Source organism: Ranitomeya imitator, chromosome 3 (assembly GCF_032444005.1).
Source record: "Ranitomeya imitator isolate aRanImi1 chromosome 3, aRanImi1.pri, whole genome shotgun sequence".
In the NCBI taxonomy this organism is placed as follows: domain Eukaryota; kingdom Metazoa; phylum Chordata; class Amphibia; order Anura; family Dendrobatidae; genus Ranitomeya; species Ranitomeya imitator.
The window spans coordinates 703796602-703868690 of record NC_091284.1 but is presented as its reverse complement, the minus strand read 5'-3'; the positions used below and the strand labels follow the sequence as shown (position 1 = coordinate 703868690).

At 43.1% G+C, this 72089-nt stretch overlaps 1 protein-coding gene across 1 annotated transcript; it reads left to right on the top strand.

Moving 5' to 3' along the window:
• Positions 1–23148: 23148 nt before the first annotated feature.
• On the top strand, positions 23149–68417 carry CTDSP2 (CTD small phosphatase 2). The gene is made up of 8 exons (XM_069758611.1): positions 23149–23890; positions 52615–52763; positions 53208–53246; positions 58383–58484; positions 58628–58684; positions 60630–60722; positions 61084–61269; positions 66393–68417. Exons 1-8 carry the CDS (start codon positions 23827–23829, stop codon positions 66516–66518), a joined length of 816 nt encoding a protein of 271 aa, XP_069614712.1. The 5' UTR covers positions 23149–23826; the 3' UTR covers positions 66519–68417.
• Positions 68418–72089: the final 3672 nt, after the last annotated feature.

The following is a 72089-nucleotide window of genomic DNA, read 5'->3' as shown; positions in this document are numbered from 1 at the left end:
TGCTGTGCCATATACGGTGCTCTGCACCGTTCACTGTGCCCCATAGCTGTGCTGTGCCATATACGGTGCTCTGCACCGTTCACTGTGCCCCATAGATGTTCCACATAAATTTGTGCCGCCGCTGCCGCAATAAAGAAAAAAAAACACATACTCACCTCCCTTGATTGCAGCTCCCGGCGTCTCGTTCCGGCGCCTCCATCTTCCCGGCGTCTCTGCTCTGACTGATCAGGCAGAGGGCGCCGCGCACACTATATGCGTCATCGCGCCCTCTGCCTGAACAGTCAGAGAGCAGAGACGCCGGGAAGATGGAGGCGCCGGCCGGGAAGATGGATCGGCGCCCGGCGGCTGGAACGAGGACAGGTGAATATAACATACTCACCTAGTCCTGGCGATCCTCGCGCTGTCCCCTCCTGTCTTCGGTGCCGCAGCTTCTTTCTCTATCAGCGGTCACCGGCACCGCTGATTAGAGAAATGAATAAGCGGCTCCGCCCCTATGGGAAGTGGAGCCGCTTATTCATTTCTGTAATGAGCGGTCCCACGTGACCGCTGAAGAGAGGAAGAAACTGCAGCGCCGAAGCCCGTGGGACGGCAGGGACAGCGCGAGGATCGCTGGGACTAGGTAAGTATGCCTCAGCGCCCTCACCCCCTCACCTGCCGACCCCACCGCTACCGTGACTCGAGTATAAGCCGAGGGGGGCACTTTCAGCCCAAAAATTTGGGCTGAAAATCTCGGCTTATACTCGAGTATATACGGTACATTGATTCTGGTCATGGAACCAGTGGTACAGCCATTTTATCATGATAAAGCCATCATGTCTGCATGGCCTAAACATGTCACCATGGCCTGCAGTGTCTTCGGACTTGTCCCATTGAGCACATCAGGAATGCCATTGATCAGCAATTGCATTCAGTGCCGCAGAACATTCCTCAGATGACCATTAATAATCACATTGATAACATGCCAAGGCATGTACATGCATGTATTTCTGAATGTGACCTTCATACAGTGCCTTGCAAAAGTATTCGGCCCCATGGAACTTTTCAACCTTTTCCCACATATCATGCTTCAAACGTAAAGATACGAAATGTAAATTTTTTGTGAAGAATCAACAAGTGGAACACAATTGTGAAGTTGAACGAAATTTATTGGTTATTTTAAATTTTTGTGGAAATTCAAAAACTGAAAAGTGGGGCGTGCAATATTATTCTGCCCCTTTACTTTCAGTGCAGCAAACTCACTCCAGAAGTTCATTGTGGATCTCTGAATGATCCAATGTTGTCCTAAATGCATAATGATGATAAATATAATCCACCTGTGTGTAATCAAGTCTCTGTATAAATGCAACTGCTCTGTGATAGTCTCAGGGTTCTGTTTGAAGCGCAGAGAGCCTCATGAAGACCAAGGAACACAACTGGCAGGTCCGTGATACTGTTGTGGAGAAGTTTAAAGCCGGATTTGGATACAAAATGATTTCCAAAACTTTAAACATCCCAAGGAGCACTGTGCAAGCGATCATATTGAAATAGAAGGAGTATCATACCACTGCAAATCTAGCAAGACCCGGCCGTCCCTCTAAACTTTCATCTCAAAAAAGGAAAAGACTGATCAGAGATGCAGCCAAGAGGCCCATGATCACTCTGGATGAACTGCAGAGATCTACAGCTGAGGTGGGACAGTCTGTCCATAGGACAACAATCAGTCATACACTGAATCCAAGCGAGTTTAGGGCGCACAGCTATATAGACCAAAATAAAGAGTTCTGAGGGTGCAAAACAACAGTAATAGAAACTGACCAAGTAAACCCAAAGAGAAAGTATTACTGCACAAGAGCTGCACACCATCAAATAAATAAGTACCAAAAAATAAGCATAGACTGATTTTATTCACGGATCAAAACATACAACATAGATAATAAAAACATAATTAAAAACATGAAAACAACATCATGAACACACAGGAAATGCATATGATGACTCAGTATAATAAGCTAACCCAAAGAAGACCAATGGCTCATGGGGTGTTGCGCAAAAATCTATAATACCAGAAGGACAGTGCAGGAATTGGCTCGTATGGCCGTTGCCACAGACCAAAACGAGCAGAAAATAACAAACGCACAACAACGTCCAAGGCAAAGAGCAGCAACCAGCCAAGAAGGACATATACAGGGTAGCCTATACAAAATAGTACAACTGAGACACAGCATATGAACAGGAGAAACCTCCCATATATATACCACCTGGTGACGTGATGCCCCACGCGTATCGCCCGGCGAACCAGGCTTCGTCAGGGGATGCATGCTGGCCCGTGCACCAGCCTTAAATAGTATATGCTGAATAGCAGGTGAGGTTCCGGTGTGCACCGGCAGGCACCGTGAAACCGGAAGTGAACGCTGACCGTAGTTAGGTGCTGACACCTGAAGACCCAGGGGGGCAGGAGACACCAGCGGACACAAACCAAAGTGGGAGGTCCGTGGAGTCCTGACAGTCCAGCACGATCATGCGCAAAGAGGGAGAGCGGGAATGAGCGCACAGCGCAAGCGCCGGTAAGGACCAATGAAAAAACGCAGACATGCGCAGATAAGAGGACAGGAGACATAGACGGCCCCATCACTAGAGTAAAAGGCCCGTAGTGTCCTGATGAAGCAGCGCATGCGTGCGCAGAGAAGAAGGGCAGAAATAAGTAATGTGTACACTGCGTAGGCGCCCGCGGGGGCCACTTATATCAGGGCCAGGACGCATGCGCAGATATCGGTCCACTAGAGACCGAGAACAGGAACAACTACCACTAAATACAATAAAGTTAGATGTAAAACACAGCAAATAGGGAACGGCGTAGATATATAAAGGGGAAGATACACCTGTAAGAAGACAAAAGTCACTCACACACATAGCCCAGTTACATAGGACCAAGCATCCCCCGGGGGCAATCAAGCACACACACAAACTTACAACCCCACAGATCAAGATTAGAAGGAAATATTGAGGCGGTCCCCATAGTACCCAGATGAAATTTTATTTGACAAGAATACTAGTGTAATAATATAACACATACACTGCACAAATCTGGCCTTTATGGAAAAGTGGCAAGAAGAAAGCCATTTCTCAAAGATATCCATAAAAAGTGTCATTTAAAGTTGCAACAAGCCACCTGGGAGACTCACCAAACATGTGGAAGAAGGTGCTCTGGTCAGATGAATCCAAAATCGAACATTTTGGCAACATTGCCAAAAGATATGTTTGGCGTAAAGGCAACACAGCTCATAACCTGAACACACCATTGAAGTGACCGAGGGCAAGGTCGCCCATGTAACCGAGGGCAAGGTCGCCCATGTATATCCATGATCTGGCCCAGCAAAACTTCCACACTCAGACTCCATTTTAACAAACGTATCTTTACTGTTATACATTTTCCTTAACACAGCAGAACACAATAATAGACAGTACAAAATATGCCTATTCACAGAGATAATCGTGTAATAACAAACTGTCCCTCACTTTCCCTATCCACACCATCCCCACTGTCAAACATGGTGGTGGCAGCATCATGGTTTGGGCCTGTTTTTCTTCAGCAGGGACAGGGAAGATGGTTAAAATTGATGGGAAGATGGATGGAGCCAAATGCAGGACCAATCTTGAAGAAAACTTGTTGGAGTCTGCAATGAGACTGGGACGGAGATTTGTCTTTCAACAAGACAATGATCCCAAGCATAAAGCAAAATCTACAATGGAATGGTTCACAAATAAACATATCCAGGTGTTAGAATGGCCAAGTCAAAGTCCAGACCTCAATCAAATCGAGAATCTGTGGAAAGAGCTGAAAACTGCTGTTCACAAACGATCTCCATCAAATCTCACTGAGCTCGAGCTGTTTGTCAAGGAAGAATGGGCAAGAATTTCAGTCTCTCGATGTACAAAACTGATAGAGCCATATCCCAAGCAACTTGCAGCTGTAATCGCAGCAAAAGGTGGCGCAACAAAGTATTAAGTTAAAGGGGCCGAATAATATTGCACGCCCCACTTTTCAGTTTTTGAATTTCCACAAAAATTTAAAATAAGCAATACATTTTGTTCAACTTCACAATTGTGTTCCACTTTTTGTTGATTCTTCACTAAAAATGTACATTTGGTATCTTTATGTTTGAAGCATGATATGTGGGAGAAGATTGGAAAGTTCCAGGGGGCTGAATACTTTCGCAAGGCACTGTACTGAATGCTGAAAAAAAAATTAAGATGTTTTTAACATTTTGTTTCTAGTTTTTCATCATGTGCATATCATTAACATGTCTAATCATCCTGTGATTTCCTTAAATCCACAACTTTTCCTTCTTGGTGTTGCCATTTCAATGTTATAGAGGGTTTATCAAAATGCACAATCAATGTCACCTCAGAGGAGTTGGCCTACAAAGTGACAATGAGGTAGTATTTGGTGCCTACCTACTTACCCATTGTGTCCCTCGCTACTTGTCTTCCTGTTTTAGAGGCTCCCGTTGACACAATCCATACCTGTTGTACATGCTATAACTAACAAGATTCTGGGCACATTGCCCTGTATCTACTGATCCTGTCCCATAAAACTTGGGCTTTGGGAGTCAGTTAAAATTTTGGCTCAGAAGGTATTATACATGGAGGTTCCCTGATCCCCTGATCTTCAACCTCAGTATTGCTCATAAAGGGATGGGGAAACATTCTTCCAAATTGCACCTGCACTCGATAACATCTGCAAGGTGTCTGATTTCTCTCTAATGGAGGCGGAAGATCCCCACTTCCTATCAGGACCTACTTAGTAGAATGTCTGATATATGGAGGATGGAGTACCCGACGGCTACCCTTAATGCTAAGGTGGACTTATTTGAAACAGTTTGGGCACCTTGGGACTATTTTGGGGCTCAATATAGTGTTTAATTCACTCAACATTCCCCTTACTATTTCTGTATCCACCACTGAGTGAGTTATAGCAAATAATGCATAAATCTAACAATAGTTTTTATGTTTTGCAACTATTGCTATTGCCATATTATGTTTATATGTGACTTTCTAAAATCAATAATTGTTTGACATAATAAAATGACCTTAGTACAGTATTTAATAAGGACAATAGGCAAGCAGTTTGGTGAAAAGGCAACAATTATTAGAAAATGGAAGAAACACAAGATGACTGTCAATCTTCCTCGGTCTAGGGCTCCATGCAAGATCTCACCTCATGGGTTAAGGATGATTCTGAGAAAGGTCAGGAATCATCCCAGAACTACATGGGAAGATCTGGTCAGGGACCTGAAGAGAGCTGGGACCAAAGTCTCAAACATTACTGTTAGTAACACAGTACATCATCATGGATTTACACCCTTCAGGGCATGCAAGGTCCCCCTTCTCATGCCAGAACATGTCAAGGCGCATTTGAAGTTCATCAATGACCTTCTAGATGAACCACACGAGGCATTGGAGAAAGTCATGTTGTCAGATGAGACCAAAATAGAACTTTTTGGTATCAACTATACTCGTTTGTGTTTGGAGGGAGAAGAAGGAATAATAATAATAATAATCTTTATTTTTATATAGCGCTAACATATTTCGCAGCGCTTTACAGGTTGCACACATTATCATCACTGTCCCCGATGGGGCTCACAATCTAAATTCCCTATCAGTATATCTTTGGAATGTGGGAGGAAACCGGAGTACCCGGAGGAAACCCACACAAACACGGAGAGAACATACAAACTCTTTGCAGATGTTGTCCTTGGTGGGGTTTGAACCCAGGACTCCAGTGCTGCAAGGCTGCTGTGCTAACCACTGCGCCACCGTGCTGCCCAAGAGTACAACCCCAAAAATACCATCCCATCTGTGAAGCATGGTGGGGGAAACATCATATTTTGGGGGACATTTTCTGCAAAGGGGACAGGACAACTGCACCATATTAAAGGGAAGATGGATGGGGTCATGTATCGCTAGATTTTGGCCAACAGCCTCCTTCCCTCAATAAGAGCATTGAAGATGTGTCATGGCTGGCTCTTCTAGCATGACAATGATAACAAAGCAATATCTGTATGTACAGTGTGAGTCATACAGGTGATCCCACTAGTAATTAATCATAACAAAGCAAAAAGTGGAAAATAAAACGTAACTTTTAATGTACTAAAGTCAATAAAACCTAGTCACCCAAGGGAACACATAAAATGGGGCAAAGTCTCGACCATATGTAATGGACTTTTGAGACTAATGTGCCCTAGACAGGATTAAAAGGTTTCCGACCGTATTTACAGAACCAATCTTTCTGAGGTAAGGTTAATATAGAGGCTGTACAAATTATTAGACAGCAACAATTCCCGTACACTCAGTCGCATATAGGAACAATAAACAGTTATTAGCATATACTGTAAAAGATGCTTACTGAAACTTTTAAACAAAGTAAAAGGAACGGTCTCACCAATTCCATAAGTCAGGCATCGGAGCATAGAGAATAACCAGGTACCTCTAGTAGTTACCTACAATCCAAATCTGGAGGTGCTAAGGGAAGCTGCATGGAAATTACAACCTTTACAACAAAAAGATGCCCGCTTACAATCCATTTTTCCAGACCCCCCACTGCTGTGTTTTAGGCAGCCCCCAAATCTAAGAAGCATCATTGTCAAGAGCTCCCTGTCCTCTCCAACAGCTGCAGGAACCTTTCCTTGCAACCAGAAAAAAAGTAAAACCTGTCCATTTATGATGACCACGGACAAGATAAAGATCCCCAATTCACATCAGGACTACAAGATATCAGGTACCTTCAGCTGCATCACATTTAATGTGGTGTACTTAATTATTTGTACTAAATGTCCAACTGGGGGTCTGTATGTTGGGGAGACAGGGCAGAAACTGAGAGCAAGGATGAACTCTCATTGCCATACAATAAGAGAGAAAAAATGGATTTACCTGTGGCCAAACATTTTTGTATGACTGATCATAGCACCATGGACCTGAAATGACTTGTACTGAAAGGTAACTTCAAATCTAAGAGAGACAGGAGAATTTGGGAATATAAATTTATGACAACCTTTGACACACTTAATGCAGGAATGAATGTGTCGCATGGATTTATGTCTTTTTACATCAATTAAGGAATTTGCACTTCAGACCATGTGGGGTCATCATAGCTGAACCAGACCCCAATCAGAGGACAACAAAACATTTACTCCTAATCTATGCAAATTGCCTCTTATGAGAAAAAGAGGACTTAAACTCTCTAGTGCCACCTGTTGGAAGCAGCGATCCTACAAGTCACAATCAACCCATTGACGTAAGGCGAATAAGCCTCCTTACTTTGACAAGCCAGCTGGTATGTCACTCTCCAAAAGAAGAAACGTTACTCCTAATCTAGGAACTTTCCAATATTTATGGACACAACTGTTTATCACTTATCACTCTCCCATAATGACAGTTCTGTGCTGTGTTGTGTATAAATATGTGATTCTTCAGAATTTGCTTTAGTCTGTGCCTGATGAAGAGACCTGAGTAGTTTCGAAAGCTTGCAATTTGTTAACAAATATAGCCTGGAGGGGTCACCAAAAATTAAAACATAACCTTTAATAAATTATTAAAAGGACAAATATCACAAACAAACCAAATAAAGTGCTTGTGCAAACCAATGTTCATTAAAAATGGTTTGGTCTCACCACTGTTGACAGACAAAAGATCCCGTCCTCCTTCCGGAAGTAACTTGCCGAGAAATGGATCCACACAAGAAAAAGGGGAATATATATGGGGAGACAGACATAAGCAGTATGTAATGATTTCCTAGACTCCCTGTCGTGCCCCGCTATTGCTCCTGTCCTAACAAGGACAGGCCCCAAGTGGACCCTATAGTGATACCTCCAATGATATGGGGCTAAATACTCCCTACGCGTTTCTTCCCCAATGGTGGGGATTCATCAGGGGAGTTAATATAAAGATTTGGGAAGTATGAAAAAACTAATTCTGCCCAAAAGTCAAAAAAGGCCCTGCAATGGCAAGGTGTCGGGTCAGAGAAAGTGACTGCCCATGTCAGTGTCAAGATGAGTCCCATATAACAATAGCAAGATTTCCTTATAAAGATTTCACTATGGATAAGCCCCGCCCCCAGCATTTAACATCATATGGAGTGGTGAGGTTAGCTGCCAATCAGGAAACATAGATAAGCACCACCCCCGGCACCTGACATCATGGGGAGTGGTGAGGTTAGCTGCCAATCAGGAAACATTATAGATATGCCCCACCCTTGGCATCTGACATCATAGAGAATGTCAAGGTTGGTTGCCAATCAGGGATCATTATAAATAAGCCCCGCCCCGGCGTCTGACATCAAGGGGAGTGTCCTAGTTGGTTGTCAAACAGGGATCACTATGGATAAGCGCCGCCCCCGGCGTCTGACATCATGGGGAAAAAAAAAAGAGTACAGGGAGACACTGCCGCTATTGAACTGTCAGTCCCCAGACCAAAACGCCACTTCCATATATGGAGACCAATCAAGAATAGCCACACACTCATTGCTAGGGCTAGCGGAATGCACCAAATAATAAAGAGGTAGATATAAGGAGCGTTCGCAGCCCGGGGTCCACCGTGCAGAGATGGTACCTGCTGCTGAGTAATGGCGGATGTACACTTGTTCACACATGGGTTAGACTTCACCCCGTGTGAATAGTAGCGAACTCTGTTGCTTTACAGAGCCGCCAAAATGGGCAGCACGGTGGCGCAGTGGATAGCACTGCAGCCTTGCAGCGCTGGGGTCCTGGGTTCTAATCCCACTCAGGACAACATCTGCAAAGAGTTTGTATGTTCTCTCCGTGTTTGCGTGGGTTTCCTCCGGGTACTCCGGTTTCCTCCCACATTCCAAAGACATACTGATAGGGAATTTAGATTGTGAGCCCCATCGGGGACAGTGATGATAATGTGTGCAAACTGTAAAGCGCTGCGGAATATGTTAGCGCTATATAAAAATAAAGATTATTATTTATTATTTAAAATACGCTGCACCCTATTAACAGACACAGGGTGCAGCTGCAAGACACTAGTGGGATCCCTATGAATCACCCCTGTTGTGAATTCTGTTGTCAAGCTCCCTCCTGTGGTCATGAATGGTACTTCGGCTGGTTCTGTCCATGGGCTGCCTCTGTTGGTTGTGAGTGGGGCTGCGGCGTATGAGTTTCCTTCCACAGGTGACGAGGTTAATTCATTAGCTGGCTGCTCTATTTAACTCCACTTAGATCATTGCTCCATGCCACCTGTCAATGTTCCAGTATTGGTCTAGTTCACTCCTGGATCGTTCTTGTGACCACCATGTGCCTTCTTTTCTAGAAAGTTTTCGCCTGCTGAGCGCAATTATGATGTTGGCAATCGAGAGTTGTTGGCCATGAAGTGGGCATTCGAGGAGTGGCGTCATTGGCTTGAAGGAGCCAAGCATCGCGTGGTGGTCTTGACTGATCACAAGAATTTGACATATCTCGAGTCTGCCAAATGGTTGAATCCTAGACAGGCTCGTTGGTCGCTGTTTTTCTCCCGCTTTGATTTTGTGGTTTCGTACCTTCCAGGCTCTAAGAATGTGAAGGCTGATGCCCTGTCAAGGAGTTTTGTGCCCGACTCTCCGGGTGTTCCTGAGCCGCTGGGTATTCTCAAAGAGGGGGTAATTTTGTCTGCCATCTCCCCTGATTTGCGGCGGGTGCTGCAAAAATTTCAGGCTGATAGACCTGACCGTTGCCCAGCGGAGAAACTGTTTGTCCCTGATAAATGGACTAGTAGAGTTATCTCTGAGGTTCATTGTTCGGTGTTGGCTGGTCATCCTGGAATCTTTGGTACCAGAGATTTGGTTGCTAGATCCTTTTGGTGGCCGTCTTTGTCGCGGGATGTGCATTCTTTTGTGCAGTCCTGTGGGACTTGTGCTCGGGCTAAGCCCTGCTGTTCTCGTGCCAGTGGGTTGCTTTTGCCCTTGCCGGTCCCGAAGAGGCCCTGGACGCATATCTCTATGGATTTTATTTCGGATCTCCCTGTCTCTCAAAAGATGTCGGTCATTTGGGTGGTTTGTGATCGCTTCTCTAAGATGGTCCATTTGGTACCCTTGTCTAAATTGCCTTCCTCCTCTGATTTGGTGCCATTGTTTTTCCAGCATGTGGTTCGTTTACATGGCATTCCGGAGAACATCGTTTCGGACAGAGGTTCCCAGTTTGTTTCGAGGTTTTGGCGAGCCTTTTGTGCTAGGATGGGCATTGATTTGTCTTTTTCCTCGGCTTTCCATCCTCAGACAAATGGCCAAACGAACTAATCAGACTTTGGAAACATATCTGAGATGCTTTGTTTCTGCTGATCAGGATGATTTGGTGTCATTTTTACCTTTGGCTGAGTTCGCCCTTAATAATCGGGCCAGCTCGGCTACTTTGGTTTCGCCGTTTTTCTGCAATTCTGGTTTCCATCCTCGTTTCTCTTCAGGGCAGGTTGAGTCTTCGGACTGTCCTGGTGTAGATACTGTGGTGGATAGGTTGCAGCAGATTTGGACTCATGTGGTGGACAATTTACATTGTCCCAGGAGAAGGCTCAACGTTTCGCTAACCGACTTCGTGTTGGGGATTTGGTTTGGTTGTCATCTCGTTATATTCCTATGAAGGTTTCCTCTCCTAAGTTTAAGCCTCATTTCATTGGTCCGTATAAGATTTCTGAGGTTCTCAATCCTGTGTCGTTTCGTTTGACCCTTCCAGCTTCTTTTGCCATCCATAATGTATTCCATAGGTCATTGTTGCGGAGATACGTGGCGCCTGTGGTTCCATCCGTTGATCCTCCTGCCCCGGTGTTGGTTGAGGGGGAGTTGGAGTATGTGGTGGAGAAGATTTTGGATTCTCGTATTTCGAGACGGAAACTCCAGTACCTGGTCAAGTGGAAGGGTTATGGTCAGGAAGATAATTCCTGGGTCTTTGCCTCCGATGTTCATGCTGCCGATCTAGTTCGTGCCTTTCATTTGGCTCGTCCTGGTCGGCCTGGGGGCTCTGGTGAGGGTTCGGTGACCCGTCCTCAAGGGGGGGGGTTACTGTTGTGAATTCTGTTGTCAAGCTCCCTCCTGTGGTCATGAATGGTACTTCGGCTGGCTCTGTCCATGGGCTGCCTCTGTTGGTTGTGAGTGGGGCTGCGGCTTCTGAGTTTCCTTCCACAGGTGACGAGGTTAATTTGTTAGCTGGCTGCTCTATTTAACTCCTTAGATCATTGCTCCATGCCACCTGTCAATGTTCCAGTATTGGTCTAGTTCACTCCTGGATCGTTCTTGTGACCTGTCTTCCCAGCAGAAGCTAAGTTCCTGCTTGTTTTTCTTTAGTTTGCTATTTTTCTGTCCAGCTTGCTATTTTGATTTTTGTCTTGCTTGCTGGAAGCTCTGGGACGCAGAGGGAGCGCCTCCGCACCGTGAATCGGTCTTTTGCACCCTCTGCGTGGTCTTTTTGTAGTTTTTTGTGCTGACTGCAAAGTTACCTTTCCTATCCTCAGTCTGTTCAGTAAGTCGGGCCTCACTTTGCTAAATCTATTTCATCTCTGTGTTTGTATTTTCATCTTTACTCACAGTCATTATATGTGGGGGGCTGCCTTTTCCTTTGGGGAATTTCTCTGAGGCAAGGTAGGCTTATTTTTCTATCTTCAGGGCTAGCTAGTTCCTTAGGCTGTGTCGAGTTGCATAGGGAGCGTTAGGAGCAATCCACGGCTATTTCTAGTGTGTGTGATAGGATTAGGGATTGCGGTCAGCAGAGTTCCCACGTCTCAGAGCTCGTCCTATATTATTTGTAACTATCAGGTCATTCCGTGTGCTCTTAACCACCAGGTCCATTATTGTCCTTACCACCAGGTCATAACACACCCCCACTAATCTGGTGATTGGACTCACTCTGACTCTCAGTGGCTTTTGAGCCCACGCCTGAGGATGCCCCGAGTCAGATGTGGGAATTCCCACCCTACACTAACAGGCTGTCAGGAAAGCGCACTGATTGCGCACGGTGCCGTATAAGCGGGCACTGCAAAAGGCACTGTAACGTGTGCTAGGTGTGCAGGTAGCACTGTCGGACGCTAGATAGCTTCCACCATTCGCGAGCAGTCAACAACACTAGGAATGGGAATGATTAAGGAGCTTTCATCCATCGACAGTCATTCATCTACACACACACGTGCGGCCATGCGAATCCTTTATAAAGGAGACTCTCCGGAACCTTCCTAGTGGTCCAATAGGAGCTGCTACAGGACCTGAGCATGTGATCCCTGACCTCCAATGAGAGGTCTTCCCTTGGGCATGCTCAGTAGAGGAAAAGCAGGACTTAGTCCCAGGAGCGTCTGCTCGCCGCTGAACAGTGCTGGGTACAATGGCTGAGCCTGGAAGGGCAGCAGTAACCAAGCACACAGTATCTGCCTGAGCCAGACACTGGGACCGACGTCTCTGCTGAGCAGGCTCCACTGCAGTTGGAGAAGAATGGAAGACCGCAGCGGAAGTGGTTCGAGATTCCCCGTGTGCAGCGGCGGGAACTCGACACCTAACACTCATGATTACAAAGGGAATCGAATTCATGTACAGTAAAGGGAAGTGAATTATGGCATTATAGGACCACTAAAGACAGGACACTTAAATTAAAGGCACCAATTGTTAGGTGTCGAGATCCCGCCTCTGCATAGGGGGAATCTCGAACCATCTCCGCTGCGGTCTCCCATTCTTCTCCAGCTGCAGTGGAGCCTGCCCAGCGGAGACGTCGGCCCCAGCGTCTGGCTCAAGCTGATACTGTGAAACTCGTTACTGCTGCCCTTCCAGGCGCTGCTTTTGTAGACAGCACTGATCAGCAGCGAGCAGGTCTTTCTGGGACTAAGTCCTGCTTTTCCCATACTGAGCATGGCTACGGGACGACCTCCTATTGGAGGTCGGGGGTCACATGCTCAGGTCCTGTTGCGGCTCCTATTGGACCATCTGGAAGGTCCCATAGCAGTGCTGCTATAAAAGGTTTGCATGGCCGCTCGGCCATGCGCTAGTGTATACTTGAAAACGTGTGTGTGTAGATGTGTGACTGTCGCTCATTAATCATCCCCCTTCCTAGTGTTAACTGCTCGCGAATGGTGGATGCATGCTATCTAGTGCCCGACAGTGCTATCTGCTCACTAAGCACACGTTGCAGTGCCCGTCTCTACGGCACCGTGCACCATCTGTGCGCTCTCCTGACAACCGTCAGTATAGGGTGGGAATTCCCGCTTGAACTGAGCATCTGACTCGGGGCATCCTCAGGTGAGGGCTCAAAAGCCACCGAGGGTCAGAGCAGTTAAATCAACAGATTAGTGGGGGTGATTCTTAGGGATCCCACTAGTGTCTTGTAGCTGCACCTTGTGACTGCTAACAGGGTGCAGCGTATTTTTCGACTCTGTGAAGCAACAGAGCTCACTACCATTTCACACAGGGTGAAGTCTAGCCCACGTGTGAGCTAAGTGTCCATCCACCATTACATAGCAGCAGGTACCATCTCTGCACGGTGGACCCCAGGCTGCGAACGCACCTCGTATCAATTCCTTTATTATTTGGTGCATTCCGCTAACCAATGTATTCGCTTCATGTCCAAATATATACCCATTATTAGCCATGGGTTCGGAGCCATCTTTGGAGATGGGAAAACATAAAAAGTGGGGCAGTTGTGATATTATGGTTAGAAGAGTGTAGTCCTGCTTCAATTACTGCTTCAAAGACCAGCAGGCACCAGACACACAAATCATTGTAACAGATTCATCCCTAGTCACTTCTTACTCATATGAGGTAAAATTCCAAAATGTATAAAGAGAGAATGGGGAGGTAGGATGGGGGGGGAAGGGTTAAATCATGGAAATCAAAGATTTGCACTAGAGTATGAACCAGAAGAGAAGAGATGTTGATGTAATTTAAATCGACCATAAGAAAACGGGGAAGGGAGGCTTATAAAAAGCCACCAAAGTTGTGTTGTTCATTAAGACCCAGGGGATGGCAGGTGATAAGGGTGAAAATCCATCTTGCCTCCCTCTGTAGTAAAACCATGTCAAAGCCCCCTTCCCCCGGGGGGACCTTGAGTTTGTCAATGCCCAAGAAACGGATAACTCCAACATCCCCTCCATGTGTGCCATTAATGTGTCTCGAGATGGGGGTGTCCCTCTGATTACGAATGTCCCCAAGGAGTCCACCGTTCTTCTGAATTCCTTAATTGTTTTACCAATATAGGTCATTCCACAGTCACATTGGGCCCTATAGATAATGCCTCCGGTCTTGCAGTTGATGAACTCTTTGATCTGATAGATTTTTTGTGTGTTAGTATTAAAGAATTCTTTTCCCACCTCAACAAACTCGCACACCACACAGTTTCCACACCTATAGCAGCCTAGCGGTTTCCTAGGCAGCCACGTATCCACCCTATCCGGGACAAAATGACTGTGCACCAGTCGATCGCTGAGGATCCTGCATTTTCTATACGTTATTTGGGGAAACTCCCCAACCACATCTGTTAGGTCCTCGTCCATTCTTAAAATATCCCAATGTTTGCCAATGACTTGTCTAGCAAAGGGTGCCCCATTGTCAAAGGAGCAAGTTAGTCTAGTATGTTTAGATGTCACGGCTTCCCTTTCACAAGGTATTAATAACGTAGATCTAAATTGCCTATCAGTATGTTGGAATTCCTCCCTCAGCACCCGGTCAGGATATCCTCTGGACAGAAATCTCTGTCTGAGATGATCCGCCTTAATTTTGAAATCCATGTCATCCGAACAGTTCCGTCTCAGCCTGAGATATTGGCCCTTCGGTATGCCCTTCTTGAGGGGGTAGGGATGGCGACTCTCCCACCTCAACAGTGAGTTGGTGGCGGTAGGTTTCCTATTGATCGTGTTCTCCAGACTATCACCATTTGAAGGCTCCGTAATCAATACATCCAGGAATGATAGTTGTCTGTCCTGTATTTCATAGGTAAATTTTAAGCCAATGTTATTACAATACAAGGTCATAATGACGGGACCAGAGTAGTCTCGAAAGCTTGCAATTTGTTACCATCTTTTCAGTTAGCCATTAAAGGTATCAACCACTGAGGACTCTCAATTCTAAATATTTTTCTATCTACTGGCTAACACGGTACCAAGATATATATCTTTCCTGTATCCATAGTAAGAAGCATTTCAAGGTCCTGGATTGGCATAGCCAGTCTCTAGACCTTAACCCAATAGAAAATCTTTGGAGAGCTGAAACTCAATGTAGCCCAGCGACAGTCCTGAAACCTGAAAGATCTGGAGAAGTTCTGTATGGAGGAGGGGGCCAAAATCCCTGGTGCAGTGTGTGCAAACTTGGTCAAGAACTACAGGAAATGTCTGACCTCTGTAATTGCAAACAAAGTTTCTGTAGCAAATATTAAATTCTGCTTTTCTATTGTATCAAATACTTATTTCATGCAATAAAATGAAAATTAAATATGTATAAATTATACAATGTGATTTACTGGATTTTGTTTTAAGGTTCTATCTCTCACAGTTGAAGTGTACCTATGATAAAAATTACAAACCTCTCAATTCTTTGTATATGGTAAAACTTGGAAACATCAGCAGTGTATCAAATACTTTCCCCACTGCAACTTGGTCAAATCTTTAGTAGACATTTTCATTTTTATTTTTTTTGTGTGCCTCAGCTACACTTGTCACGTTTGAACGCAACTTAAAAACCTTCAAAATGTTAGGGAATATCAACTCTAAAATGTATGGGCTGATTTTCTCAAAATCATTGCAGGTCTTTTATTTGCTTCTCCAAATGCATTAATTCAGGTTAGCAGTGATTGTCATTTATTGATTATATTTGTTTCCCAATTTATTCTTGAACAGACTTTCAAGCATTTTCTTTTCAGTTTGCTGTAATGTGTTTAGGTCTTTGGATTTCTAATTCTCCAGGTGTGATATACACTGCTCAAAAAATAAAGGGAACATTTAAACAACAGAATATAACTCCAAGTAAATCAAACTTCTGTGAAATCAAACTGTCCACCTAGGAAGCAACACTGTTTGACAATGAATTTCACATGCTGTTGTGCAAATGGAATAGACAACAGATGGAAATTATTGGCAATTATGAAGACACACTCAATAAAGGAGTGGTTCTTCAGGTGGGGACCACAGACCACATCTCAGTACCAATGCTTTTTGGTTGATGTTTTGGTCACTTTTGAATGTTGGCTGTTCTTTCACACTCGTGGTAGCATGAGACGGACTCTACAACCCACCCCAGTGGCTCAGGTAGTGCAGCTCATCCAGGATGGCACATCAATGCGAGCTGTGGCAGGAAGGTTTGCTGTGTCTGTCAGCGCTGGAGGCACTACCAGGAGACCGGCCAATACACCAGGAGACGTGGAGGGGGCCGTAGGAGGGCAACAACCCAGCAGCAGGACCGCTACCTCAGCCTTTGTGCAAGGAGGAACAGGAGGAGCACTGCCAGAGCCCTGCAAAATGACCTCCAGCAGGCCACAAATGTGCAAACGGTTAGAAACCGACTCCATGAGTATGGTCTGAGTGCTCGATGTCCACAGAAGGGGGTTGTGCTCATAGCCCAACACCATTCAGGATGCTTGGCATTTGTCACAGAACACTAGGATTGGCAAATTTGCCACTGGTGCCCTGTGCTCTTCACAGATGAAAGCAGGTTCACACTGAGCACATGTTACAGATGTGACAGAGTCTGGAGACGCCGTGGAGAGCGATCTGCTGTCTGCAACATTCTTCAGCATGACCGGTTTGGCAGTGGGTCAGTAATGGTGTGGTGTGGCATTTCCTTGGCGGCCCGCACAGCCCTCTATGTGCTTGCCAGAGGTAGCCTGACTGCCATTAGGTACCGAGATGAGATCCTCAGACCCCTTGTGAGACCATATGCTGGTGCGGTTGGCCTTGGGTTCCTCCTAATGCAGGACAATGCCAGACCTCATATGGCTGGAGTGTGTCAGCAGTTCCTGTGAGATGATGGCATTGAAGCTATGGACTGGCCCGCCCGTTCCCCAGACCTGAATCCGATTGAACACGTCTGGGAAATCATGTCTCACACCATCCACCAACGTCACGTTGCACCACAGACTGTCCAGGAGTTGGTGGATGCTTTAGTCCAGGTCTGGGAGGAGATCCCTCAGGAGACCATCTGTCACCTCATCAGGAGCATGCCCAGGCATTGTAAGGAGATCATACAGGCACATGGAGGCCACACATACTACTGAGCATCATTTCCTTGTCTTGAGGCATTTCCACTGAAGTTGGATCAGCCTGTAACTTCATGTTCCACTTTGATTTTGAGCATCATTCCAACTCCAGACCTCTGTGGGATATTAGTTGTGATTTATGCTGATCATTTTTAGGTTTTATTGTTCTCAACACATTCCACTATGTAATGAATAAAGATTTACAACTGGAATATTTCATTCAGTGATATCTAGGATGTGGGATTTTAGTGTTCCCTTTATTTTTTTGAGCAGTGTATAAAAGAGATCATCTGCCTAAAGGTACCTTCACACATAACGCTTTCGTTAACGATATTGTTGCTTTTTGTGACGTAGCAACGATATTGTTAACGAAATCGTTATGTGTGACAGCGACCAACGATCAGGCCCCTGCTAGGAGATCGTTGGTCGCTGGGAATGATCAGGACCTTTTTTTTGGTCGCTGATCACCCGCTGTCATCGCTGGATCGGCGTGTGTGACGCCGATCCAGCGATGTGTTCACTGGTAACCAGGGTAAATATCGGGTTACTAAGCGCAGGGCCGCGCTTAGTAACCCGATGTTTACCCTGGTTACCATTGTAAAAGTTAAAAAAAACAAACAGTACATACTCACATTCCGGTGTCTGTCACGTCCCCCTGCGTCAGCTTCCCGCACTGACTGTGTCAGCGCCGGCCGGCCGTAAAGCAGAGCACAGCGGTGACGTCACCGCTGTGCTCTGCTTTCCGGCCGGCGCTGACACAGTGCAGGGAAGCTGACGCCTGGTTACCCGGGGACTTCGGCATCGTTGGTCGCTGGAGAGCTGTCTGTGTGACAGCTCTCCAGCGACCACACAACGACCTAAACAGCGACGCTGCAGCGATCGGCATCGTTGTCTATATCGCTGCAGCGTCGCTAAATGTGACGGTACCTTTAGGAGTAATTAGATATTGAGATAAAAGCTTGGTTGTTAGTATCAGTGTGAAATCCCTAACAACAGACTACAGACATGAAATACCCTCATGTGTCACCAACTAAACATTTAGTGTGTCTCTGTTGGCATTCCTTAAGGGTATGTGCCCATGATCCGGAGTTGCTATGGGTTGGACGCTGCGTATTTATGCAGCGTCAAACCCGCAGCGTCCAGATGTTTACAGCATAGTGGATGGGATTTCAAGAAATCCCATGTCCACTATGCGTCCACAGATGCACTCGGCTCACACGCGGAGAAAAACATGTGGCACATCTTTCCAGACATGTCATTTATATACATCTATATATTGTATTGGACACGGTGAATCCGCACGGTTCAGGGAACACATGCTGATTTAGCTGCATTCAACACCGTATCGTGGGCACCCGGCCTAAGACTTTGTCCTGATCGCTTAGAAAATCCCAGTACTTTCCATACCATTTTTACACTAAAGACACAAAACCTTATTCATGATATCTCTGCGATTTATATTTTCAAGATCTCAGTTATCTACTTACCCATTGCCTCAAGATAAACTTTATTGAAGCCCTTTCCTTTTAACCACACATGCAAGCCCCCACCTCTCAAATATTTCTTAAATCCATTCTGTCCTTAACCTTGAGTTAACATAAATGCTTGTATGATGCCCTCATCGTCCCCAGCGTAGACCTCTGAAATAACTTCTTCTAAGCCAGGCCTCCCATCTTACAATCTTGCTTCACTCTGTCGTCAAACACCACTGATAAGTAAATTAATTTCATATAAGACTGTTCACAATATCCATTGCTTGCTTGGTTTTTTGTAACTTTTCAAAACTAAAAACATTTTTCACCTATGTACAGATTAGTTAGAACGCATGCAATATCATGTCTTTCGTTTTAAAGGAGAGACAATCTAGCATGAAAAAAATTGAAGCAACAGACTTTGTGGAAACCAAAATTTGTGTCCGGTTCAAAATTTTTTGTCTACGACTGTACTTTAGTTAACGATGATGCCTGCTGTGTTTTGGGAACTTTTATTGGAACATTTTCATGTGCTTGCATCATACTTAAAGGGGTATTCCCATCTTTGAAGATGGAAATACCCCTTTAATGCACATGCACACTGGTCCCTGATTATATATATTCTCACAAAGCGTATAATTAAAGGGCTTTCCTGTTATCGAACAAGAGCAGACTGTCCTTATACACCGTCTTCTTGCTCATCGAGGAAAGAGTGCAGTCTTAATTAACTAACAGTTCAGACCAGTGACACTGTTGTGGCGAGGCCCAAATTGTGCACCCTATGTGCTGCACACAGAGGCAGCTTTGCCTCTGCAGCATCGGATGAGTACAAGGTCAGTGGTCACTGAAGCAATCCGGCCAGCTTCAGAGCAGTACTTACAAGCTCTACATAAAAAGGTGCAAGAGCATCATTCCTTGCCTAGGAGACCAGTCTGTTAGCAATGGCTGATAACCTAGGCAATGAGCAATAAATAATAAAATTAAAAATCTCTTTATTTTTCAGGCTTGCAAATGTTAATATTGATATGCAGGTATTGTAGTCAATGCATATGCACACAAATTTGCAGGTGTCGAGTGAATGCTTAAAAGGAACCTGTCACCAAAATTTCCCACCACCGTAAGGTCTGTTTTAGGCTACGTTCACATTTGCGGTGCGTCGCGGCGACGCATGCACCATGCGACCTTATATTTAACATGGGGGGCGCATGGACATGCATTTTGTTGCGTTTTGTGACACATGCGTTTTTTGGGCGCAAGCGTCAGGGCGCAGAGGACGCTGCTTGTTGCATTTTTTTTCCGCTATAAAAATGAATGCATGTGTCACAAAACGCAGCGTTTTGCTGTGTTTTGCATGCGTTTTTGCATGCGTTGTGTGTTGCGTCGCCGACGCAGCACACAACAACGCAAATGTGAACATAGCCTTACAGCATACTAGAATGCGGTAAAAAAGTCCCCAATCTCCTCTGCAGATCCCAAAAAAGACCTTTTATTATACACAGATGGCGCAGTCTGGTCCAATTCGAGTCTCTGGTTTTGATGCAACACCTCCTCTCGGCCTTCAATTGCTATCCTCCTTCCCTGATCCAAGTGGATGACGAGTCTTACGTCATCCACACAGTGCCCCCCCCCAATTGCGCTCCTGCGCAAGCACACTTCTCTTTGGCCTGCCGAGGGCAGAGCAAAGCACTGTAGTGGGAATGCACAAGCTTTACTTCTGGGTCACCAGGGAACTTTGGCCTTTCACGAATGCACATTTTCAGTACTGTGCGCTGCGCTCGGCAGAAAGAAATGCGCTTGCGTAGGAACGTAATTGGGGGACAATATGATGCCCTTGTATGCATCGTCTACATGAAGAAGGGAAGGAGGACGGCGACTGAAGTAAGAGAGGAAGTACTAGATCAAGACGAGGGACGCCCAACAGCCTGGACCACAACGTCTGAGTATAATAAAAGGTCTTTTTTAGGATCTGGGGATTGGGGAATTTTTTTATTGCATTCTAGTATGCTGTAAAAGAGGCCTTTATGGCGGTGGTCGTTCTTTATATGGGGAAAGCCAGTTGACAGGTTTAACAACATTTGCAATTTTGTTGCTGCAGTCATAAATATTGCATTTCTTAAAAGGCTTGCAAAACGTTACACAAAGAGTATAGTTTTTGAAAAATGGTGTAAAAATTGTTCATTTCTTTCAGGGACACTTCCTGTGCTCATCTCTTTCTGATGTGGATTACCTTATTGCTGTTTTTGGTTATTTTATTGTTTAGCCAACAATTATAAAAACTTTAAAAGACATGATTTATTTGTAGCACAAAAAAGTGTCAATGTACAGAGACCACCTTCACAATACCTCATAGATAGAAACCTGCCAGGTGGAGTGCCCAGAATGGAACAGGTATTTGGGTGCAGAGCTGGAGCTTAGGCCTCTTTCACACTTGCGTTGTGTGGCGTCCGTCGCAATGCGTCGTTTTGGGAAAAAAACGCATCCTGCAAATGTGCCCTCAGGATGCGTTTTTTTCCCATAGACTTGTATTGCCAACAGATCGCGACATATGGCTATATGTCGCATCCATCGGGCACTGGATGCGTCGTGTTTTGGCGGACTGTCGTCACAAAAAAAAGTTCAATGTAACATTTTTTCGTACGTCGCATCCGCCATTTCCTATTGCGCATGTGCGGCCGGAACTCCGCCCCCTCCTCCCCGGGACTTAGAATGTGCAGCAGATGCGTTGAAAAACTGGTGCCGAATTTTCACAACGTACGTCGGTACGTCGCTATGCGACAGCCCGTACCGACGCAAGTGTGAAAGAAGCCTTATAGGTGAGTATATATGCTTAGGCTACTTTCACACTAGCGTTGGTACGGGTCCGTCGCTAAGCGTCGGGCCAACGTACCGACGTACGTTGTGAAATTTGTGCACGACGTGGGCAGCGGATGCAGTTTTTCGACACATCCGCTGCCCATTCTGAAGCTCGGGGAGGAGGGGGCGGAGACCCGGCCGTGAATGCGCGGTAGAAAATGGCGAACGCGACGTACGGAAAAACGTTACATTGAACGTTTTTTCGTGCCGACAGTCCGCCAAAACACGACGGATCCGTTGCACGACGGACGCGACGTGTGACCATCCGTCGCTAATACAAGTCTATGGGCAAAAAACGCATCCTGCGGGCACATTTGCAGGATCCGTTTTTTTGCCCAAAACGACGGATTGCGACGGATTACTAAAAACGCAAGTGTGAAAGTAGCCTAAGAGACGCATCCTACTTACTAAATTGGCAGCATCTCCTCAGCAGCGTGCGCCTCACAGGATATAATAATCCAATCGAGGACTGGAGTAACATATCCAGAGTAAAGTACGTCGCAACCTTTAATGAATCTGTGCGGCAGACTCCCTGCCGCAGTTCTGTCTATTTTGTCAGAGCTGGCCAAAACTGGTGTGAAAATGCCAGAAGTCGCAACAATTTTGCGCAGCTATGCATTGTGTAAACATTTTGCAATATTTCAAGATGTTGTGCATAACCACCATGATGTAGTTTTCACTACAAGGCTGGTTTGGTGCAGCTGAATTTGGAGCTTCTGTGGTAGCTGAAATCGCCAACTACGGTCTGGGTACCGAAATGTGGTTCAAGTATCTGGTGGCAGTGGAGTGGCTCAGTGGTTAACATTGCAGCCCTAGGTTCAAATCCCAAGGACAACATCTGCAAGGAGTTTTTATGTTCTCCTCCTGTTTGGATGCATTACCTCTGGTTTCCTCCCACACTCCAAAGACATACTGATAGGGAATTTAGATTGTGAGTCTCCATGGGGACAGTGGTGACAATGTCTGTAAAGTGCTGGGGAATTAAGGCTACGTTCACATTTGCGTTGTTGTGTGTTGCGTCGGCGACGCAACGCACAACGCATGCAAAAACGCATTGTTTTGTGACGCATGCATCCATTTTTGGCTTGATTTTGGACGGAAAAAAAATGCAACTTGCAGCGTCCTCTGCGCCCTGACGCTTGCGCCAAAAATGACGCATGCGTCACAAAACGCAAGACAACGCATGTCCATGCGCCCCCATGTTAAATATAGGGGCGCATGACGCATGCGTCGCCGCGGCTGCGCCCGATGCAACGCTAATGTGAACGTAGCCTAATGGTGCTATATAGGTATAGGTGAATTAAATTAAACGCAGAAAGCGTAATAATCAGCCGCGTCTCATGATTTACAGATGCCTAATTAAAATAATTTTACGGTATTTCCACACCATGAGCGTTTATAACTTTTCTTGGTCATCTTGTACACCTAGCGACAGACTAGGACTGACAGGAGCCATTCTCCTCAGACAGGACGTGTAATAATAATAGGACGTGTAATAATAATAAGACAGGGTGTTAGACGCCGGGCGGCCATGGCCTGGACTATGGGCGTTAGACGCCCTCTGCCCAATGCAGCTGACGCCGTGCACCAGGAGGACAAGGCGGGGAGTAACTCCAGAGCAGGTCGGCGCTGCCACCTCCGTCACTGCTGCCACCTCCGTCACTGCTGCCACCTCCGTCACTGCTGCCACCTCCGCCACTGCTGCCTTTGTGCTCAGCCATTAGCCTCTCTGGGCTCCTGCGCTGGAATGTCGTTAGATAAACACTGCAGCGTCCAATCCCGCCCTTTTATACTGCCCACAGAGCTTCCAGCCAATCCCAGGCAGCAGCGGTTTCAAGTCTCCCCGCTCGCACAGCCCTGCTCTAGGAAAACAAAGCTTAATTTCCACGAAATCTTTTATTTTCTCCGCTCTGACGAGCATAGCCTTTAATTGTAAGCCAAGTTACGTTCCCGGGGTGCAGCTCCAGAGGGGTTTGCAGCGCAGAATAGGCAGATCTGGGAAGGTTGTTTATCTATAGTATTGGGGGGACCTTGAAACTGCCGCTGTCCTATTTCCTCTGTTGTTTTGCTTCTCTAGTCTGGATTCTCCATGTTGAACCAATTCTGATATTTGGGCTGGGACCCGCCTGTGTATGTATGCGCTATATGTGCTGTGCAGGGCTTCCTCCTCCGCTGCCGGCCTCGCTGTGAGCGCATTAGGCGGGATAGGAGCGTATAGTGAGAGTGCGACGGTCGGGGATCTGCAAGGAGATCGCTGGGGTGGAGATCTGCAGATCGGATCTGGGAAGACGAGACCAGCACTGGATCCGTGCAAGTATTAGATGGAAAGCAGCTGTATCATCACCCAAGTGCAGAGAGAAGAGCCTCTGGTGCATCCAAAGCAAGGTGAGGCTGTGCGATTATTGCTGGCGATCTGTAGAGGATTACTGGTGATCTGTGCGATTATTACTGGTGATCTGTGCGATTATTACTGGCGATCTGTGCGATTATTACTGGTGATCTGTAGTGGATTACTGGCGATCTGTGCGATTATTACTGGCGATCTGATCGCTTGTTTGTCGCACAGACTTCATCGCACCGATCACACCTCCTGCCCTGCTCTGTAATGGGGGACATGCTGCCTAATAACCATTATGGCCATTCTGTAACCTTGCATTTCTCGTGGTTCTATAGAAGAGGAAAACAAGTGAAGCCCCCTCCCTGGGTGAGGGGTGTGAGCAGCACTCATTTTAAATAATGCCTTTCCTCTCGGGGTAGGAAGCCCCAGCCTGGTGCAGTTATTCCTGCTGTCACTGCTGCCTTCAGCTGGACTTGGGCTTATTTCTCTGTTTTTGGTGTCAGCCTTGTTGTTGTTTTTTTCTGCTGTTCTTTTGGGGCACTATTTGGGATTTCCCTTTAGTCGGAGGACGCCTCAACTGTTGGTTTCCTCTTCCCATAATATATATATATTTTTATTAGTAAATAGTTCTGATTGGTTCACTGATGGGTATTGTGACTTCAAATAGGATTAATTAAAAGAGGAAAAAAAGGTGAGAAATATCATGATCCATAAATGATTTTTGGTCTTCAAAAATGATATCTCAAGACTTGATTAAACCCTTCATGTGTAGGATCAGCCTTAGGTGATGGTAATGTCCCTGTATCTATGTGTGTACGATCAGCCTTGTGTGATGGTAATGTATCTGTGTGTGCAATGTACTTGTGTACTACGTGTGTGGTTGTTCCTGTATCTATGTGTGTATGATCAGCCTTGGGTGATGGTAATGTCCCTGTATCTATGTGTGTATGATCAGCCTTGGGTGATGGTAATGTCCCTGTATCTATGTGTGTATGATCAGCCTTGGGTGATGGTAATGTCCCTGTATCTATGTGTGTACGATCAGCCTTGGGTGATGGTAATGTATCTGTATGTGCAATGTACTTGTGTACTACGTGTGTGGTTGTTCCTGTATCTATGTGTGTATGATCAGCCTTGGGTGATGGTAATGTCCCTGTATCTATGTGTGTATGATCAGCCTTGGGTGATGGTAATGTCCCTGTATCTATGTGTGTACGATCAGCCTTGGGTGATGGTAATGTATTTGTGTGTGCAATGTACTTGTGTACTACGTGTGTGGTTGTTCCTGTATCTATGTGTGTATGATCAGCCTTGGGTGATGGTAATGTCCCTGTATCTATGTGTGTACGATCAGCCTTGGGTGATGGTAATGTATCTGTATGTGCAATGTACTTGTGTACTACGTGTGTGGTTGTTCCTGTATCTGTGTTTGTTTCATTGAATTTTGTTTTATTTATATATATTTTTTTTATGAAACCAAAATATTTTAAGTCTCCGTCAGTACATGAGACATGGAGAATCACTGATTGTGACCCAGTCTCTGAGTCTCCTTGACAGCTCTTACAATAACAACTACTATGTGGGTTGTGCTGCACAATGTGACAGGCTGGGTTTTCTTTTATGGGTATGAAGGTAATAACTTTGCTCCACCTGTGTTGTTATGCAAAGAAGTAACCTCTCTTCTGTTTTTACCAAAACAAACAGCCATTTCCCAGAATCGTACAGGTATCTGCGCTTCACGCCTCTCTGTGGTCGTGCTGTGATCCTGCTGCTCAGATATAACCTGATCACTGCTCCCCGTACAAAATACTGTATGTCCCTTGAACGATCGTTTTATCAGTGCCCTTGAATTGGTTTGATCACATTTGTTCCTATGTGTTTGCGGGGGGGGGGGGGGGGGGAAAGGAGGGAAAAAATGATCCGTGCTCAGCTCAAAATGGATTCCTTGCATCTGTTTAGTTGGTGGGAGCCATGTGATGGCTGTCTATGTACAACCACTAGTCGCGGAGCACATCCCACTCCTGTGTTATGATCCTTGGTGGCAGAGCCGTGGATGGATATGGCTGGACCCAATGTCTAGTAGCGGAAAGGGTTAACGTGTCAATTAGTAACCGATCTGTGCCAAAGGGGCCATGTTCTGCACAGATTTGATGCTCACGCCGTTGGCTTTGATGTGCACTTATCAGGTGCAGCTGTTGTTCGGATTATATAATGCAGTGCCATTAACCATCTGGGATGTTTTCGCCAAGTGTTACGGCTGGTGTACGTTTGGCGCGCTGTACCCTTTTGCTTGCCATTGATTTCTGTTGTTTTTACAAAAGCATGTGTAAATGAACTTGTTGACTTGAGTAACGTTAGGTGACAACAGACTGTGACAGGTGACAACAGCCAGAATAGTATTTTCACTAATCCTCAGAAAACTGGACAGACTTAAAAGGGCTTCTACCTATAGGAGACCCCATACATTAGTATGGGGGGGGGGGGGGGGGATCTGTCACTTGGCTCATCACTTCATATCTTAAGTCTTCTTGTACTATTAGGCTTTTATTATCTCAGGTTAGGTTTTTCTCGTTTTACACCTGACAGCAGATAATCTTGAGGGGGCACCTGTTCCTGTTTTCCTCTTGTAAATGTTCAGCCACTTATTAAGGGGTGGGATGTAGGCAGAGCCTACTGGCCATACAGAGACTGTATGGAGAAGGGTTGAACTTGGAGTATTTTTTTTTTTTTCAACCTATGTGTATATAATAAAATTTCTAAATGGAAATGACTCGGACACATTATTTTATAAAATTTTGACTTCCTGTGTGACGATGTTTTTTTATTTTCTAACTTCTGTTTTCTTGAACATGTCAAGCATTTCTACAACTTTTTCTGCCCATTTGACAGAAAATAAGTCATGCTTGTATTTCAAAGGAAAACCAGAACCGAATAGTTACCAAAATTTGACATTCTGTCGCGATCACAATGTTATGGGGATACCAACCAAATTGGGCTACATTCCCAAATCCACCATTTGAAGTCCTCACCATATCTACACTGGCCCGTTCTGTCCTCTTGACTTGAAATATCCAGAGAATTTTGCCGGGTGACCTCTTTGGGGTGTTGTTCACGCTGTATGTGTGTGCGTGAGAATGCTTCTAATTTGCATCCTGATGACTTGTCATCTACTCTGATAAGCAACTCCTCATGGAATTACCCCTTATCAGAGTAGATGCAAATTGGAAACATTCTCATGCAAATACATACAGCATGAACAACACCCCAAAGAGGTCACTTGGCAAAATTCTCTGGATATTTCAAGTCAAGAGGACTTTTCCAGAGTACTGCAGTATTCTGATAATGGAGCAAGAAAGTTTTCAGAGAATTGACGCTTCTTTTAGTCTGTTACCAAATTGCAGGATGTTTTCTGACTGCTCTTGTCTGCTGCTCCACAGAACATCCTGCTATATACTAATATATCTGGAATAGGAGCGTTTTGTATAATAAAAACATATCGGGAATCTCTGCCTGTTAAGATGAATCTACATTTTAGTGTTGGATTGACGTCAGTGCTTAAAGGGGACTGACCACTGGGTAAATCTGACAGGGAGAAGGACTTGGGGATCCTAGTTAATGATAAACTTACCTGGAGCAGCCAGTGCCAGGCAGCAGCTGCCAAGGCAAACAGGATCATGGGGTGCATTAAAAGAGGTCTGGATACACATGATGAGAGCATTATACTGCCTCTGTACAAATCCCTAGTTAGACCACACATGGAGTACTGTGTCCAGTTTTGGGCACCGGTGCTCATGAAGGATATAATGGAACTAGAGAGAGTACAAAGGAGGGCAACAAAATTAATAAAGGGGATGGGAGAACTACAATACCCAGATAGATTAGCGAAATTAGGATTATTTAGTCTAGAAAAAAGACGACTGAGGGGCGATCTAATAACCATGTATAAGTATATAAGGGGACAATACAAATATCTCGCTGAGGATCTGTTTATACCAAGGAAGGTGACGGGCACAAGGGGGCATTCTTTGCGTCTGGAGGAGAGAAGGTTTTTCCACCAACATAGAAGAGGATTCTTTACTGTTAGGGCAGTGAGAATCTGGAATTGCTTGCCTGAGGAGGTGGTGATGGCGAACTCAGTCGAGGGGTTCTAGAGAGGCCTGGATGTCTTCCTGGAGCAGAACAATATTGTATCATACAATTATTAGGTTCTGTAGAAGGACGTAGATCTCGGGATTTATTATGATGGAATATAGGCTGAACTGGATGGACAAATGTCTTTTTTCGGCTTTACTAACTATGTTACTATGTTACTATGACCATTGCTTAGATATTAAGGGTATGTGCACACGTAGATGAAACCTCTGCGGATTTTTCCGCACCTGTTTTGAGAAATCCACAGGTAAAAGCACTGCGTTTTACCTGTGGATTTACCACGGATTTTGTGCGGATTCCACCTGCGGTTTTACACCTGCGGATTCCGATTGTGGAGCAGGTGTAAACCGCTGCGGAATCAGCACAAAGAATTGACATTGTGCGGAATAAACAACGCTACGTTTCCGCACGTTTTTTCCGCAGCATGTGCACTGTGGATTTTGTTTTGCATAGGTTTACATGGTACTGTAAACGCATGGAAAACTGCGGATCCGCAGCAAAATCTGCAGTGTGTGCACACACCCTTATGGCCTATCCTAAGGCCAAGTTCACACGTTCAGTATTTTACCTCAGTATTTGTAAGCCAAAACCAGGAGTGGGTGATAAATACAGAAGTGGTGACTTGTTTCTATTGTACTTTTCCTCTGATTGTTCCTCTCCTGCTTTTGGCTTACAAATTCTGAGGTAAAATACTGACCAAATGCTGAACGTGTAAACATGGCCTAGTTGTAGAAGAGTATACAAATATGATGTTATTGTGATGTCGGTGAATTTAGAATTAATGGAGATCGAGCAGATTGCCTTTTATCTTATCAATCTTCTCGGAAACTGTTGTGTGAAAATGGCCTTAGATCATCAATATCAGATTGTTTGGGTCCAACACCCAGAACCTGCACCAACTGCTTTCATCTCCACTGCCGGCTGAGCGTAATCGCTGCACCGGGTTAAAATGGCACAGCTGCATACAGTGTAATGACAGTTCTTGGGTACTGTGGCTCAGCTCCTATTCACTTCGATGAGAGCTGAGCTGCAGCACCTGAAAATGGCCCTTACTCACTGTATCATCCCATTGAAAGCTCATTCAGATGTCGGAGCACGGACCGCTAATACACATGTGATTTAGATGTTACGCATGTTTTTCTGACGTGCCAAAGGGCGTGACATACCGGGAAGGGTGTAATCTAAGACGTGATTTTCAAGTAACCATTCTTCCAATTTTCGTCCTGATTTTGTGGGCCTGTAGTAAGCCAACAAATGGTATAGACTGTAGTCTTAGAATGCGCTGGGTTATCCGGCACTATGATAAATCTGGTGCGATGTTCAGATTTTCTAGTCTGAGTTTGCACTAAAAGTCAGGCGGCTTTAGTAAATCGTCCCTTGTCTCTGGCCTCACAATGCAGGAATGGTGAGCGCCACGTGAAGTGGAGAACACATGTGCTGACACGAATCGCACCCTGTAAGGATTGCCATCAACCTGCTCACACAATGAATAGTTCATTCTTTCACTGATGAGTGGGATATTCGGGCTTACTAGTGACTTTTCAGGATAATTTGGCACGATCCTATTTTATTAGGTACTTTTTTGACCTGATATTGAGAATACCCATCTCATTGGTCTACAGCCTCCGGCTCTCCAGCTGTTGTGAAACTCCAAGTCCCTGCATGGCACCATTTCCAGCTGTTCTAGGACGCGGAGAGTCACAGGTAGCAGACCACTACCTCTTAAAAAAACAGTTTATAGAGTGTACTTTACTATCCCTTTAATTATGAAATATATACCGGAGACTTGGCCTTAAAGGTGAAACCTTTGATCACAACTACACTCATTGATATGGTGAATGTAAATGGTAAGGTCTCCTTGGGCATCAATGGCTGCTATCCTCCCACCATAAAATCACTGTACTGAGTGCATGGCCACTACTGTGCGCACAGTCAGGTGAGTGACTGCGAACATCGGCGAAAACCCTCTTATCTTTACTATTAACAATTTATATGCTGCTATTGAAACTATAAATATGTAATTATCAAATTGGGCTTCCTTTCGGTAGTATCGCAAGGAGTCCTAGTGATGTGATTGATGCCCATGCATTCACTACAGGGACAGTCAGTGTAGAGTGCACTGAAGGCTTGCGCGAGTTTCTCGCATTGCACTCGCAAGTGTGACCCCGGCCTAACTGTTAACATCCCGTAAGGTGGACCTGTCACTGGGTCAAGTTTGTCAGTTTTTAGTCTTATTTTAGTCCCTCCTGTAAAGGGGCGTGCCTCACATGATTCTGAGGAGGTGTGGCTTTAGCCTGATCTGCATAAATACCCTGTGAGCTCCGCCCCTTGTAAAGACCGTAAAAATTAGCACTAAATAGGCTGTATGGAGGGTTAAAAAAAGTGTAATACTCAGGGGAGCCATGGGGATAACATAAGAACAAGAACTGTCCACTTATGACCTGGTGGCAGGTTCTCTTTAAATCTAAATATCACTTTTAGATTTAACGAATAACCAAAATATAAAATGGTAAATTGAAATCAATACAGCACAAAGGCCGGGCTCAGGCAAGCGTATGGGAAAGAGTTTCATCAAGAAAACTCAGGCAATTTTTATCATGTTGTCACCTGTAATTATACATCATTTATGCATCAGCATTTTAAAATGCCGATCAAATACAGTATCCAAGGATAATAATGCAACGTATCCACAAAAATCGGATGCTACACAAATGAGCCATAAGAAATGTTTCTTTTTTTTCTTTTCTCCCTCCTTCGCCAGCACACGTGCCTTTTTAAAGACCGTACACCATGTCCCACAAGAAACAAGTCATTGCATTGGGACTGATTCATAAGTACAACTTGGGGATATAGTTTTATAAAGGCTGGTGTGTGTGTGGCTTTTTTGTATGTGTGTGTTGTAAAATACTGTTGCGCACATCATCTGCCTCTATCTAATGGGTTAACTTCCTAATCTGGTAACTGGAGACATGTGCCGGGGCTCGCTGGCGTCTATGATCAGGCGATGCCAAAGAACTATTTCTAGAAAGCAGCTTCTTGTCATTTGGAGAAGTATTTTAGTGCTTGGTGCATTATCTGTGTGTTGGTTTGTATTCACATGACCTGCACCAGAATGATTTTATATATTAAAAAATATAAAAATACTAGAATCCGGCATAATGCCATACCGTACATGCAAAATTTTTAAGATAAGTACAGCTTAGTAGGAAAAATAAAATATATTCACATGCAAACTTCATTTAACTAGAACTGCATTTAACCTGACATATACCGTACCCATAAAAGCATTTGTAACTCGTGGAGGTGATGATATCCCGAGGTTTGTCGGAGTATCGCTATATTTAAAAAAAAAAAAAAAAGGGGGGGGGGGGGGGCGTGGGGATATGTCACTTTAAACGAATCCTTGTGAGAATTGGTTTTTAAGGTAGAGCCTACAACTTTTTCTGTTCGTCTTGCGCTCTATACTGTCAGGTAATTTTTGTCCTCCTGGAGGTTTACTGATCTTATTGTTTTGGTATATGGCCATCATAACGTTTACTGACAAGCTAGGTCTAGCTGGCACTGTACCTCTCCAGCTGTGTTCACATCACTTTAGGGTGTTACACCAGGCTGTGGAGTCAGTAAGCTAAACCTCCGGCTCTTCAATTTTCTTGCCTCCAACTCCACAGCACTGGTCACTACTGAGCATGTACATAAAGTGCAGCACAGATTCATCTTGACTATGACTCCACAGTACTGCCTGACTACTGAGTATGTACATAAAGTGCAGCACAGATTCATCTACAACTCCACAGCACTGGTCACTACTGAGCATGTACATAAAGTGCATCACAGATTCATCTCAACTATGACTCCACAGCACTGGTCACTACTGAGCATGGACATAAAGTGCAGCACAGATTCATCTCAACTATGACTCCACAGCACTGGTCACTACTGAGCATGGACATAAAGTACAGCACAGATCCATCTCAACTAAAAGCTGAGATCCTTAGATCGGGAACAGAAATTTCTAGGACATTTCATAACTTTTCTCACATTCTTATGAAAACCTTTACAGCACATCCTGCATTGTACTACTGTAGCCAATTTATTATTTATTTTAGACCGACTCCACCAAAATGGACACCGTCTCCACAGCCCTGTTAAATTTGTATTTAGCGCCAGATTCATCCAGGTGTTTTTGACAGTTTTCTGGTGTAAAACCCCTTGAAATATTGCTAAATTCTTGTGCAGAAATGTAGTCCATTTTTAAGCGTTTTTATGCCAACCCCATTCAGCTCCGCCAATAACGGAGGATCTTGGGTGGAGTGAGGCCCTGACCAGCAAATTAATCAAAATCTATGCCATTCAAGGGCTCAGACAGCTGTGTAAATCGGACTGCGTTTGGAAGACAGTGTACAGACTGGCTGGTGGCTCTACCGACCCGAACGTGGCAGCTTCATGTATTTCTATGCAGCAACCTCAGATTCTCACAAGATCTCCTCTTCTTCCTTCTTATCTCTTCTTCCCACAATCGCATACAAGATTTCTCCCGCGCATCCCTCCTACTCTGGAACGCTTTACCCCAACATATCAGACTCTCTCCTACCATAGGAACCTGAAGATCTACCTCTTCCGACAAGCCTACAACCTGCAGTATCCCTCATTCCACCACTCCACTTCACGACCAGCTCTACCCTCACCTACTGTATCCTCACCCATCCCTTGTAGATTGTGAGTCCTCGCGGGCAGGGTCCTCTCTCCTCCAGTACCAGTCGGTGACTTGTATTGTTTAAGATTATTGTACTTTTTTTTTTTTTTTTTTATGTATACCCCTCCTCACATGTAAAGCACCATGGAATAAATGACACTATAATAAAAATAATGTAGCCGTCACACTCGGGTCAGGAGAGCATCGGCCAGTAGATCCAATTTATACAGCCATCTGAATGCACCCTAATGGTGTAAATTTACTCCAGACCTGTACTCCAAGTAATGTATAATTCATTAAGAGGCGTACACCTAGCAATGAATTAGGTGTGTTACTCCAGCGATGGTTTCTTGAGGACTGGCATGCAAAATTCCAGTCTTAATGATTCAGGCCCTTAAGGTCTGGCTAATGAACAAGAAATTGCCATGGCAAAGTTTGTTGTGGAATTCTTGGAATATCGAACATACTTTTTGCTTAATAGAAAATTCTCAAGACATTAACGTCTAGCATGTACCTCAAATATCAGGCCAAGTGGAATATAAACTGGGCCAAAGCTGTGATTATCCTCATTCTTCTAACTGGTGCAAAATGCAATTATTTTTAATGACCTCCTTGTATCTACCAATTGCAGGTGCTCTTCTGCCTATCTGGTATAATGGTTACTTATGGAATTTAGTGAGCAGAAAGTATGGCATGTGTTCATAGAGGCATCACGACGTCTGTACAACACATCCCAAAAAAAGAGCTTTAATGGATTTCATTGACTTATGATGGTGTTTCTGGTGTGGTCTCTGCTTCGAGAGCATGAATAGCGATGCGCTAATCTTGGCGTCAAAGGGTCGGAACTGCCGGTGTAACTGTAGCTTCATGTGAAAAGCCCATTAACGTGACAAATGGCTGTTTTCTACTCCTAGCAGTGGTGTGTATGCGGACATTTTTTTTGATGCCTAGGAGGATAGCAAGCCCTGCTTCAAGGCCACCAAAGTATAATAGAAACACGTCACCACTCCTGGCTTACTGATGTAAAAAACTCACCAAATGCTGAACGTGTGACCATGTCCTTAGAAAGACATATAGAGCGGGCTAGTGACCCACACGTCAAAGCATGGCTAGGTACACTAGGAAAAAGGAAAAAAGTAGCCATATAGAACTAGTCATGCACACTAAAAATTAATTTAGTTTATTAAAGGGGTTGTCCTAGTAGTGGTAGTAGTTCTGTTCGATTTTACAATAATAAAGCCTATACTCACACCTCGTGTTGGCTCCATTCCAGCTGTGTCAGCGGTCCCGGGCTGTGAAGAGGTGGAATGACACTTGATTCCCGGCGTTCAATCAGCACTGGTGACACTGTCTCCACCTGTGGACAAACTGAATATTAAGAGGGGGGCTTCCTCTTCTTGTTCAGTTTGTCTGAAGGCAGAGACGATGATGCCAGCGCTGATTGGTTGCCGGCTTCACGGGTCACCGCTGCGGGGAGATCGAGTGCCGACACTGCAGGAACGGCGCCTGCACGGGAGGTGAGTATAGGCTTCATTATGTTATCAGGGCATAACATTTTAGTTTAAGAAGGGGTTGTCCTAGTAGGGAAGAACCCTGTTAAGTAATTCTATGTGGCAGAAAAAAAAACATTTTTTTAAAACATTGAAAAAGTGCATGACCGCAAAAAGCTGAATATACAAGACCCATCAAAACAAGTTTCTTAAAAAAGAAACCGCTATTTCCTATAAGGCCTCATTCAGAGTTGCACATACGTGTTTTTCAAGGTTACCGCTCATACACATGATGATCTATGGTGCTATTCACATGTTCGCTTTTATCTGGCATCACGGATGAAAAGTCCAATATAGGTCTATGGGTCCGTGACAAACACGTACAGCACATGGATGGCATCAATTACTTAAAGGGAACATGTCAACAGTTTTGGCCGATATAAGATGCGGCCACTTCTTTTCAGAGCTTAGATACCGACCTGAAAGATAAGAAAAATACGTTCTATTATACTCACCCGGTAGTGCGGTCCGGTGTGGGTGTCACAGGTCTGGGTTCAGTGCCTCCCATCGTCTTATGGTTGCCGCCCTCCAGCTTGCTTCATGGCTCCCCGGCATCCCGCTCCTGCGCAGGCGCACTTATCTGCCCTGTTGAGGGCAGAGCAAAGTACTACAGTGTGCAGGCGCCGGGAAAGGTCACAGAGGCTCAGCGCCTGCGCACTGCAGTACTTTGCTCTGCCCTCAGAGCAGATAAGTACACCTGCCAGGAGCATAATGTCCAAGTCTTTTCATAGCATTCACTCTGGCACTATTTGTATTTGTTCAAATATATTTATTAAAGGGAACCTATCACCCCCAAAATCGAAGGTGAGCTAAGCCCACCGGCATCAGGGGCTTATCTAAAGCATTCTGTAACGCTGTAGATAAGCCCCCAATGTATCCTTAAAGATGAGAAAAAGAGGTTATATTATACTCACGCGGGCGGGTCCGGTCCGGGGCCTCCCATCTTCATAGGATGACGTCCTCTTCTTGTCTTCACGCATCGGCGCAGGTGCACTTTGTCTGCCCTGTTGAGGGCAGAGCAAAGTACTGCAGTGCGCAGGTGCTGGGCCTCTCTGACCTTTCCCGGTGCCTGCGCACTGCAGTACTTTGCTCTGCCCTCAGCAGGGCAGACACAGTACGCCTGCGCCGGATCCGCAGCCTGAAGACAAGAAGAGGATTTTATCGTAAGAAGATGACCATCCCAGAACAGAACCGGGACCACCCCTGGGTGAGTATAATCTAACCTCTTTTTCTCATCTTTCAGAATACATCGGGGGCTTATCTACAGCATTACAGAATGCTGTACATAAGCCCCTGATGCCGGTGGGCTTAGCTCACCTTCGATTTTGGGGGTGACAGGTTCCCTTTAATCTTTTATACTACCGTTACTTATTGTAAAGCTTTATTTGATTTATTTACAATCTTGGACATCTATATATTTTACTGCTTCTTTTTGCACTTTACACCGTATGAAATGGAGTGTGTGTGTGTGTGTGTGTGTGTGTGTGGTTTTTTTTTTTTTTTTTTTCATTCCCGGCACGTCATGGTGTCGTGTAGGTATGGATTTTGATTTTATACTTTCGGGTTTTGTTTTTTTTTTCCTAATTCTTTTTCATTCTTGCCTTATGGTAGTGGAGGAAAAAGAGGTACCGTATATATTATATAATCTGTAATTTTTTTTTTAATTTCTTGACTTCATGTGTCTATATAAAGCCTTAATAAAATAAACATCGAATGTGCATGTGGAACTGCCCAGCAGACACTTCAGGGTTTCCCAGATTGTCCCACATATGACATTGTGCCCACGCAGCAGCATTGCGCCTGTGGCAGTGAGGGCATTATGGAGGCACCTATGCCGAGTTCAGTTATCTTCTTTCCCTAGCTTTAGGAGGAAAACCTGCATGTGTGACTGGTAGCATGGAAGAGCTAGGGCATCATTATTATTTCCATGTGAATGAGCCATTCTAAATGCAGAACAGTCTGTCTGGAACATAAAGAACGCAGCGATTCTTCATTCCCTAACCGGCGGGAGTCAGGTTGCTATAGCAGCTGCTCCATACTTTGCCTCCTCTTTACACTGGGATCGTTCTGAATCTTGTAGGAATATTTTTTTTCTCATGGAGCTCATCATATCCTCCATAATACTGAACTTATTATTCTGTCGTTCCTGAATTACCTTCATAGTTGTCTAGGATAAAAAAAAAAAAATTGGATTCCACCTGATGGATGCCTTGTAGCTCCAGCGTCGGTGCATCCTATCGGTCTATGTTGACATCAGTGCAGCGGTGATGTCATCCACCCGTGTAACTACTACAATCGACTTCAGACCTTGGTGGTCTTGTACTCTCTACTTAAGCATCACCTCTTGGCAAGGTGACTGGCTGCAGCGGTCACTTGTGTAGCCGCCAGAGTGGCGCCATTGATCTGATATTTTATTGCCTTTAGCCACATTTTTAAACCCCTATTTTAATACTGCTTTTACCAAAATCCTTTTTAAGCAGCTATTATAATGCATTGTCTCCAGCATCCCTGTTTTTTGCTTATTGTTCCCCCCCCCCTCATCGGAAGGCTGTACAAAGCGTGAGGTCTCTCTCTCCTCGGATCTGCCTGGAGCGCGGCGTTTAGCCATTATTACCGTCTCTTCTGTCATCTGTGTCTTCGCTGCCTTTTTATAACCGTACGAATAGTCTTTGTTCACTAGAGTTTGGTGGTTTCCTTTGACGCTCTTTATTTTTGGATGACATGGAGGGGTATATGGCGCTCAGCTGATCTGTGTATATACAAGGCGCACCCATCCCTCCTGCTGTAAGATCGGCTTCCTGTAGCTCCAGCATATGTGTAGCCTGAAAGACACCATGCTGCTCTAGCAGCGCTTCCGTTATATACAGGCGCCCATATGGCTGCTTGCACTGCCACCGGTCTGTGTACAGTAGTGATGCAGCCTCCTGTGTATGTATGTATGTATATAGTGTATATGTGGAAAATAGATTCTATATTTTGGAGACTGCTCTGATCCGTGCTGCGCCGCTGATGGTGTCCTCTGCTGGTGGACACTGCCGCCGTTCATTCTTCAGTGTAGAAGTTGGCAGGCACATAGACACAAGACCTCATTATGGCTGCCAGTAAAAGTAGCTTGCTTTCTAGCAATTGCTAGCTGTGGATTTAAAGTACACATGTAGCTGGTCGTATTTTATTTTATTTTATTTAACCCATAATGAAATGGAATTTTACCGGTAATTTAAAATTTATTTCTGTCCTATATTGAATTTCAAGAGGGAAAATAAGAGGCATCTATGTAACCCCCGCACCCCATTCTTAAACACCTTTTCCTTATTTTTGATGTTTGCAGTAAGGGACTATGGGGCAGTTACCTGAGTCCTGAACGCCCCCAGAAGCCTTGGGCACATGTGCACTTCACAGATGACGCTGAGGACCCCGTGCACCTTGACTCACTGGCTAGCCTGGTTTTAACCTGAGCACATTTAGACAACTTAATTACACAATGTATTGGCAATTTTAGTGGCCCAAAAAAAAACAGTTTAAAATGATGCATCTAGAATATTTCACCACAGCTGTGCATTATCCATGCTAAACCCCAGCCAAAATTGAAGGTGTTGGTGGATGGACTCTGCTTTCTCTACATGATTTCTACCATTTGTTTCTGCCAAGTAATCAGAAGCTTCTTTGTGGAAACCTGATTGCAATTGAGTTAATTTTGGGGATTGGTGTCGGCCTTGTGATGGGTTGCAGCTTGCACCCGTCCATAGTGGATCTGGTATTGTTGTGCTGTTTCCTTACTGTTTTTCCTTACTGTTTTGTGGAGGTCTGAGGAAAAACTCCAAAACTGTTGCTTCATGGCGGAATACAAGCATTTGCATAAAATAGCTGTCCAGAGAGGTGACCGATCCTCTTTGACGCATTTATCCTAATGACTTGACTATTCCCTTATTTTTGCCTTTCCAGTTTGTTATTCGAGGTCTGTGACTGATGTGAAGCTAGATTTGGTGCTTGTATTGGAGACTGTAGGTCGGTGTCATCGTAGTAGCACATAAATGGCACCCTATGTATGCCACACTCTTAAATACGTCCCAGGTGTTGTGTTTAGCTAAATGTAAAAATGTTTTACTCTAAGGGGCAGATGTCGCTCAAACCAGGCACACGTGCAGGTCTGTGTATGAAGCGGATTCCTGTTTACACCACCATGCCGGTAGAATTCCCCCATTTGAGCTCATCGGCTCATTTTTCTGATAACCAGTTATCTAAGCAGGAACAGACACAGATAGAAGGGGCCCCTGTGCCAGAACATTGTATGGGCCTTTTGTAGTTCATAATGCACAATTCTACCTTCTCGGAGGTACAAGTGCCCACCTTAACTCTTGGCCCCCTGTGTAGCCCCAATGATATGCCCACCCCTGGCACTATGTGGGGTTCAGCGTTGGCAACCCATATTTCTCTGACTCATTTTGACTGGGGGAAAATAAAAAATCTATAGCTTACTTTATCCAGATGGATGACAAATCCATACCCTAAGGGTATGTGCACACGTATCGTATCTGTGAGGGCTGCGGATTTTTCCGCAGCGGATTTGATAAATCCGCAGTGCAAAATCCCTGCGGATTTATCGCGGTTTCTATTGCGGTTTCCGCACAAAGAATTGACATGCTGTGGAATGTAAACCGCTGCGTTTCCGTGCGGTTTTTTTTTTCCCGCAGCATGGGCACTGCAGATTTAGTTTCCCATAGGTTTACATTATACTGTAAACGCATGGGAAACCATTGCGGACCTGCAGCAAAATCCGCAGCGTTTGCACATACCCTAAGTGTAACTTATAAATGCTGTACAGAAAGGGGATCACAGACAACATGGTGCCCTCTCCTGACACCATCACCGCAGGGTGTGCCCAGCGTCTGGTAATGCATTGTTTCACTTCCTTGGTAATTTTCTTATTTCCTTTTTTTTTTTTTTTTTTTTTTTACAGGCATGCGTCTTACTTTCTCAAAATGATGAATTAGAAACAAAATGAAGGTCTTTTTTTAAAATCTTGAATGAATAGCTGTTCATCTGTGCTTTATAATGGATCTCTCAGGGCCGTGTACATTTTGTACAAAGACGTTTCAGTCCTTGTTCTTTAGCAGTAAAAACCTGCAAATGGCATAGTATTATTACGAGGCTAATTTATTGTTATTACCGCTACAGCTCGGATCCCGGTACCCTGGAATAAGTTAGCGGCGGACAAGATATGTATTCGCTTTCACCTCTGGTTGATCCTTGGCACATGTAATTCAAGGGTCCTCTCTCTCGGGGTGGCCCCTCCAGGGTACAGCTTGAGAAGTGCCCGGCTTCTCTCTTCTCTGACACTGGATCCACAAGACATATTGAAGCACCATCTGCCTCCTACATGCTACATTATAACTTTGTGGCCCCAAGTCGATCCTTCCCTCCACATTTATTTTAGACTTTTTATTATATTATTATAACTTCATAGAATAAATTTGCAATAAAGAAAAATTCTGAGCTTTCTTTCTACAGTGACGCTCTAAAATATATTTTGTTGGCAATGGTAGAATAGTAAGTGCCCTTACCTGCCTCTTACTTACATATTTTTTTTTCTATTAAAAAAAAAAGGTCTGGGAAAATGTGTTCCTTACACAGTATTACAGTGTGTAATGGTCACAGCATTCGCACATTGTGAGCGTCTCAGCAGCTTTGTACGGAATTTAATAAAATTAAGTGTAAGTTGATATTAGTAGTGGCCACAAGATTGTACAAAAACCTCATGGCCATTACTTTAGGCACTCAATTTACACTTGATTTCTGATAATCAATGTGAAAGTCGCGGTGATGTTCTCCCACCGGGGTCAGACCACTCCTATTGCATTGGGTATTAATATATACCTGCAGGACTTCATAAATATGGAGGAAGGATCATTCCCATAAAGCATAAGTAGCGTTACGATGGTACATAAATACCGGTAAGTGACTCTCTGGTTTATGTGCTTCGTGATAGTTTTAGATGTCCTGACGAATAAAATGTTTTTATTGCTGTTCATGATCTTTTATATCACGAAGATCTGTCGCCAATATAAAACACGTGGACAGACGAGTATAAATTAATCTGAACCATATCTAATTCTTTTACTGGATGAAATACGGGCAGGATAGTCAGAGAGAAACTATAGCCTGCACCAGCAAATAATGTCAAGACCCTCTAAGATTGCAGCCAGACAGCCGTATAAATCGGAACACAGTGAGTGGACTCACCGGTGGCTCTCCTGACCCGAGCGTGATAGCGTTTATTTCTATGCAGCTGTCACGCTCGGGTCGGGAGAGCCGCCGGCCAGTCTGTACAATGCGTTCCGATCTCTCCCATTTATTCGGCCGTTGGACGGCTCCCTAAGGGTCGTGATATACACTGCTCAAAAAAAAAATAAAGGGAACACTAAAATCCCACATCCTAGATATCACTGAATCAAATATTCCAGTTGTAAATCTTTATTCATTACATAGTGGAATGTGTTGAAAACAATAAAACATAAAAATTATCAACGTAAGTGGAAAATGAAGTTACAGGCTAATACAACTTCAGTGGAAATGCCTCAAGACAAAGAAATTATGCTCAGTAGTGTGTGTGTGTGGCCTCCACGTGCCTGTATGGCCTCCCTACAATGCCTGGGAATGCTCCTGATGAGGCGGCAGATGGTCTTCTGAGGGATCTCCTCCCAGACCTGGACTAAAGCATCCGCCAACTCCTGGACAGTCTGTGGTGCAACGTGACGTTGGTGGATTGTGCGAGACCTGATGTCCCAGATGTGTTCAATCGGATTCAGGTCTGGGGAACGGGCGGGCCAGTCCATAGCTTCAATGCATTCATCTTGCAGGAACTGCTGACACACTCCAGCCATATGAGGTCTGGCATTGTCCTGCATTAGGAGGAACCCAGGGCCAACTGCACCAGCATATGGTCTCACAAGGGGTCTGAGGATCTCATCTCGGTACTTAATGGCAGTCAGGCTACCTCTGGTGAGCACATGGAGGGCAGTGCGACCCTCCAAAGAAATGCCACACCACACCATTACTGACCCACTGCCAAGCCAGTCATGCTGAAGGATGTTGCAGGCAGCAGAATGCTCTCCATGGCGTCTCCAGACAAATTCACGTCTGTCACATGAGCTCAGTGTGAACCTGCTTTCATCTGTGAAAAGCACAGGATGCCAGTGGCGAATTTGCCAATCATGGTGTTTCGTGGCAAATGCCAAGCGTCCTGCAAGGTGTTGGGTTCTGAGCACAACCCCCATCTGTGGACGTCAGGCACTCAGACCATCCTCATTGAGTCAGTTTTTAACCGTTTGTGCAGACACATTCACATTTGTGGCCTGCTGGAAGTCATTTTGCAGGGCTCTGGCAGTGCTCCTCCTGTTCCTCCTTGCACAAAAGCTGAGGTAGTGGTCCTGCTGCTGGGTTGTTGCCCTCCTACGGCCCCCTCCACGTCTCCTGGTGTACTGCCCTGTCTCCTGGTAGCGCCTCTGGACACTACGCTGACACACAGCAAACCTTCTTGCCACAGCTCGCATTGATGTGCCATCCTGGATGAGCTGCACTACCTGAGCCACTGGGGTGGGTTGTAGAGTCCGTCTCATGCTACCACGAGAGTGAAAGCACAACCAATATTCAAAAGTAACCAAAACATCAGCTAGAAAACATTGGTACCGAGATGTGGTCTGTGGTCCCCACCTGCAGAACCACATTGAGTGTGTCTTGATAATTGCCAATAATTTCCATCTGTTGTTTATTCCATTTGTACAACAGCATGTGAAATTGATTGTCAAACAGTGTTGCTTCCTAAGAGGACAGTTTGATTTACTTGGAGTTACTGTCTATTCTGTTTAAGTGTTCCCTTTGTTTTTATGAGCAGTGTAGTTATTACTATAATTTGTATTTTTTGTATGTGATGTCAGTGGACTTAGAATTAATGGTGATCCTTTTATCTTGCTGGTTGGTAAAACCTGTCACCCTCAATCGATGGTGAGGTAAGCTCACCGTAATCAGGGGCTTATCTACAGCATTCTGTAATGCTGTAGATAAGCCCCCGATGTTACCTGAAAGAGGAGAAAAAAACGTTGGATTATAATTATACTCACCCAGGGGCGGTCCTGCTGCGGTCCGGGTCCGATGAGTGTCACAAGTCCGGTCCGGAGCCTCCCGTCTTCATTCCATGACGTCCTCTTCTGGTCTCAACGCTGTGGCGCAGGCATACTTTGTCTGCCCAGTTGAGGGCAGAGCAAAGTACTGCAGTGCGCAGGCGCTGGGACAGGTCAGAGAGGCCCGGTACCTCAACAGGGCAGACAAAGTACGCCTGCGCCGCAGCCGCGGCGTGAAGACCAGGAGAGGACGTCATGGAATAAAGATGGGAGGCTCCGGACTGGACCTGAGACACCGATTGGACGCGGACCGCAGCGGGACCGCCCCTGGGTGAGTATAATCTAACCTCTTTTTCTCCTCTTTCAGGTAACATCGTGGGCTTATCTACAGCATTACACAATGCTGTAGATAAGCCCCTGATGACGGTGAGTTTACCTCACCATCGATTTTTGGGGGCGACAGGTTCCCTTTAATTAGACTTGAGGCCAGGGGTGCACAACCTACGTCCCTCGGTGCCCTGCTTTGCTGCCACCTATCTGGTCACAGACATCCCTGACAGTGTCTGGGGGCAGCTCATATGTATTCTCCATGTTGTTTACCTATTAATGGTGCACTTTGTGATCACGTCACCATCCAGGTGAGGCGTAGATGAAGTAAAGAAGCAGCCAGTGCTGCCATTACCATTGTCGTTTATGGGAGGAGGGCACACTGGGCTGTCAGCATCTCGCATAAACTACAAGGGAGGAGGCCATGGATTCTGCTTTCTGGATAGAGCATCTCTATCTTCTGTTGGGTGGTAGTCCTAAAAATGTAATAAGTGCCTATAATATACAGCTCTGGCAAAAATTAAGAGACCACCACATCAAAACCCTGTCATGGGCAGCCCAATCTCCAGACCTGAACCCCATTGAAATCCTCTGGGATGTAATCAGGAGGATGATGGATCGTCACAAGCCATCAAACCGAGAAGAACTGATTACATTTTTGCACCAGAAGTCGTGTGAAAGACTGATGGAAAGTATGCCAAGGCGCATGAAAGCTGTGATTAAAAATCATGGTTATTCCACAAAATATTGATTTCTGAACTCTTCCGGAGTTAAAACATTAGTATTGTTGTTTCTAAATGATTATGAACCTGCTTTCTTTGCATTATTTGAGGTCTGAAAACACTGTGGGTTTGTTTTTTTTAAATTTTGACCATTTCTCCTTTTCAGAAAAAAAATACAAAATGTATTGCTTGGAAATTCAGAGAAATTGTGTTGTCAGAAGTTTATAGACTAAAAGAACAATTTACATTTTACTCAAAAATATATCAAAAATCAGACAAACTGAACAATTTGCAGTGGTCTCTTAATTTTTGCCAGAGCTGTATTTATGTAGTGATGTCTGTAATATTTTATTGTGACCCATGGGTTAGGTTCAATCTGAATATATGGCCCTTGGACCAAAAAAGGTCCCTGGCCTAGAGTATCTGCTTCTTCTGTCATGAATTTTCCCTGCTTTTGCTACAACCCCCAATTATTTGAAGACACAGAAGTGCACAGAGAGGTCAAAAAATACTCTGTTGTAAAAAAGTCACAGTGAATAAGCAAGTGTTAGTCAAAAAATGAAAAAATACAGGGTATTTAGTTAATACGTTTTTTTTGCAAAAAAAGTATGTTAAGCTGCTCCACCAATCGCCAAGGTATACCCATAATAGAGCAGTCCTGTCTAATGTATATAATCCCTATCTGATGTATTTAAAAACCTGATCATCTGTATAGTACCTGTATGAACAGGGTTCAGAGACAAAATATCCATGTAGAACTTGCAAGATGGAACAGCTACAATGCAAATGACCCACAGAGGAGTGGTGGACTCCCCAGTATTGTAGAAACAAGAGAACAATTATAAAACCAAAAACACATGGACTACTTGCACCCCCAATTATTGTAGGCACCTTCCTCTCCCATGGAATGCATATTAGTGATTGTATTGCAGGATTAGGTCGGTCCAGATTCGTTTCCTACTCTGTGTAGAAATCCGCAACAAATTATAGGACATTGGACATTTTACAAAACCGCACATTTACATTGTGGGAAAAAATCAGCATGCACCTGAATGATTCGCCAACTCCTCTGTGAGATCTCTCCATTTTGGGGGGTTTTCCGGAGAGTTGGCAAGTGTGACCTAAAGCTGTGTAATGGTGCACGTCTGGCCGCCTACAATGAACCGCGAGGTGTTTGTTCTGCGCAGCTGCCGGCTGCATATGACGAGATGCGGCTCCCATTTAGCATTTCTGTCAGCTTAGGTGTGAAGCAGATGTGCCAGGAGGGTCCGACCTCCTGTAGTAATGCCCTGTAGATCAGTAATTGAAACTGAATCGGACTAATGTTCTGCGTCCAGCTGCTCCCTGCATGTTGTATCGCTCATAAGCAGCATGGCATCGGAAAACATCCATATCTAGTCCTGTCCTGCTTCAGGAAAATGGCTCTCGTCATGTAGGACACATTAGTCTTCTGGAGATAATTGTGGTTATTGCAGCTCCTCTTGGTAGCTGGAGAGCTTTGCCAGGATGCCATCAGGACTTGTATGAGCCCCGGTTTTGGCTCTGAATATTTTTGAGATATTACAAGCTGGTTGAATTTACATGTACCGCTAACACTGTCTGTCTGAGGCGGATGATATTTATGATGTATAGTGTGATGTAATACCTGTGCTCTTTGCACATGACTACATTCAGGCTCGGACTGGCCCACAGGAGAAAAGGAGAATCCTCCATTGGGCCACTGTTCAGGAGTGGGCCACCAGCCTTCTATATGAGCAGTACTTGGCACAATACACTTAATATGCTATATACAGGTAAAGGCAGCATCTCATTTAACAATCAACCCAGTTTATTAATATAGAAATTTGTGAATGAGAATAGTCATATTTGCGTGTAGCTGAAAGTGGGGCTCTGGAGTTGAGGTTACTGGTGGGCCCTTGGCTCCCCAGTCCGACAGTACATCTAACCCTACTGAGCTATCCACATACACGGACACTACAGACCCATGAAGATAAAGGACTTCCACAGTGAGTAAAGCAAAACCTCTGTTTGCTGTTAGTAATAAAACGGATGGTAAAGCGGTATTCTCAACTTTGGATGCTGTCCCTCATCCAGTGCCAAGAGATTGCATCCAGCAATATCCGACATTCCCATAAGAATGATTTCAAGCTGCAATTTGCTTGATTGACTGCTGCTCGATTCACATGGGGGTCTTCAGAGCCCTGGTTCTTGGAATCAGTCAGACTCCTCCCCAGTGATCGAGACGTTATCCCCCAATTGTATTGAGATAGCCCCTTCAAAGCTGCAGTGCTTGGGTGCGTATGAGTGACCACTAACAAACACCATCAGCACTGCTACATCTTTTATACGGCACAGCTACATTTGCTTTTCATTAATTACTTGAGTGGGAATAAATGTATCCAGAATGAGATGGTACATAAGAAGTGATGAACGGCTCTGAAGCTCGGCAGGAAGTCATTATTGGCCTAAAGGAAGACAATTGAGAAGAACTTGTAGAAACTCCCAGAGACGGAAGCCGTGGTCCTATAATTAGAGGCTTACTACAATGGACATATATATAGCATCATCACATCATTAGTCGTGTTCAAGCTCCTACTCCCAGAATTTAGTGTCTTTGTTAGTCATTTAATGGGGACCGTCTTTTTCTAAAACAAAGGTCTCAGTATTGAGCCTCTTCCTACAACCCGGATGGATTTGTTTTGTCATCTCCAGCTTCAAATCAGAAATGGAGAATGATTGCACATCTTGGGGACCTCATCAGATACAAAAGGAGGAGACCTCAATCTAAGGCCGGGTTCAGATGAGCATATGGACAGTCACTCATTTTTCATCCACAGACCATTCTCATCCGTATGTGCATGTTTTTTTCTAAACATCCATATTATCCATATTATCTGTTTTAACAGCCACTGTCTCCAATCAGTTTATTAAATATGATGTCCATATAGCATCCGTTCTTCCTTTTGTGTTTGTGGCTACATTCATACATCTGTGTTACATGTCCTTGTGTTGTCCTTTTTTCAGCACCCTGACCCATAGGAGTCTTATTGAGGCTGTGGTCACAGAAGCGAGAAAATCAAATCGCTTATGCTAATGACAATCAGCCCAAACTCTGATCAGAGTGTCTGTTTACTGTGATCCTATGCTCTCGCACGAAGAATCTTCGCACAAGTATGGAGAAGAAGGAGAACTTTAATTTCTCCATTGTCTGTGCCTGCATGCATCTGACCTCTGAGTACAGTCCAATATTTTACATACACCCATGGACTTGAATGGATGTGCATGCTTCGATTTGTGGATCCACTCTCAACATGCTGTGATTTTATTTTTCTATTTTTTTTTTTTTTTTTTTCTCATGCCGAATTGGCATGAGAAAATAATCGCAGATCTGCACTGCCCCATAGTATAACATTGGACTGCGTTCTGTGATAAAACCCCAGATAGCACTCGGCCGTGTTATACGTTTTTTTTTTTTTGTTTTGTTTTGTTTTTTTTGTTTTGTTTTTTAGCAAGCCCTGAGCCATTAACGCATCTACTTGCTTCAGTGAAGAGAAAAAAAAAAAAAACAGATGCATCTAGGATGATGCCTGAAGGGGGGAAAAAAAAAAAAATCAATCCACTTCTGAATGATGGTAACTTTCACACGCATATGTGAATATAGCTTTAGTCTGATTCTACCCAAAAAAGTGTGGTCCTACTTAAATTGTTCATCTCAGCTACCCCATTCACTTGCATTGGTCTGTATCTGTACACTGACAGCATACAGACTGAACATGTATACTTGTCCGAGCGAGCCCTAACACTTGGAGACCCACTTGGAAATGTTTGTTCATCCTTGTGTAGACTTGGCCAATCTTCTGTTTTTTTTGTGTTAGATTTTTCCACCCATTTCAACAATACATCAGCATGATGATAAGCTTTGTAATTTCTGATCTGCTTGGCTGGTACTATAATTCACTGCTGATTTTCATTTACATGCCCAAGTCAGTTGGCAATATCTTTCCCCTGTGGACCTGCCCCGTAAAAGGGGGTGTCCAAGAAACTAAATTACTGTAAGTTTATTTCTCACATATGTCCCCTGGAAAACCCTTTTAAGGTGCAAACTCCTCATGAAGTGATAGGGACTCAAACACCGACGTGTTGCCAATAATGGAAGTGAGGGAAATATACGTTTTCTTTTTTATTTTTTTTGCATGCACCCCTTACGATCATTATGTGCAAATATACACGAGTCCTCATCGGCTTTCTGTATTGTTGACTGGTGCTTGCTACCGGCAGCATCGCCTACCATGTAAATGGATGCTAATAATTTTGGAAATTAATAATGTTCTAGTGTCTGTCTATAATAGTGGAGAATAAAACCTTTTTTTTTCTAGTGGATATTTAATTATTAGTACTTTTTTTTTATTAGACTTTTTTTTTTATCCAACTTTTCTGGGGTACGCCGTTATGACAGTGATTGGTCTCCAGGACAAGTGTTTCACATTTTTTATTGAGATCATAACCTTCCTTCCCTCCTTTCCCCACACTGCCCCTAAGATACATCAACTCTATGAAGTCTTCTTGCTATTGCTCATACATGGGGTTATGGCTTTATAGATCCATCCTATGCTTTTAGCTATACCTGTTACCTGCGATGCAAGACCTAAGGACCATAAAGCCACCAGGTCTGACAGCTTGCTCTTTGTAATTTCCGTGAAACACAAGTATTTGCCAAAAGCAGTTCTTGTAATTGCTATCTTTTCAGTCCATCACTCTGTCTGCAGCGGAAACTGTGGGTAACTTCACACCTGTTCTCTAAGTGTTTCCTACTGTCCGGAAGGTCTGCATCCCAGATGGTATTGACCCTGTAACCTTGTATAGCACCAATGGCTAGATCTGGCTACTTCTGAATTTCCTTCTAATATTATTTGTATGTGCATTTTTCATCATGCATGAGTAATGCTGAGACTACACGGCTGCAACATATCGGGCAGTAACTGTCTAAAGTGCAGCAAAGTAATGAGTCAAATAACTGACCTCTTCAGGTTGGAAAGTTCTCGGATTAAAACCTCTATGGACGAATTCACACATTTGCATCTTGAGGTCATAGTGTGACCCATAATTCACTGTCCGGCTGCAGAACTCCTGACCCAAACTCAATAGCCTCTAAGGCTTGTAGGAGGCTGTCAGGTTATGGTAGGGGAACCCGTGGCCAAATCCTGGCCAGGCGAATAAGTTTGACTGGACATATTGTTTCTAGCCCACTACAATATTAGGATCCAGTTTGTTTGTTGACATTTGTGGCAGAATAAAAGAACGGATGATGAACCTGTGGATCTTTCAGGATAATTCTGTCCCATGATTTGCTCATTATTGAAGCCTCTTAGATAACACCATCCTGGAGTTAGTATAGGAAGTAAGCACAATTAAGCAAATGCATTTTTCTGGTTAGGCAGTAGACGTTATCTGTGATCAGAACAGCAATGAGCAGCCTTGGAGTTGGTCCAGGAACTTGCTTATTAGTTTTGTCTCCCCATGACCTATTAAGGCTGTTTGATGCATGGAATTCTTTGATATGAACTTTTGATTGACCGTTTTCAAGTCGAAAATTGCGTTCACCTCCAGGCATTTCCTGTACTCTCTGAGCTTTTGATTTTTGTATGATGTAATTATGTATTCTGCAGCTTCTGTTTAGGAAAGTACCAAGAATAGGCCCTTGTGCTGGATGGCACGAATGGTTAGTTGGGCTTCAAATATCTGGTACTTCGTTCTGTAGGTTATCAAAACACACACATTTCTGATGCAAACCAAGTCTTTTATTCACAAACAAGGCACAATATTCCCATAATAGCCCCACAATAGTGGGCTCAGAGCTGAGTAGGAAAGGCAATAGATGTCTCTGGCACTAACAAACCAGCATTGTCATGTATCCTTACAGTTCTCGGTCTTTTTTTAAAGGTGACCATACACACTAGATAGCTGTTGACGCAACCCTTAATTAGCAGACCCCTATCTCTCCTAACCTCCCATATACACAGGCATACTCTGCCAAGCATCTGTGTCCTTTCTGGAGATAGGAAAGTAAGCAATTTCCAGACACCTCAAGCTGCAGCTTATTTTTAAGGAGGGCAAAATCTGCTAACATTTAGGGCTTGTGCACACATTGCAGATTTGATGCGTTTTTGCCATGCAGATTTGCTAGCAATCCTAATGGCAGCAAAGTGAATGAGAAACCTGAATTCTCATTCGCACGTTGAGTATTTTTGACTTGCAGACTTGGTGCGTAAAATCTGCAGCATGTCAATTCTCTGTGCGTTTTTGCTTTGTGTTTTTCACCATTGACCTCACTCAAATCCGTCAAAAACATTCGTTTTCGCAGCTGCATTTTTCTAGCACAGAGATGCTGAAATTTCTTGATCCATTTACTCAATGTGTGCACATAGCTTGTAATGTAAAAAAAAAAGCCTGAACCTTCAGCCTCATAACATCATGTGTGACGGCACTGTTGTTGGGCCCCAATATGTGGTCTTAAAGGGACTCTATCAACACAGGATGACTGTTCAAACTAATTCCCGCCGCTCTGTGCCTCACGGCGGGGCCAATCCTTTAAATACACCTTCCCACCGACTTCGTTTTCCCCTTTATCTCCACCCCCCTTCTTTGATAGACAACTCTGGTTCATAGGGCCAGAGAAGGGTGGAGATAGGTGGAAAGCAAGCAGATAGGAAGGTGTATGTAAATGATTGGCCCCGCCATGAAGCAAGGAGCGCCTGTAATTGGTTTGAATAGTCATTCTGTGCTTTCATTCCCCGTAAGGAACCTTATCCATGATGGTAATCAACACTAATTGCTAGCTTGGTTTATACCAACTAAAAACAATTTGCAGAAGTTGTCTATCCCATTGTTTCAGGTTCCTCCTTTAGTGGGTAGGTTTAATACTGACCTACGCCAGATTCATGTAGTTGCTTCTGTAGCTATTCGGCCTTTTTGCGATTTTTGTTTCAGACCTATCTTACCTTTTTTAGATGGCCCTGCGAAGCCAGTACTCTGCTTTCCTTTAGCTGTGCTCTGACCTGCCTTTGCTCATGCTTGTCTTTAGCAGCCATTTCCTGTCTATTCTCTTCTAGACCAGTGTTCCCCAAGTTCGGTCCTCAAGAGCCACCAACAGGCATGTTTTCAGGATTTCCTTAGTATTGCCCAGGTGAGAATTCCATCATCTAGACAGGCAACAATTCCATCATCTGTGTAATACTAAGGAAATCCTGAAAACACGACCTGTTGGTGGTTCTTGAGGACTGGAGTTGGGGAACACTGTTCTAGACTATACAGACTCTCCTAGCACTCCATGTGGCCTCAGCCACTCACTAACAAACTTCCTAATCCACAGCTCCTTTTATAGTTAATGGCGTCTAGTGAATTGGATTACATTAGTTTGTGCAATACAAAATAATTACTCATAAAGGTAACTTAAAGGCATGCATGCAGTAAAATAAACACTTTTTCATTGCAATAACAGAACATGTTGATCTAGTTCATGCCTGGAGCATATCATTACACATGAAGTACATAGGTTTCTGGACAGTCATATGGTTATCTTGGCAGGGTTGACTGTCACATTAGGAATACATTTTGATACTGATGCATTTAGAAGTTCTCAATGCCATTCTTGCATTTTAAGATGATCTACTTTAGGAATCTTGGCATTTTGTGAAATTATTAATATTACGAACATATACCAAATAAGACCCTATTTACACTTTTGTTCCCCAGCTTCCTTCTACTAATGTTATGAACATGGCAGAGAATAATGGTACATACTATTGTAGGTATATAAGACAATCATGTGTAGATCTGCTCTACAAAATATTATCAGGAGGAAGCACAAAAGAGGGACATGTGCACAGGGCTGTTGAGTTGGTAAGCCAAACCTCCTAAATCCTCAATTTCCTTGATTTCCGACTCCACAGTACTACTGAGCATGTACATAAAGTGCAGCACAGATTCATCTCAACTAAAAGCCAACATCTTTAGATCAAGAACAGAACAGACTTTCATAGGACATTTCCTAACTTTACCAAATTCTTCTGAAAACCTTTACAGCAATCCTGTATAGTACTACTGTACCCAATTTATTATATGGTATATTGTCAAGTCAGTCCATTTTATACAGACTCCACCAAAATGGATACAGAATGCCGACTCTGACTCCACAGCCTTGCACGTGCGTGCTGCTTCTTTTATATTCAGGTCCTCTCATTCATGAACAACTGAAATAAGGGTAAATTATTTGCTGCCGGGAATTTAAGAACTAATCATAATCTATATAATCATTTGCACATAGAGGATTGTTGATCAGCCCTAATGCCTATTTAGATGTCTGCAAACAAGTATGATTTACATATTTTTAGCTTCAATTTTAGCATGATTTTTATTTATAGATGGCCAATCTTTCCTGTGCTTTCCACGATTGACAGCGATGAACATCATTCTATTTGATATACACTAATGGGCGACATGATCAGAAAACTGATGTGAACATTGTACATTTAAACTTGTTTTATTTCATTTGCTGTTAATGGAGTAAAATGGGATCATTAGTTTGACTGCCTCTTAGTGTTTATATGCCGCTAATGATTTTGTGACTGTTTTTAGGTTTTATTCAAAATATTAACAAATTGATGCATGTTTATGGATAGGACAAGGACACTATTTATCTATTCTTTTGTCTTTTCAACATGAACACAAAAGATCGTAAATGCATCAATATTGTTCTACTATATCCCATACATTTTCACAATATGTATGACCCTTATATTTGGCACATTAGACTAGGTATTTGACACATTTCTAGGCTTTTTGCCTCCTCAATGATGTTCTACAGTATTGTGGAAAAATTGCTGCAAAGTTCAAATAATTTTTAAAATAGAAGTGCTCATAATTTACACCACTTAACAAAATAAAAAGAGCATGAATAAAAAAACAAATCTAGATCAATATTTTGTGTGACCACCCTTTTCTTCAAAACTGCATCGATCCTTCTAGGAACACTTGCATATAGTCTTGATGGAACTCAGTAGGGAGGTTGTTCCAAGCATCCTGAAGAACGAACTACCAATCCTTTTAGATGAATTGAAACATAAAGCCCCACTAGTGTTGAAAAATGAATAACCTGTTGAAATTATATCCCTAATGAAAATAATACTGAACTGTGTGTCTCCTTTCTTCCAGGGCTGGTCTCCAGGTCCTCTCCAAAGAAGCCGAGAAGTCGGAGTATATTTAAGGCACTCTTCTGTTGCCTCAGTGCACAGAATGTCAATCGACAAGGAGGCACCGGTGAACCTCCTACCCAAAAGGAGGAAATACAGACTACCCCAAAGGTACGTCCAAACGTGACATTCAGTGCCCATGTAGTGTCCTCTGATATAGAGCTATAAATTATAACACTACAATAAGGGGCAACATGGACGGGGAATTACTAGTTGGGTTGACTGTAGAATTATCTGGATATGATAGTATCATTATCCTTGTATCGAATAATGTTTGCCTGTCACTATGTCATCCTACCCCCACAATTATACCAATTCCCCACTCCCTTCTTGACCTGCTTACTTGTACAGGTTGTTGTGTAGCCCTCTATCACCATTGTCATTAGATATCTGGCCCATATAACCAAATATGTGAATTGTCCACAGATTTAGTTTAACCTACTATTTGATCTACGTGTCCTTTTCTTGTGTTTTGCAGAAACTTGCTACTTAATAGTTGCATATCTTGTAAAGAATAGGATGGCTTACTTGTCATATTTCCCCCTTTTCTTTCAGTCGGAGTTACTCCAATGTCTCCAGTATCAGTTTTACCAGGTAGGTATATCATTGGCTCTTGGATCTTTTTCATACACCATTAGCACTAGGTACAATGACTGAGATGTCTTATTAAGAAGGACTTCTGAAATGCAAGCCTCTTAGAAATCTCATTTTCTCTATACAATATAATCTGACTTTCCTAATATGCCACCTACCAAGTCATGTGAATAAGTGTGAGGAGGTGACTTCTACGACTGATGGGTAGACCAACAACCCACTCCATTATAGCTGCTGTCTTCTAACCAGGCACTGTTCTGTTCAGATTTTATTGGACATGGAAAGTTGTTTTTGTTCTAGCCCCAATTCTTGAAAAAATATAACCCAAAAAGATATTCCCCAGACCAATTTAAATAATCAACAATATTTTATTTAAATATAAGAGAATATAAATCACAAAAACACTTCACAAAAATGGAAACTTTATTATACTGATAAAAATATTATAATTTATTAAAAAAAAATATTACAATAATTGTACACAAAAATATGGGGGTCAGCCACAAAACTATGTGTGCACAGGACAGGGTATACTGAAACTGATTGGCACCAAATTAAAGAACAATCTGTGTACTTAATAAAAGTGCAACATATGCATGTACACAAATTATACTAAAGATATCAAGGAATTTATTGGCAATAATTTCATCCATTAACTGTAATTAAAAAGTGCTATGTGCTAATAAATATAAATAAAACCAAATGAATTCATATAATCCAGTGACAAATCCATCATCCTAAAGAGTTAGTGCAAACCAAATGATTTTAAATAAAGTGCATAAATATATAATGAATAAATATAAGGTAACACAAACCACAATTATTTTATACCAGGATCAACACAATAAGTGCCATATAAAAAGTGCATAAAGTGTAAGAAACAAGTGTCACAGCAAAATAAATAAATAATGGCCACAATACCAACCAGTAACAGGATGCCACTGCCCTGCACACACCACTCCAACGCACGTTTCGCTTGCCGCTTCCCTGACGAAACGTGGTTATATTCATTGACTATATAAGATTATTATTCTGGAATTTCTTTTCTGTATAGGAGTCCAATTCTTGAAACTACTGAATGCAGACCCCAAGATTACAATATGGCAGGAACCATGGTTGTTTTGCCCACTGCACTGCAAGTGGCTGATGTTGCTAGAACCTGACTGCAAACGTTCCTCCACACAACTAAGGCTATGTGCACACGTTCAGAATTTCTAGCAGAACTTTCTTGAGCAAAGCCGGACATTTTTTGCCAGAAACCTGCATGTGGTTTTTTCGCGTTTTTAACGCTTTTTTTTTTTTGCACGTTTTTGACGCGTTTTTTCCTGGAGCTTCCCAATGCATTAAATAGCGGGATGCATTAAATGCTGCGTTTTTTACAGCGATGCGTTTTTTTTTCGCGGAAAAAAATGTATCATGTGCACAAAAATTGCGGAATGCATTCTAAATGATGGGATGCATAATATGAGTTTTTAATGCGTTTTTATAGCGAAAAAACACGAAAAAAAAACACAACGTGTGCACACAGCCTAAGGCTGCCGTCACACTACCAGTATTTGGTCAGTATTTTACATCAGTATTTGTAAGCCAAAACCAGGAGTGGGTGATAAATACAGAAGTGGTGAATATGTTTCTATTATACTTTTCCTCTAATTGTTCCACTCCTGGTTTTGGCTTACAAATACTGATGTACAATACTGACCAAATACTGCTAGTGTGCACACAGCCTAACTCTTCCAACCTCACCGTCATATGTATGCTCAGCATCAACAAGCCTGCAAGTATTTTCTATGGAAAGAGTAGCAAAATCCTTTTTCTCCCTTTTATAGATGATGAACTGGGAGCTGAATACACTTTTGATGGTTGGATGGTGAGGCCTGTAGCCGTAGGTAGTTGTTATTATTGTGCTTTGCTTGTATAGCGCCATCAGCACTTTACAGGGAATTTACCAGTGATGATAATTTCTATCAGCATGGTCTTTGGAGTGTGGGTGGAAACCGGAGTACCCGGAAGGAACCCACACAAACACGGGGAGAACATACAAACTCCTTGCAGATGTTGTCCTTGGTGAGATTTTAACCCAGGACTCCAGTGATGCTCATAAATAGTTGGAGGGGGCTTTTTTTTTTTTTACATAAAATATCTAGTTCTTCCTCCATGATGTAATGTCCATTAGTAGCTGATGCTGACTTTTAAAGTATTTTCAAATTGCTTCCATGGAGCATCATATAGTGGTAGCCCTAAATAAAAACCGAAGAAACAGCCAGGCTTGAGAAGTTCTAAAGACTCTAGCTGAAGCTGGAGACCCTTCTGTCACTGACGCTTGTAGGCCATATATCTAAGAGAAATGCGTCTAATCACTAAGGCCATGTTCACACAGTGCGTTTTTTACTGCGGAACCGCAGCGGTTTTGCCGCTGCGGTTCCGCAGCTGTTTTCCATGCAGGGTACATAACAATGTAACCCTATGGAAAACAGTCACTGCTGTGCACATGATCCGTAATTTCGTTTAAAAAGCCGCGCAGAATAGCTGCGGCAAAAAAGAAGGAGCATGTCACTTCTTTTTCCTGAACCGCAGCGGTTCTGCACCCATAGACCTCCATTGTGAGGTCAAAATCGCAGTAAAACCCGCAGATCAAAAATATATCTGCGGGTTTTACTGCGATTTGATGTGCAGAACCGCTGCAGCAGGAAGTGCGGGGGAGCGGGCGGAAGTGCGTGGGCGGAGTGTGGCTGCCCCCCCGTGCTCCGATGCCCACCCCCCAGTGCTCCGATGCCCCCCCCCGTGCCCTAATCTCCCCCCCTTATACTTACCCGGCGTCCCGGTGTCTGTCCGGCCGTCTTCTCCCTGGGCGCCGCCATCTTGCAAAATGGCGGGCGCATGCGCAGTGCGCCCGCCGAATCTGCCGGCCGGCAGATTCGCTCCAAAGTGCATTTTGATCACTGAGATAGGTTATATCTCAGTGATCAAAATAAAAAAATAGTAAATGACACCCCCCCCACTTTGTCACCCCCATTGGTAGGGACAATAAAAAAATTAAGAATTTTTTTTTTTTTTTTCACTAAGGTTAGAATAGGGTTAGGGTTAGGGGTAGGGTTAGGGTATTTTCAGCCATTTTAGCCCTAAAAAGCTTCCTAGGAAACACACAGTCTCTGCATAGAAAACTGCATAAAAAAAGGATAAAAAAACGCATCAAAAAAGGACCAAAAAAAGGACCTGCGTTTTCTGCCAAGAGCTGCAGTTTTTTTAAAAAACTGTCCTGAAAAAAAAAGGATGGAAATCCTGAACGTGTGAACATACCCTTACTGTTGCTATCGATAGAGTAAAAATGAAAGTAAAAAATAAAAAAAATGAAAGTAAATAAAGTAAAAAAAAAAAAACACCCAAGTGAAACCAAAGTCTTCAGCAGATATCAACACGCTGGTTTCAAAGAGGCTTTGCATCATGTGAGACCAGTGATGGCCGACCACCTTCATACTGGGTCTGATTTTTTTTTTTTTAAGACAAGTCAGTCATACGATACTCCGATAAGTTTTATTGCATCGTAACGTGATCACAGTGAATCTCATACCAGAATGAAGTTACTTCTCTTAGGTAATTCCATTTTCTTTTTTTTAAACCTCCGATCCTGTCCCCAGATTTTTGTTCTCATTTTCATTTTCTGTGCATAGTTCATAAAATCTCAAGACAATAATATGTGAAATGCAGCTTCACCAATAAGCTTCTTCCACCTGCACTTTTAATGCTTCAGCCAGTGGGACCGAAGAGGGTGCTCAGCCAGCTGAGACTCCTGCCTGGAAGCATCTGTGTGACCTGCAGGTCGCAGGATCTAATCCCGGCTAGCTCTGCTCACTCTTTCATCCTTTCCAGGTAGATAAACTGAAGACCGGTGATAATTGAAGTGCTGTCTTCCTTGTATTTGTAAAGGCATTTTTTATACTGAAGGATAACTTAGGACTGCTTTAATAGCATTTTCCCCTTGTGTGGCAGAAACCTAGAGTGAGCAAACCCTTTGAAAGGAATGGCTGCCTATTGGGAAAACCTTAAGATTTTACACGTCCCATTAGTTTTAGAATTATGCACCTTTTCAATGAAACATGCATGAAAATGGGCAGTGTTATTAAATGATGACATTTGGCCTAAAATCCAACAAATGTTATATATTCTTAATACATTAGCAGTACAATTTCTATTTTTTTTAAAGCGAACCTGTCATCAAGATTTGCAAACTTCAGGCACTGTCGGGTCGGCACCGTTATACTGATTAAAATGATACCTTGATTGATGAAATCTGTCTTGTGGTTGTTGTTGAATCTGTATTTGCAGTTTTGCGTTAATGAGATTCTGGTGCTTTGGGGCGGGGCTGTGGGCGGAGTTTTGTGGTGCTGTTCTCATATTCATACTTAAATGACCGGTCACTGATCCTTCAGTGATCTGCCTCCTATTTAAATAACTACAGCAAAATGGCAGCGCATGTGCAGTAGCACCTATCTTTTGCTGATAGATGTTACTGTGCAAGTGCCACTGTTGGCGCCATTTTGCTGCAGCCAATTTTTTTTCCCCCTCCAACAAAATGGCAGCAACACCATGTTGGAGGAAAAAAATCTCTGCAGGAAAATTAAAGCGGGCCGCCCCGGAGCACCAAAATCTCATAAACTGAAAACTGCAAATACAGATTAAACAACCACAAGACGGATTTCATCACCCAAGTTATCATTTTAATCACTATAACAGCGCCAACCTGACACTGTCTGTAGTTTAATTACCAAAATCCTGATGACCAGTTCACTTTAAAGAAAAATGTGTACAATGAATACATTTATAAATTATAAAATACAAAGTACAATTTTTTTTTCTTATATCCTATTTATTATATATTATTTATTATATCCTATATAAAAAAGCAATTTCTGGCTAATTTTTTATGCATGTTTCTGCAGGTGGGGCAGGAGCAAAGACCTGTTGGCACAATTAGACTTTTTATAGTTCCTAGGTCCCCTCCTTATTATTTAGCATAGATGATTGGTGTCAGATTGTGCTGCTGTTCTATGTATTTTGCGAAAAACGTTTTAATTTTTTTTTTTATTATTATTATTGCCCTGGTGAGTTAAAATATTTAATTTTTTTTTTTCTCAGATTCCAGGTACCTCTTTACTCCCTGAGGTAGCACCTAAAGATAATGGAAAAATATGCATGGTGATAGACCTAGATGAAACGCTGGTTCATAGCTCTTTCAAGGTACGACCTGTTTGAAAAGTGCAAGAACCATTTAAATTTGCAGTTTTCTAAGTAGTGCACTGGTAGTGTCCACGGATAATGGTGAAAATTAGATGATGTCCTTTATTTTGCATTTAAAAACTTTTTTTTTTTTCTTCTTGTAGCCAATTAGCAATGCAGATTTTATCGTTCCCGTAGAGATTGAGGGGACCACTCATCAGGTGAGCGGGCAAAGTTTTTTTATTTTTTATTTTTTTTAAGTATTTTAATATTTTTATCAGCTTTCAGAAGAGCAAGTGAAGTCCTCAGACTGTCATGGCTGCAGCCCGATTCAAGTAATCCAGGATAGGCTGTTTCCTCACAGCGCGGCCTACTCTTGATTACTTGTTTCAGGAAGCAGCTGATATCCCGCCTAAGACAGAGCGTAATGTTACATCTGAAGAAGGGCTTTTTTTTAACAGTTTAATTTGTGTAAAATTATTACTTATTACTCTTTTACAACCACAGTTGGCTCGATTTTGTAATTTCTAATTGTATGGTAGGGTGATCATGTTTTACAATTTTGGAGTACGGCGCATCAGCATCATACAGTCAACATAGGAATTGTTAGGGGTAGACTATACAGCAAAAAAACACATTTCAATTAACCTCTGATTATTGCACAATAATGAACTTGCGTATACTAAATTGCTTTATTTTACTTCCATCTCTCTCAAACATTATGGTGCAGTGCTGTTTCAATGCCAGTTTATGCTCCTTTAGAAGCTGATTTTAATTGCTGCTCAGCAAGATCTGTACCCTATATTGGAACAGAGTACAGGAGTTTCCCTGTCTGAGAATGGGTAGGTAACAAAGACCCTCAGACGGGAAATTTCCATACACAGACTGAATCTAGAGCATGGATTTTTGATGAGCAGAATTTGGAAGGGGCTTCTAAAGTAACACTAACTGACACTGAAGCAGCACTGTAGTATAGTGTTCCAGAGAGAAGGAAGCAAAATAAGGTAATGAAGTTCATTACAAAAAATGTACGAGGTTGTGATGCTTGAAAATAATTAAAGAAATACCGGTAAGTACACATATGCAATGTAATATTACTGGATTACTGTTTGAGCTAGAATCCTCCGGTGGGCCCCTGTGCAATAGCCGTCCACCACCCTCTTATATGAGCAGTATTTGGCACAATAGGGGTCCATTTGGATAGCAAACTGGACTGGAGATGCCACTCAGAGTTTGTCTACAAGAAGGGGAAGAGCAGATTGTATTTCCTAAGGAAACTGAGGTCTTTTAATGTGTGTAGCAAAATGTTAGAAATGTTATACCAATCTGTAGTGGCAAGTGCCATCTTTTTTGCAATCACGTGCTGGGGTAGTAGTGTGCGCGCCTCTGATGCTAATAAGCTGAATAAGATTATTAAGAAGGCAAGTTCTGCTGTGGGCTGCAAGCTGGACTCTTTTGAGGAGGTAGTGGAGAAAAGAACTCTGAAAACGTGTATGGCAATTATGAACAATAATGCACATCCACTATATGAGCTATTCATGAGACAGAAGAGCACCTTCAGCAACCGGCTAATACTTCTGAGGTGTAAGAAGGAAAAATATAGGAAATCGTTTGTGCCAACTGCCATGGGAATGTACAACAATAACATTAGGGTTAAACCACCAAGGTGAATGTCTACTTATTTCTCTACATTTCAGTTCACTCGTTGTGTATGTCCTATTCTAATGTATAATGTTCTTCTGAGAACTCTACTGTCATGTTAACTATGTAATTCTTTTATGATTTTTATGATTTAAGTTGTGCTGCTGTGATACCATAATTTCCTACGGGATCAATAAAGTGTATCGTGTCGTATCGTATATACCTGAATCATTATGTACAGACAAAGGTGGCATCTTATTAATTTTAACAATCTACCCAGTTCTTTGTTATATAAATTTATATTTGAGGCTAATGTCACACTTGTGTGTAGTTGAAAAGTGGGGCCCTGGAGTTGGTTACTGGTGGTGCGTAGGGTACAGTGCCACATCAACAAATACATGTGACTAGGCATATTACATCAATACAGCTGTGTAACAAACTTTATACTTTACTCAACTAGTTGTTACATCGTATGTGTAAAAAGAAGAAGAAAAAAATCTAATGTATCCATTTCTTCCTCCTTAGGTGTATGTTCTAAAGAGGCCTTATGTGGATGAGTTTCTGGAAAGAATGGGAGAGCTCTATGAATGTGTACTTTTTACTGCTAGTCTTGCCAAGGTAATGAGAAGCCTCTACATACCTACACAGACACTGATAGAATAAAATATTTCTAACAAACATCTGTCCTGATGGCCACTGAGATTTTTCCCTTTTAATGCAGATATTCCTTTTTCTGTTGTACCTTGCTTGGTTTATCATTATTGTTCCACAAAGTACTAAAATGTACTCCTAACATTTCCCTTTCCACCTCTCCCACCCACATTTAATTTGAAGTCCAAGATTATGCAAAATTCTAGCCCTGTTCTAATGAGAAGTGCCATATACGATTAGATTTCCCCAAATGTCGCTTAAAAATATTTTCATTTGTTTGGTGATTCATAGCCTTCATTATCAAGATTGATTTATTCTTTATTCCCAGTATGCTGATCCAGTGACTGATCTTTTGGATAAGGAGGGAGTCTTCCGATCCCGTCTTTTCAGGGAAGCTTGTGTATTCCACCAGGGTTGCTACGTCAAAGACTTAAGCCGTCTGGGGAGAGACCTGAAGAAGACTATCATTTTAGACAACTCTCCTGCATCTTACATCTTCCATCCAGAAAATGCTGTAAGTCGTAAAGCCGACGTGATTATCTTGGAAGAGGCATTATTCTTGGATCCTATAAATGCCTTGCATCACATTTGTTGCTAAATATTTTTCTAATATTTTATACTTTACATAAATGTTCATTTATCTGTGTTCGTGTGTGTGTATACAGTGTATAACATAAATGAGTATACCTCCTTTGAAAAGGTAAGATTTGATTCCGTGTCTCACGGAGCACTAGAACAATTTCCATCATTTTGAGAAGCCTGAGCTTCCTAGAACCTTTACCATGAAAGTAAGGTTAATAAAATAGTTTTCATTACAACATCTTCATATTTACTCAAATTAGTTGATGCAAAAATGAATACATTCCAGATAAAAAAAAAGCCTACTACATCTAGTGTTTTGAATGACCTCCATAATTTTTAAAGCATGAAGTCCTCTAGTGATGCAATCAACAAGTTGGCAACACCCTTTTCTATTCTTCAAGAAAGACCTCTTCTAGACCCTGGATACTGGATGGAAAGTGATGCTCAACTTGTCTCTTCAGAATTCCCCATAGGTGTTCCTTTGGGTTCAGATCAGAAGACATTTGGCCACTGAATCTCTTTCACTTCTTCAGAAATTCCACAGATGTGTGTTTTGGATCATTGTCACGTAAGAAAAGTGCACGTCTACTAAGGGCACGGAGTGATGGAGAATCTTCTCTTTCAATTTAGAAAAAGTACATCTGTGAATTCATGACACCATCAATGAAGAGTAGCTACCGTACACCAGCAGCAGTCATTTAGCCCCACATAAGGACACTGCCCCCACCATGTTTCACTGTAGGCACCAGGCATTTGGAAAAATCAATTTAGAAAACTGTAAAGTGAAATATGGTGGCAGTGGGGGGCTGCATGAGTGTTGCTTGTGTTGGAGAGCTACATTTCATTGATGTCATGAATTCACAGATGTACTGCTCTATACTGAAAGAGAGGATTCTCCATCACTCTGTGCCCTTGGTAGACATGCACTTTTCCAAAATAACACTGATCTAAAACGCACATCTGTTGCATTTCTGAAGAAGAACAGGGTGAAAGGGATTCGGTGGCCAAGTGTATCCTGATCTGAACACCTATGGGGAATTCTCAAAAGAGAAGTTGATCATCATTCTTCATCCAGCATCCAGGCTCTAAAATAGGTCGTTCTTAAAAAATGGAAAACAAAAGATGTTGCAATATGTCGACAACATGCTCATTCCATTCCAGAAGACTGGGTGCTGTCCTTGGAGATCATACAAAATACTAATGTATTAGTTATTTGATGTGGGGTGTATTAATTTTTAAACAGGAAAGATATATATCTTGGTACCGTGTTAGCCAGTAGATAGAAAAATATTTAGAATTGAGAGTCCTCAGTGGTTGATACCTTTTAATGGCTAACTGAAAAGATGGTAAATTGCAAGCTTTCGAGACTACACAGGTCTCTTCATCAGGCAAAGACTAAAGAAATTTTGAGGAATCACATATTTATGCACAACATAGCACAGAAAAAAAAAAAAAAAAAGGAAAAACCATGGATAAGACAGGTGACATGAAGCAGAATTACCATGAGTGATAAACAGTTATGTCCATAAATATTGGGCCAGTTCTTAGATAAGGATTGTTTTTATTGTCCTCTGATTAGGGGCTCTGTTGTGATGACCCCTCGTAGTCTGTGCTATGTTGTGCATAAATATGTGATTCTTCAGAATTTTTTAGTCTTGCCTGATGAAGAGACCTGTGTAGTCTCGAAAGCTTGCAATTTGTTACCATCTTTCCAGTTAGCCATTAAAAGGTATCAACCACTGAGGACTCTCAATTCTAAATATTTTTCATTTTTAAATCAACTAATTTGAGTACAACTGAAGATTTTATAATGATTGTTATGATTTAACCTTACTTTCATGTTATGGGTTAAAAATGTTCTATGAGACTCAGTCTTGTCAAAATTTTGGAAATGATTCTTATATTAAGTGAGGTATTGCTTAAAATCTTACTTTTCAAAGGGGTTGTACTCATTTATGCTGAGCACTAATATGTATGTATACATCAGTTCTGCTCAGCACTGAGTACATATATCGTGTAACCTTCAGCATGAGAAGGTATAGCGGTCTGCCTGCAGTTCTGCGGGTATCGTAGTTTTCCACTTCTGAAGCTACAGGTCGCCATTCTGTTATTTTCCAAGCTCTTTCTTTTTTTAATAATACTACACAATAATATTGCTGACAGATTGGATTGCGAGGTAATATGGACAGGTTGCTAGGGAACCAGTAACCATAGCAGATGTCTGAAGCTGCTTTTGAGCACAGTGATAAAAAGTTCTTCTTACAGCATGAATGCTGCTGTATTACATGTTTGCCTGCAAATGCCAATTATCCCAACAGGTTATATATTTTTATATATATATATATTTTTTTTTATTTTTTTTTATTGCTCCACCTTCTCAGTTTATGGAAATCCACAACCTATAAATATAAAAAAATCCTCTCGGCTTATACTCGAGTCATACCCAGGGGTCGGCAGGGGAGGGGGAGCGGGGGCTGTCTAATTATACTCACCTACTCCTGGCGCGGTCCCTGCTTCTTCCAGCGCTGCATATTCTTCCTGTACTGAGTGGTCACATGGTACCGCTCATTACAGTAATGAATATGCAGCTCCACCTCCCACAGGGGTGGAGCCGCATATTCATTACTGTAATGAGCAGTAACGGTGACCGCTCAGTACAGGAAGAATATGCAGCGCCGGCAGAAGCAGGGACTGCACCGCGCCAGGAGTAGGTAAGTATACAGGGAGGGGGAGCGCAGCGCTGCACAATATTTACCTCTCCTCGATCTGGTGCGGCTCTCTTATCAGTGTCCACTGGCAGTGACGCTCAGGTCAGAGGGCGCGGTGACGTGGTCAGTGCGCGTCCTCTGCTGAATGTCAGTGCTGAGGACGGAGCCGCACCCGAACGAGTAGCAGGTGAAAGTGCCGGGGTCCTGAACGACGGAGAGGTGAGTGTGTGATTTATTTATTTATTTTTTATCGCAGCCACAGCATATGGGGCAAGTGACTGTATGGAGCATCTTATGGGGCCATAACGTTTGTGCAGCATTATCAGGGGCAGTGACTGTATGGAGCATCTTATGGGGCACATTTTAATATGGAGCATTTAATGGGGCTCCTGATTCAATATGGATATTCAAAAACACTTAACCCACTGATGTCTCAATTAATTTTACTTTTAATTGGTATCTATTTTACTTTTGACATTTACCGGTAGCTGCTGCATTTCCCACCCTAGGCTTATACTCGAGTCATTAAGTTTTCCCAGTTTTCTGTGGCAAAATTAGGGGGGTCGGCTTATACAAAAAATTTAAGATAAAAAAAATAGTTCTATACTCACCCTCCGGCGTCTACCGAAGCTTTCCCGATGCGCGTGATGCTGCCGCCAGCTTCCGTTCCCAGTGATGCATTGCGAAATTACCCAGATAACTTAGCGGTCTCACGAGACCGCTAAGTCATTTGGGTAATTTCGTAATGCATCACTGGGAACGGAAGCTGACGGCAGCATCGGTGGACGACGGAAGGTGAAAATAGCACGATTTTTTATTTTTTTTAACATTAGATCTTTTTTGCTATTTGCTGCATGGGCATTTTTTTTTATATTGCTACAAGGAATTTGCATCCATAAATTGTGCTCTGCCAATCATGCTCTTGGCCACATATCCCTTGTTTCAGATGTGGGAATATAGCCAAAAGCTGGCCAGCTTCAGACATTGCATGTTTGAAATTTAGACTGCTGTATAGCACATACTTACAACATACTTACAACCCATTTATAACATAACTAGATGGTGGCCCGATTCTAACGCATCGGGTATTCTAGAATATGCATGCCCACGTCGTATATTGCCCAGCCCACATCGTATACTGCCCAGCCCAAGTAGTATATACTCACCTTCCGTCCGCAGCTGTCACCGCTGCATGTGCTGCGCTGTTCCTTGCTGTCGCAGCTGTCATGAACACGGCCATCATCACTGACCGCGGCCGCAAATTTAGTCCCCGGCTTTGGGCGGCGGTAGGCCCAACAGCGTCCATGGGCTCCGCCCCTTTGCAGCGCTTCTGGCCGGGCCTGTACGGAGTGGGCGGGGACTCGCTCTGCATATTTCCTTGCCTCCCCTGCCCTTTTGTCTGCACCCACTGGTTGGCCGCGACCAATGAATATCCGGGACAGACAGACAGAGAAAGGCGGAAGTGCCCCTTAGACAATTATATAGATAGAGTTGAGCCTACTTGCTTTTTTAACTATATTCTATATAGCAGTAATGTAGTCTAACTTTCATGTATGCAATGTTTGCATCCATCTTAGGGCACAGAGTGCTGCTGTTTTCTTTTGTTTGTGCACTATGTGGAATATAGTCAGGTTTATCGCCATCTGTATATATCTACTTTTTAATTTGGCATAAAACACAAGTTGAAGGGGTCATAATAACAAGATATTCCTAATAGACGCACTTGGCAATAGGTGATTCTTGACCTCAGATGTGCGAATTGTATGGTAGAAGCATGATACAGAATCTAATCTCATATTCTCATGTATCAGAAACTGTAAGGGGAATTGACTTGCTTGCAGTCTCTTTCCATCAGCAAGGACCTCTAAGAGGTCCTTGATGATTATATATAATCTTTTTAAATCTAATTTCTGTGGGGGTTTTTTAACCTTAAAATACAAAAAACAATCTGTGAGCACAAAATGGCTATTGAAACCAAGCACTGGCTCTGTGCACCCTTGGCGTGGCTGAGCAATTCGGTACACCTTCCCACCTACTTGTTGTTAATCTGTCGCCCCTTCTTCCTTTATGAACACGTCTGACTTTACAGGAGGCATAGAATCAAAGCATTTCCACCATCATATGAAGCTTGTAAAGTCAGAGCCGTCAATGAATGGAAAATAAAATAGTGGGAACGTCAACTGAAATTCTCGGCCACGCCATGGGTGCATCGGACGATTGTACTTGGCTTGAACAGTCCTTTTGTGCGGACAGATATCTTTTTAATTAAATGTTCCCACTATATGAATGCATTATCACTTGTCCCACCTTCATGGAATATTAACTACAAGTCTTCTTCTGATTGCAGGTTCCCGTGCAGTCCTGGTTTGATGACATGGGAGACACAGAACTTTTAAGCCTCATCCCGATCTTTGAGGAGCTCAGTTACTCTGAGGACATTTATGCAAGTCTCGGACAGCTGAGGGCACCTTAAGACTCTTTGTCTTGACTTTGTTTTGTTTTTTTTTGTTTTTTTCAGGGGACTTTTTATATCTTTAAATATTCTTTTATTTTTGTCTTTTCAAATTTCTCACTCGCTGTGCCTTTGGCCTCAGAGGAAGAGGAACAAAAACAGATATTCATAAGTCACATATGAATTTCCGGGAAAATTCAACTGCCCGTAACAAGCAAATCTAGCTGTGGCTTACACTCCTAATGGCTTGCATGCCGAGCGGCATGTTTGCAATGAACGCAGGGATCTATTGCCATAACTTTTGATGCACTAGTAGAAGACGGTGTCCTCTTTTAATGACAGTACCGTGTACCTATGGGTTTCGGTTCTCCACTACTGTTTTAGCTTTCATATCAGTTTTAATGTCAGGCTGCATCATGAACGGAGAGGGTGCAATGCCAACATGCTGATAACTGAAGGGGCACACACAGGTACTTTTTAGAGTAAGTTAAATAATTTGACACAATTAGGGATCGGGCTGCTTAAATGGGATATATCATAAGTCTTTCACTGACTCCTTAATTCTCTACATGCCAATGTCTTTTATATGCATATTTAGCTGGATGCACTTGCCTTGGTAACGGTTAGCAGTCGCTGGCATTTGGTGCCCTTTCCAATACATACTACTTTTTGGAAACCTGCTTCTTTGGTATGATTCCATCACAAAACATTATTCCAACTCCTTTCTCTGGAAACGCATCTATACGGTATTTGTTCAAGATGGAAGCTTTACTATCCAGGTGCTGAGCGCATACCCCTGCTTAATGTAAAGGCCAGTGACGTACAGGGTATTGTTATTGCTGAGACATGTATGGCAGAAACGCTGTGCAGATGATGGGCAGAAGGTAAACTTTCAGCTACTTATCACCGGTAACGACATATCGTGGTTTAACCCAAAACCCATAGACTGAACAAAAAAAATATCAAAGCCAAAGGACTTTTTATTGCTTGATGTTTTTTAGCCACTCTGAGATTATATGTAATAGGTTTTTTTTTCTAATAACTGACTTGAATCAAAGATGTTTGTCCATCTGCTGCCATGGTGGGTGGGGGAGGACATTGGTCTCAATAGCTTTACTGTTTGGTCTCTATTGATGGCTTGATAATAATTGTATTTATTGAGCCCGTGGAGAGTGGTGCTTGGTAACTGAAACCTGTTACTGACCATACACTACAAAGGCAATGCCTTATTATAGCAAGGGTATGAGAAACATTCAAGTCCTTATTTATAATTCCATTGGCACTACCCAGCTGTAAGATGGCCATGGCCTCATTATGCCAGTATTTGGTCACTGAGCAGGGACTTTTCCGGATAAGTAATGAATGGAAAACCATGCAGTGCCTTTTTTTAGCGGTTTTTAAATATGGATATTTTAAAAGCCTATAGATAAAGAGCTATTTTTTACTCTTTATAACACTTGTTTTTGAATTTGATATGTAGCCATCATCTTCAGACCTTTTGTTTCATGCTGCCTCTCGGGTAGTGAGTGATCTACAAGAATCTGTAAGACTGTTACAAAGTAGACCTCAGGGGAAACACTCCTACTAAATTTTACATCATGTAACGTGGCTGAACCACTGTCGCATCGGTCATCCATGTTTTTATCTAAATAATAAATTTTTAAAAAAAGCAAAGGAAAGAATAATGGACATTCCTGTGCGTCTTTCTATGGTGTGAGGATGTGTGTTTGGGATATAACCTTCTTAAAACGAGGGTCTACAATAAGTATTAGGTTTTCTTTTTCGGTCGAGCAGCTGTTGGATGGTTTTTCAGCACATTGCTGTATTTAAGGTTCTACAAGGCGGATTGAATGGGTGAAATGTTAAAATATGTAATCCCTCTAACAGAGCATGTAATAAAATCTCTATTTTTATGCCCTATCTTGTATTGTGTGCTTAAATGTGAACCAAAAAACGTCATGATGCTCCGTTATGTGCTATACCTGGAGTTTTTGGAGCTCTACTATGGACCTTTTTAAAATGCAGTTGTGTGGAAGTAACTTTGAAATCTAATATACCCATGTCACATTCTTTAATCTCAGTATGGGTAACACACTGCAAAAAAAAATAATTTTTATACTTCTCCCACTTTTATTTTTTTATTTTTTTAAATTCTAGGAGGGGCATCACAGCTAGGGCTAAGTAACGCAGGGAAAAGCCTCCTAAAGCAAACCTGTCATCAGGTTTAGCTGATATAAGACCACCACCTTTCAGGCCTGATATATACAGCATTATAGAATAATGTATATAAGCCCCCCACCTGCAAAACAAGAAAAAACTTATTATACTGACGTGCGGTCCGATCTGAGGGTTGTCAATGTTCTTGGTCTGGCGCCTCCCGTCTTCTTGGGATGCCGCCCTCCTTCTTGCTTCGTGTGGATGACGGGTCCCTATGTCATCCATAGTCTCCCCGGCATCACGCTCCTGCCTATGCTTACTTCTCTGCCCTGACTAAGGCACCATAAAGTACTACAATGTTCAAGCATCGGGGCTCTTTGACCTTTCCGGGCACCTACACACTGCAGTACTTTACTCTTCCCTAGTCAGGGCAGAGAAGTGTGCATAGGCAGGAGCGCGATTCTGGGGAGACTGCGTGGATGACGTAGGGACGCGTCCTTCACAAGAAGGAGGATGGCATTGGAAGAAGGAAGGCGCTGGGCCAAGACCAGTGACACTTTTCAGACTGGACCGCTCCGTAGGAAAATATAATAAAAGGTCTTTTTTTTGCAGGCCAAGTTGAGGGCTTATATACAGCATTCTATAATGCTGTATACATGTCCTTCTCAAAAAATTAGCATATAGTGTTAAATTTCATTATTTACCATAATGTAATGATTACAATTAAACTTTCCTATATTATAGATTCATTATCCACCAACTGAAATTTGTCAGGTCTTTTATTGTTTTAATACTGATGATTTTGGCATACAACTCCTGATAACCCAAAAAACCTGTCTCAATAAATTAGCATATCAAGAAAAGGTTCTCTAAACGACCTATTACCCTAATCTTCTGAATCAACTAATTAACTCTAAACACATGCAAAAGATACCTGAGGCTTTTATAAACTCCCTGCCTGGTTCATTACTCAAAACCCCCATCATGGGTAAGACTAGCGACCTGACAGATGTCAAGAAGGCCATCATTGACACCCTCAAGCAAGAGGGTAAGACCCAGAAAGAAATTTCTCAACAAATAGGCTGTTCCCAGAGTGCTGTATCAAGGCACCTCAATGGTAAGTCTGTTGGAAGGAAACAATGTGGCAGAAAACGCTGTACAACGAGAAGAGGAGACCGGACCCTGAGGAAGATTGTGGAGTAGGACCGATTCCAGACCTTGGGGAACCTGAGGAAGCAGTGGACTGAGTCTGGTGTGGAAACATCCAGAGCCACCGTGCACAGGCGTGTGCAGGAAATGGGCTACAGGTGCCGCATTGCCCAGGTAAAGCCACTTTTGAACCATAAACAGCGGCAGAGGCGCCTGACCTGGGCTACAGAGAAGCAGCACTGGACTGTTGCTAAGTGGTCCCAAGTACTTTTTTCTGATGAAAGCAAATTTTGCATGTCATTCGGAAATCAAGGTGCCAGAGTCTGGAGGAAGACTGGGGAGAAGGAAATGCCAAAATGCCTGAAGTCCAGTGTCAAGTACCCACAGTCAGTGATGGTGTGGGGTGCCATGTCAGCTGCTGGTGTTGGTCCACTGTGTTTCATCAAGGGCAGGGTCAATGCAGCTAGCTATCAGGAGATTTTGGAGCACTTCATGCTTCCATCGGCTGAAATGCTTTATGGAGATGAAGATTTCATTTTTCAGCACGGCCTGGCACCTGCTCACAGTGCCAAAACCACTGGTAAATGGTTTACTGACCATGGTATTACTGTGCTCAATTGGCCTGCCAACTCTCCTGACCTGAACCCCATAGAGAATCTGTGGGATATTGTGAAGAGAAAGTTGAGAGACGCAAGACCCAACACTCTGGATGAGCTTAAGGCCGCTATTGAAGCATCCTGGGCCTCCATAACATCTCAGCAGTGTCACAGGCTGATTGCCTCCATGCCACGCCGCATTGAAGCAGTCATTTCTGCCAAAGGATTCCCGACCAAGTATTGAGTGCATAACTGAACATTATTATTTGTTAGTTTTTTTGTTTGTTATTAAAAAACACTTTTATTTGATTGGATGGGTGAAATATGCTAATTTATTGAGACAGGTTTTTTGGGTTATCAGGAGTTGTATGCCAAAATCATCAGTATTAAAACAATAAAAGACCTGACAAATTTCAGTTGGTGGATAATGAATCTATAATATATGAAAGTTTAATTGTAATCATTACATTATGGTAAATAATGAAATTTAACACTATATGCTAATTTTTTGAGAAGGACCTGTATATCAGGCCTGAAAGGTGGTGGCCGTAATTGAAGATCAGTCAAAATTGGTGACAGGTTCCCTTTAAACTGCCCCCTATGAGCAGCCTTGTGACTGTTGCAAAATATCTTCTAAAGTGGGGAGCATTTCAGGGCGAATAAGCCTCCTTACCTTGACAAGCCAGAGCTGGTATGTCACTCTCCACAAGGAGAAACCTTACCCCTTAGACCTCAGTTCTAAAGTGGATGCAGTCTTCTCCGGTAATGGATGTGCAGCTCAGGCGACCAGATCATGTACACAGCAGATCAAAGATTTAATAGAAGGTGAAAGCTATGTAGCCTATGCTTTATAGTGATTCCTTACCCTCCTATGTGATCACACGAGTCCAGGAGCTGCACACCTCTTGTGAAGGAGGCTCCTGGGATCTGGACCCCCACAGATCTGCTTGTAATTAAGAGCACTAACATATAAATAAAGGATAAAGATATGGTACTCTCTAACAATATTTTGGAAAGACTTGTCTTGCAAAATACAGTGAATCAATCTACTACCTTTTGATACTTAAAAATATATTTTGGACCTTCTCCAGACATAGATTGTGCTGTGTGAAACCAATGTAAGGTGGTGTTCACTCACTTTTGTCATGGTCTGAGCGTCGGCCATGATTAATTTTGTGTGAACACCGTTCACTGTGCAATCCACTAATGTAAGTTAAATCATTCAAAGAAGAAGCCATATATCAACCCAATCCAGAAACACTGCCGTCTTCTTTGGATCAAAGCTCATTTACAATGAACTGAGGCGAAATGGGGAAACTTCTATAGTCTGAGGAATCGAAATGTGAAATTCTTTATGGAAACCAAGGACCCCATGTCCTACGGAGTCGAGAGGTGAGGGACCATCCGGCTTATAATCTGTGCACAGTTCAAAATCCTGCATCTGTGATATGAGGTGTTATTAGTGCATGTGTCACGGGCAGCTTACACATCTTAAAAGGCGTTATCAGGGAAAGTCTTGTGCATTTCACCAAGACCATACTAACCAACATACTGCATCCATCACATCAGCATGGATTCACAGAAGAGTGTGAGTGATGAATTTGACCGCCTGCAGTCCAGACCTTTCACAAATAAAAAAACATTTCACACATTATGAAAAGAAAAATTTGGCAAATGACCCAGGACTGTG

Bases quoted from the DNA above. Each gene is read 5' to 3' on its own strand.
- CTDSP2 (XM_069758611.1), top strand. From the start codon at position 23,827: ATGGAAAGCAGCTGTATCATCACCCAAGTGCAGAGAGAAGAGCCTCTG. The intron at 23,891-52,614 runs GTGAGGCTGTGC...CCTTTCTTCCAG, and splicing joins TCTGGTGCATCCAAAGCAAG to GGCTGGTCTCCAGGTCCTCT. The intron at 58,685-60,629 runs GTGAGCGGGCAA...CTTCCTCCTTAG, and splicing joins TTGAGGGGACCACTCATCAG to GTGTATGTTCTAAAGAGGCC.